General features: G+C 35.0%; 7 protein-coding genes and 1 pseudogene across 11 annotated transcripts; 2 read left to right on the forward strand and 6 right to left on the reverse strand.

Moving 5' to 3' along the window:
- Window positions 1-2,407: 2,407 nt before the first annotated feature.
- Window positions 2,408-8,133, reverse strand: LOC106400937 (topless-related protein 2-like). The gene is made up of 22 exons (XM_013841341.3): window positions 7,879-8,133; window positions 7,609-7,788; window positions 7,412-7,525; window positions 7,154-7,312; window positions 6,892-7,072; window positions 6,659-6,797; window positions 6,465-6,577; window positions 6,254-6,389; window positions 6,057-6,166; window positions 5,878-5,947; window positions 5,718-5,788; window positions 5,443-5,631; window positions 5,227-5,354; window positions 4,904-5,138; window positions 4,657-4,815; window positions 4,486-4,581; window positions 4,130-4,282; window positions 3,757-4,044; window positions 3,450-3,674; window positions 3,188-3,370; window positions 2,935-3,110; window positions 2,408-2,860 (listed from the first exon to the last, which is right to left on the reverse strand). The coding sequence occupies exons 1-22, from the start codon at window positions 7,956-7,958 to the stop codon at window positions 2,635-2,637; spliced, it is 3,411 nt and encodes a 1,136-aa protein (XP_013696795.2). The 5' UTR covers window positions 7,959-8,133; the 3' UTR covers window positions 2,408-2,634.
- Window positions 8,134-24,142: 16,009 nt separating this feature from the next.
- Window positions 24,143-28,076, forward strand: LOC106401633 (pumilio homolog 24-like). Its single transcript, XM_048756939.1, has 17 exons — window positions 24,143-24,459; window positions 24,559-24,612; window positions 24,697-24,758; window positions 24,841-24,922; window positions 25,033-25,156; window positions 25,227-25,310; window positions 25,413-25,527; window positions 25,614-25,764; window positions 25,876-25,989; window positions 26,110-26,193; window positions 26,287-26,337; window positions 26,419-26,469; window positions 26,693-26,800; window positions 26,885-27,073; window positions 27,161-27,235; window positions 27,381-27,634; window positions 27,718-28,076. Exons 1-17 carry the CDS (start codon window positions 24,223-24,225, stop codon window positions 27,842-27,844), a joined length of 1,962 nt encoding a protein of 653 aa, XP_048612896.1. The 5' UTR covers window positions 24,143-24,222; the 3' UTR covers window positions 27,845-28,076.
- Window positions 27,896-32,424, reverse strand: LOC125587314 (annotated as a pseudogene).
- A 47-nt stretch (window positions 32,425-32,471) lies between these two features.
- Window positions 32,472-34,465, reverse strand: LOC106399753 (probable protein phosphatase 2C 41). 3 transcript variants are annotated; one of them, XM_013840210.3, is made up of 6 exons: window positions 34,299-34,465; window positions 33,880-34,153; window positions 33,429-33,716; window positions 33,222-33,342; window positions 32,906-33,129; window positions 32,472-32,815 (listed from the first exon to the last, which is right to left on the reverse strand). In XM_013840210.3, exons 2-6 carry the CDS (start codon window positions 34,126-34,128, stop codon window positions 32,642-32,644), a joined length of 1,056 nt encoding a protein of 351 aa, XP_013695664.1. In that variant the 5' UTR covers window positions 34,129-34,153; window positions 34,299-34,465; the 3' UTR covers window positions 32,472-32,641. The 3 variants fall into 3 exon arrangements, with proteins under 3 accessions (XP_013695664.1, XP_048612897.1, XP_022559070.1); XM_048756940.1 differs by lacking the exon at window positions 34,299-34,465 and having other exon boundaries at window positions 33,880-34,244; XM_022703349.2 differs by lacking the exon at window positions 34,299-34,465 and having other exon boundaries at window positions 33,848-34,086.
- A 1,972-nt stretch (window positions 34,466-36,437) lies between these two features.
- LOC125587315 lies at window positions 36,438-43,321 on the forward strand. Its single transcript, XM_048757561.1, has 3 exons — window positions 36,438-37,075; window positions 37,881-38,707; window positions 43,292-43,321. The coding sequence occupies exons 2-3, from the start codon at window positions 37,889-37,891 to the stop codon at window positions 43,319-43,321; spliced, it is 849 nt and encodes a 282-aa protein (XP_048613518.1). The 5' UTR covers window positions 36,438-37,075; window positions 37,881-37,888.
- A 293-nt stretch (window positions 43,322-43,614) lies between these two features.
- LOC125586966 (phospholipase D zeta 1) lies at window positions 43,615-51,373 on the reverse strand. Of its 2 annotated transcripts, XM_048756956.1 has the most exons (20): window positions 50,867-51,373; window positions 50,480-50,581; window positions 50,271-50,377; window positions 50,033-50,171; window positions 49,641-49,811; window positions 49,022-49,195; window positions 48,355-48,597; window positions 48,154-48,270; window positions 47,450-47,589; window positions 47,186-47,335; window positions 46,732-46,888; window positions 46,171-46,650; window positions 45,879-45,989; window positions 45,571-45,717; window positions 45,284-45,481; window positions 45,061-45,162; window positions 44,697-44,828; window positions 44,358-44,423; window positions 44,209-44,270; window positions 43,615-44,130 (listed from the first exon to the last, which is right to left on the reverse strand). In XM_048756956.1, exons 1-20 carry the CDS (start codon window positions 51,122-51,124, stop codon window positions 43,881-43,883), a joined length of 3,306 nt encoding a protein of 1,101 aa, XP_048612913.1. In that variant the 5' UTR covers window positions 51,125-51,373; the 3' UTR covers window positions 43,615-43,880. The 2 variants fall into 2 exon arrangements, with proteins under 2 accessions (XP_048612913.1, XP_048612914.1); XM_048756957.1 differs by lacking the exons at window positions 50,480-50,581; window positions 50,867-51,373 and having other exon boundaries at window positions 49,641-49,803; window positions 50,271-50,288.
- Window positions 51,374-53,934: 2,561 nt separating this feature from the next.
- On the reverse strand, window positions 53,935-56,713 carry LOC106398940 (60S ribosomal protein L19-2-like). The gene is made up of 4 exons (XM_048757562.1): window positions 56,594-56,713; window positions 54,658-54,720; window positions 54,393-54,453; window positions 53,935-54,284 (listed from the first exon to the last, which is right to left on the reverse strand). Exons 1-4 carry the CDS (start codon window positions 56,711-56,713, stop codon window positions 53,935-53,937), a joined length of 594 nt encoding a protein of 197 aa, XP_048613519.1.
- A 1,846-nt stretch (window positions 56,714-58,559) lies between these two features.
- On the reverse strand, window positions 58,560-59,805 carry LOC106397750 (ethylene-responsive transcription factor RAP2-3). 2 transcript variants are annotated; one of them, XM_013838372.3, is made up of 2 exons: window positions 59,522-59,805; window positions 58,560-59,299 (listed from the first exon to the last, which is right to left on the reverse strand). In XM_013838372.3, exons 1-2 carry the CDS (start codon window positions 59,682-59,684, stop codon window positions 58,728-58,730), a joined length of 735 nt encoding a protein of 244 aa, XP_013693826.1. In that variant the 5' UTR covers window positions 59,685-59,805; the 3' UTR covers window positions 58,560-58,727. The 2 variants fall into 2 exon arrangements, with proteins under 2 accessions (XP_013693826.1, XP_048614695.1); XM_048758738.1 differs by having other exon boundaries at window positions 58,560-59,296; window positions 59,522-59,772.
- Between the last annotated feature and the right edge of the window lie 10,505 nt (window positions 59,806-70,310).

Raw genomic sequence — 70,310 nt, forward strand, 5'->3', positions numbered from 1 at the left:
ATTTAAATATTAAGTTGTCAATATTTTTTCAAAGCTATTATCAAAAAAATATTTCAAAGGAAATTTCAAAAAAAAAAAATTTATATTTTATATGGTATATAGTTTAATTTAAATTATATTTATATTTAATCTTAATATTTATTAAATGAGATTTCATACTTATATGATTTTGTAATCATTTGAATCTTGTAATAAAAAATTTAAACTATGGTTCACAAAAAATTTAATGCGAGACTTTTAACAATTTTAGTAATTTATAGTCATTTTCAAAAATTCAAAATATAACATAAACGGAAATATAAATTTTTATTATATGGTTAATGTGGTTGTTTAATTTATTTTAATAAGTTCAAATTGAAAAAAATGATAGAGGATACACTAATTTTTATCAAATATTTATTATTCAAAATCATTAATTATCATATATACTTTAGTCACATTAGAAATTTTTTGTAATTTTTATTTATGGAAAGAATGAAGAACATTAATAATTAATTTATGGTTAGTTTAATAAAAATTTATTATATATTTAGATTGATCAACTTATTTATTTAGAGATTTTAAAAATCATTGTAGTGATGTAATCTTTTTTTTTTACGGATCGCATTGCTGTCGTTCAGCATTTACCATTTGGATCCTAAAAATTTAAGCGCGTCTCTGGATTTGACACACCCAAAATTAACTTAATAAATTTGGTGAACCGAACTATTTATAAACCCACACGCTAGTAGTTAGCTTAGCTCAGCTGATTCATATAGAGACGACTACGATATTCCAACATACAATCAACAAAACAGCCTTACTAACTTCTTGCCCAAAAGAGAAAGTAGTTCCTTGCATGTGTAAATAAATAAGCAAAAATAGCGTTAAAATAGATTAGCTTTAATATGTGTTGAAAGTTTTGATTCTGTTCCTCGGATCCCTTGTGTGGTTGGCGGAAGAGACCCCACTCCTTAATTACATTTCACACCTACCTTCTCTCTCAAGTCTTTTATATATATCATAAAGTTACTACTCAATGTTGAAAACACATTGTTTCAAGCCATGCGAGACGAATAAATTTTATGTGTTTTTTTTTCTTCAAACGAGCCATAGATTACGGCCAGATCCATGATAATTACCGGTTGCTTGTGAGATTTGGAATGAAAAGTCAAAAACAGTTGGACTACTTTTTTGAATTTAGCACTAATCAGTAATCAATGCTCCAATTGCATGCTAATGCTAATCAGTCATCACTTCTTTAGCAATTATGACTGCTAAAAGCGTGCAATAATATGGATTACGGAAATAGATAAAAAGGTTTCGATTCACTCTCGAACTAGAATGACGAGCTTACTATTTTCTGTTTCCGTGTTCTCCAAGTGACAGGGGTCTGTCCGAGCCCTAATTATTCGATTTGAATTAATTTAAGTTAACCAAACTTCGGTTAGAGATTAAAGATTTGGAAGGAATCACTTAGCAGTGGTCTTTCACTAGTATCATTAGATAAAACGCTGTGGTGTGTAGCTTTGGTTTGATTAAAATCTCGAACTATCTCCATTTGAAAGACAACTTAAGAAGGTTAAACAATTGAGCTGCATCATGTCTTCCTGTTGGACCATTTTCATGTTCACTAGAAACTTTCGAATATTTAAAACTTTAATATACTTTCGTTGGATTATTCTGTACATCCTGCTACTTTTTTCTTATGCTCGCTCTTTGACATTCCTTAGTTTATGCCGATGTTTGAGCTTTTGTTATTCCGTCACCACATTCTTGTCACTACCACACGACTTTATCTTCTATTAGTAAGCTACATTCTTTTTTAATCTATGGCTCATCTTTGGACCATATAGGATGTTATTGGTGCTGTTGAGACAGGCTCTGGAATGACGCTTGCTGTTGGGTTGCCCATACTACAACGCCTTTTGGAAGTTTACATGTTCTTCTTCTGCTTCACTTGTGGGTTGGGTTGAGCACAAGGAAGTTTTAAGGTACAATTCCAACTTTTATGTTTATTCAGGTGACAGATCATCTGAAGAATGCTGCCAAAAGTCTAGGCACAGTTGCTCGTCTTTCTCTGTGTTGGACGAGCAATCATCGTCTGGTGAAGTGAATTCTATTGAGGTTTTATCTGAACGAGCTGGAATGAGAGATAATGTTGCCATCATTGATTTGACAACTGCAGAGATAGCGTTTAGGGCCGCCTATTCAAGGACATACACATTGTTCGTTTCTAAAAAAACTACTCTGTCCGGGAACATGACTTTTTGATTAGTACAATGCTCTAGTTGCATGCTGGTGCTAAAAGCGAGCCATGACATGCATAACAAAAAAAATATAAAGCTTGATTCAGTCTTACACCATCATACTATTTCTTTCCTCGACTATAATAACATCATGACTAACATAAATTATGATCACTCAGAACTCAAACAGCATATATTAAAAGGTACATTCAAGAGTAAAGCTTTTTAATGTTATAATAACGCCAACAAATACCAAAAAAAAAAACCTGTTAATACGCCCTACTGATTTAATTTAAAGGATCTCATTTACAAAAAAAACAGGCACACAAGCTATCACAACTTTACAACCCAAAATAAACTCTGTCAAATAACTTTAACTGACAGCAAACTGTTTTTCCTTTTCTTCTTACCTTTGCATCTGATGATCTGAACTTGAGTTATTAGCTGCTGATGAGCTCGATGGCCGTCCATTCTCTGTCCCTGCTTTATCTGCATTAACTGCAACCCCCACGCCCCATCTTCTCGAAGCTTCAGATGGCTCAATCACTTTAACTGAACCATCAGAGAGTCCAACTGCTAACTGGTTCGGTTCTTGTGGATGTGTCGTGATCACTTGTGGAATGATCGGTGCACTATCACATAAAAATAACATTTGGTTCAAGAAAATGTTAATGGTCACAAGACTATATTAGCAAAGCTTCTTCACCTGTTGGGTGTTGGTTGGGGCATGTAAGCAGAAGGAGCAATACGACATCTGAGTCTCAAGGAATCAGCATCAAAGACAGCAATGTTTCCATCAGCGAATGATGCGTAAACCAGCTGGCTGTTGCACGAGTAAGATGCAGAGGTTATGGGCGAAGAGAGAGCTTCTTGTGGCACCCACTGCAACAAGTACATTGTCGTCATTATCATTCAAGATAGGACGAGGTAACAAAAAAAGGAAAGATTCTTTGGTTCACCTTATGTATACATTCCATCTTTGTAGCATCGTAAATAGCAAGCTGCGTCTCATGTGAAACCAACAGATGGATTTGGTCGTTGTGGAACTGAACACGTGTGTCACCCACCGGTGCTTTTCCAGGTGGTAGTGAAATCGCTGAAGATTTCTTCTTCTCCCATGTGTCAGCGGTCCAAAAGAAGAGCTGTAATAATTAAAAAAAAAAAAGTAAGCAAAGATTCAAATAGCAACTTCAGAAAAACAAATTAACTATGCGTTATTACCTGAGCATCAGCACCAGAAGAGACGAGGGTATTGAGTGCGGTAGAGAATGCTAGACCGGTTATGTGCTTCTGGTGACCTTTCAGCTTTGTTTTCACCTCATCAACCCTCACGTTGTAGATATGGATACTAGAGTCTTCCATTCCGATTGCAATAATGTTATTATCTTGAGGATGAAACGCCAAAAAGGTTGAAGCTGGTGGTGGTGGCATGAAGGTTGTCATCACCTGTCAAACAAAAGTGAAAAATGATACGGAAACGTCCTCTAAGAGAGTAACAAAGAAGTGAAGTTTGGTTAACACTGCTTACTTTGAAAGTCATCATATTGAACAAGGAAACCTTTCCACCACAAGCTGACATCACGTAAGAGTCATTCTTGGAAAGCGCTATACACGGCACAGCTGATTCAGGATTCTCGGAAACATCGTTTGCCATTAGGAGACCGCTGTTAGGCTGCCAATGCTGTGGAGTTACACTAGCGGTTGCCTTCCCAGTTGGATTCTGCTCATTGCGGCTCCACTTCCATAGTCTTTGAACACCATTTGCTCCCAGAGCCAATACGCCAACACCGGAATTTGTATAAAGAAGCCGAGCAACCTTTAGAATATCAGCAAAAGATTAGTTCTGAGATAATGAACATGACAACTGATGAGAAGGTTTAAAGCTGAGATGGACAACAAACCTTGCTGACAGAATCCTTGCTATCTGGCATTGTCACTTGTCTGCACTGAGTGGGATCAACAATTTCTGTTAGCTCCAAGGTTTTAGACTTATCAACAACAGATTCCAAGTTTCTTGGCTTTTCTATACTTCTTGACATTGCCTCAATTCCATTCTGCATATGTCACAACATCAAAGTTAGATGACAGTAAAATTGTAAACAAAACAAAAAAAAACAAGATCCTTATACACTTAGGCCATGATTCTAATATTCCCATATCAATTAGTTTTGTCAAGGAATCAGTCGACAGATGAGGATTCTTGAGTTAATAAGGAGATTTCTATAAAGAACAAAAAAAAAAAAAAAATTAATCATACAGGAATTGGTGTGGGCCTTGCAGGAGAGCTTGTGTCCATGTGTTCAATTTTACCAACAACTGGGCTCAGGGCTGAAACCATTGCGGAAGTTGATACCTGGTTCCCTGACACTTGAGTTAAACTGGGCAAAAAAGCTCATTTAGTGCGGCGTAAAAAGGAGTTAAATCCAACCTTCATCTCAATGGATGCTTTAGATGCTTCATGAGAACGAGCTTCATATGCTCTCAAGGTTCTAAGCCCATCAGCATTTGCAAGGATCTTGAATCCGTTATCCGCTGTACTAACCGCAAGAAGGTTTCCTTCCTTGTTGAACCTCAAACGTGGAAGACTCTGATGATAACAACAACGGTACATTACAAATCAGTGTAAGGCAACAAGAAGCCACGAGGAATATAGCTAGAGCAAGAATTTTCATTACCGGAAGGCCTCCTTCAGCTTCAGCAGTAGTCAACATATTAGTATTATCCATGTCCCAGAATTTGATTTGATTGTCTTCACCAACAGCCAAGAAACGGTTACGAGTTGTATCAAACTGAACAACTCCCTTAGATTTCTTCCTAAAGCCTAGATATGTCCTCTTCAGGGCACCTTCGCTTTCATTCCACTCAACAAGGAAAGAGTCCCCATCTTTACTCGTTCCACAAGAAAATAACCTGAAAACCACAGTAAAATGGTTACTCAACTATTTACAAGAGCTTTTCTATTAATGCAGAGAGACATATTCATATAAGAAGTATTGACCTGCTTCCATCAGCACTGTACAACATCGTTGTACACCACTGTCCTGGTGCGTCGTAATCAACCCGAGAACCAACGTTATCATAGAGCCAAGCCTTGATCTTACCATCAAGAGCCGTTGAGAATATAAACTGCATTGTAAAGAAGAGAAGAAAATTATAAAATTAAAAAAAGGAGAAGTTAAGGTTTTTGTATAAACAAAGAGATGATTGCTTCTACCTGAATATTTTCCTTCTGGTGAGGGCAAATGGAATAAACCGATGCCTCGTGGCCTTCAAAGGTGTAAAGCTTCTTCCCGTTTATATCCCACACCTTGATCAATTTGTCATCCCCACAAGTCACAATACATATTTGCTTGTTTGGGTGGGCGAACGCCAAGTCATTCACACGTCCTACATGAGCTTCAATCTAATACACAGAAAACATATAGACTAATTAAGTTTGGTGCCACAAAGACAAGAGAGGTAAGTACAGAAAAGAAGAGTAAAACATACCTCAAGGTGTTGGCGTAGGTCTGAGCCTTGGTACGCATATACATGAATCAGATGTTTATTAAATGAAACCCCTGCAGACAGAAAAGGACTCACAAGTTTCAAACCCTGTGTCTTTGTAACATTTTCTTGAGCCTAGTTGTAATGAGAACAATCTCCATACCAATAAAATTGCCATCTGGGCTCCATGCTACACGAGTGACGGATATTGATGGTTCTTTGACAATAGTACCCTGAGAAGAACATTTACCAGGTGAGTACTAGTTAGTAAAGTTTCATCTCATAAGACATAACATAACATATATCACTCAAGGCTGCATTAGTTTAAGTGCTAATACTAACCTGGAGGACACCAGAACAGGCTGACATATTCCATATCTTAAAAGGCTCTGTGACGATCTTCTCTCTGGATCCAACTTCCCACAAGCTGACTTCGCCGCTTGAACCGCCAACTAAAAGTAACAGAGATGTTAAAAAACAAGAGCCAACAAAAAAATGCTCAAACTCTAATAAGCTCTTCATGGTAGAAATCGACTGACCAGCGAGCAAAGTGTGATGCGCAGGGTGAAAATCCATGCTCATCACCACCGACCCTTGGCGCATTGTACTCACCACATTTCTAGGGAGGTCATCAAGTGACGCAGAGGGAGGATGAGAATGTGAAGGATATGTGACCTGTGAATTTTGCAAAAGTACTCAAACATCAGAAACGCACTTTCCAAAATCCACGAGAGCTTCCAAGGCAGTTACCTCATTTTGTGCAGACCGTAAACGTCTCATGAGCTGGTCGTGATCAGCAGCATTCTGATAATCCATCAATCCTAGAGAGTTTGACGGTGGTCTAGGATGTTTCAGAGCATTAACTGTTGCAACCAAACACAGCAACAAGATTTAGATCAAACCATTAAGAGGTAATATCCAAACACTTGACAGATGAAACCTACCTTGATTTGGCTGCTGCATAGGAAAAGGAGAAGCAGAAGCCACGACACCAGATGGAACTGATGAGGCAGGATTTGGGTTACCCATCCACCCAGCTAGAGCATTGGGATTAGGAGCTGGAGCAGGAGTAGATTGAAAAGGCTGTGCACAAACATAAACAGTTTCATCAATTCTCAAAATCTAAAAAATTTAAGTTATAATAGAAGGGAGAAGTGATAAAGTAAGAGATCCTAACTCCACCATGTACACCAAGAGGAACAAAGTTAGAAGGTCTAGCAACAGCAGCAACAGGAAGATTCACAGGAGTGAGTGCACGAGCACCACCGTTTGCTGCATTGCAAGAGTGATCCAAGAACAATGTCTTGATGTCAGGATTAGGCCTCGGGTTTTTACATAGCTGGTGCTGCCAATTCAAGCTGCAACACCAAAATAAAAACATTAAACACTTAAAACTCAATTCTTTTTTTCTTTCAAGAAAGATCATTTTAGTTATAAACCTTTGATTAATCAAAGTTCTCAGGCGAGAAGCCTTGAAGCTAGGGAAGGCTAGCTTCTCTCTAAACAGAGGATTCGCCTCGATGAGCTTCTTCAGCTCAGTGTACATTATATTCCTCGCTGACTTTGTATCACCATACTTCGACAATTGCTCGTTCTCCCTGTGGAATTATCAAACACACACAAACTCTTCAACACTAAAGTGTCTGTCTGCCTTTCAATTCCATTAAAGACAAAAAATTAAATAAAAAAAACTTAACCTGAAATTCTCAAGAGTGAGAAGCTGAGTGATCTCCTTGTAAAGCTCCTCGTTAAAGGTAGCAAAGACTTTCAAGTCTTTGGCTAATATCTCAACAGCTTTTGCTCTGTCATTACTGAAACAAACACACACAAATGTAAAATCAATTCAAGAAAGAACACACTAGTCTTTAAATTCAAGCAAGAATAAACCATTTACCGATCTAGAGCTTCGAGATACTTTTGCTTCCTGATCTCAAAGAAAATCTTCATAGAGTAACGATTATCATCAACTTTGGTAAACCCTGAGAGATACTTCTCCACTTCGTCCCACTCACCAGCTAAAGCTTTCTCTTCAAAGTACTTTATATTAAAGTAGAACCCAGATTCCTGCTCTAGCCTTTTAACACACACACAAATCAAAACCAAAATTACAAAAACTCATCCAACACAAAATCTTAACAGACAAAGAAAGAACAAAAAGACTTACTTGTGAACAGATTCCTTGAACTTCTCTTCATCTAAGAACTGGAGGATTAAGAAAACTAACTCTCTGCTCAGAGACGACATTTCATTAAACTCTCGAGGTTCGGATCTGGTGTGTTCGTGTGAGACGGGTCTTGATTTAAGTCGTCGTCTGGAAATGGTTTTCTAGGGTTTTTTTGTTCTCCTCCATCTACAAACGATAAAGGCTGACCCCCAGAGACAGAGATAGAAGGTTGATAAGATATCTCGCTTATCAGTGATAAGCGCTCTTGTTGTTATATAAGCTGATATCCTCGTTGATCTGCGCTGTTTGGTCTGATCCTTTTGCTTGGATTTTATCTGATGCGCTTACGCCTACGAAAAAGCGGAAGTGTGGATCCAAGAACTCTCTGTCGGTAGTCTATAATAACACGTGGCGTATTATTGTGCGGATCTGTTAAATGAAAAAGGTGGGATGCAAAGTAGATGATAATAACTCGTAAGTGGACGCGGATTCGAGAGATGGAATTGAACTGGATTGAGCAGAGTTCACTTGCGTCCGCCACATGTTACGTTGTCAGGAGGGATGACGTGGTCTCGGTATCTCCGTTCATCTCGTAGCGCGATTTTGTCGGCTGGTTATTAAAATATTAGTTGTACGTGAGCAGTGAGCTGCAGTGAAAAAAAAAAAAAATTGTGCGTGAGCTGATTCATAGTGAAAACAGTTTTTTTTTTAATTGTGTAAATGTTAAGAAGATATAAAGAAAGCACAATTTGTTGGATATTCATAAGAATCATAAAAATGAAGAATATACTCATTTTACGGTATTATCTTTTCGATGTGATAAGTTACGCCTAAAAAATGACTGATTTTCTCCTTTGGAGCGCGTGCGCGTGGAGAAAAAATTCAAAGTGAAAAGAAAAGACAGACAATAGACTCTACTATATTCAGTGTAGTATGGTCATATTATCAAACACACAAATGGTTTCCAAATACAATTTATACTTCCATATGTGTCATTGCATAAGTTCTAAGTGGTGTACTGTATTTGTTGTGAGAAAAGAAAACTGAAATAGATGAAGAAAGTGCTTTAAGAAACATGGAAATAAACAGACGGTTGCAAAATACATTTGTAAACTATACTATATTACAAACATTATAGTATTGTAATTGTTATGAGCCATGTAAATCATAAGGTGTAGGAGAAAATACTATTTGCGGAGGAGTTTGTGGCACTATCGCCGGAGTTGTCCACTTTTCAATTATGAAACTTAATTATACTATATCGGATACTATACCACATTATATATTTAAATGGTATAGTCTTTGTTTTACTGGTTCAAGGTGTTTAACTTTTTGGCAATTGTCAATTTTTAGTAATATAGTATAGGGTATGTAATCACTTAGTTTTAATCAATAAATATTACTACTTAATTCATAAAATGATACATCAACAAAATATAACACATATCTCTTACTTTAAAATCACATTTCTATTCTATTTCACTAAATAGAATAGCACTAAACAAATTTACATTTAAGAAGAAGAAGAGTGACTAGGCGGAAGAGGATATATGATTAGTAGAGAAGATAAACTGGTTCAATTGCCAAAGTTGGTGAGAAAAAGTAACCATTGCATAAGATGGAAGAGAAAATGAGACAGTGGAAAAAAGTAAAGAGATAACCAGTGGTGACAGTGGTGGAAGAAAAAATGATGGAGATGTGGCGACAATGGTGGAAACGATGATGATGGTGGCAAAAAATAAAATAATCGTATATGGTGGTGGAAAAGAAAACAGTGGACACAATGGTAGAAGCGGTGATAGGAGCAAAAAATGAAACAACCAACGATAACAATGGTGGTAATGTTAAAAATAGAAATGATTGCGGCAAAAGAAAGTGAAATGATCAGAGATAGAAAAAATAAAATTATAAACTGAGAGAGAAAAAGAAAATGTGTGGTGTGTGTGATACAAAGGTAAATAATCAATTAAACATAACATACATAGAATATCATAGTCAATCATGTGTTATGTGTAGAAACTTAATTTTTCATATACCATGGACATGTGACCTAATTTCTCTGTAAAGAAAACAATTGGTATGAATTCATATTTCAAATGCAAGTATAGCTTTCTTATTAAAATGTTTTATATATTTTTGGTTCGAACAAAAATGTTTTTATATTAAAATGTTTTATATTGTTAAAGGCCCATAAAATATTCATTTTTGGTAAACTTCCAAAATAACCTTCGAAAATACTAGAAAGTTAAATCTCTAACGAATGGAAATAACACAAATTAATATATTTTGTTAGATATGTTTTTAGTTTGCACGTATGCATTTATTTTGGGATATGTATCAGAAGAAGAAAAGCACACAATCACTACAAAAAAGGGTAGTCTTACATCATTTATTTTGAATATTTGCATTACTTATAAATAATGTAAAAGAGTTTTACATCACTTAAAAAATGACTCTGGAAGTGGTGATGCAAATAATTACATCAATTCATTTAATAATTGATGCAAAAATATAAATTATTTACATCATTTACATAAATGATGTTATTATGTATCATTTCTGATAAATGATATTAGTTCTTACATCAACTATACTAAATGATGTAAGTATTTCTATCAATTAAAATAATTGATTTAATAATTTGTATCACTTATAAATAACTGACATATAATTAAGGGTTTTGTGCAAAAAAACTCTCAATGTGCAAAAAAACCCTATAATTAATATCAATTTTAAGAAGTGATTCAAAAAATGTATCATTTATAATTACTGATTTAAAGTATTGTTATCATTTACTTATAATTGATGTTACATTTATTTCAGTTTTCACAAATGATTCTAATTAAATGTATCACTTATAAAAAGTGATGAAAATATTTTTTATTTCCGTATTTATTATTAATCTACTAATAATAGTAATCCCAATTAATTTCAAAAGTTGTTAATCCACTTATGTTGAAATGTTGTGTATTTTGTAAAAGATGTCTAAAAGGTTGTGTCTTTTACAAAAATGTTGGAAGGTTGTGTCTTTTATAAAAAATGTCTAAAGGTTGTGACTATTTATATAAGTATCTTTTAAAAAGTGAAAAGTTGTGACTATAAGTATCTTTTCAAAATAACTACTTTTATATTGGAAAAATGCGATTATTCAAATTGAAGAGTTGTGACTATTCAAATAGATTTTTAAAATCTATAAATAGTCGATGTCCATGCATTTGTCAAAGTAAAATTTTCACTAATCTCACTAATTATAAAATGGTGAAAAAAAGTTCTATGCAGTTATTTGGTTACCAAATTTTAAAAGATATTCAAATGAAATTTTGTCAACAAAAAATAGTAGAAAGAGTTTTACGTGTTTGCCAAAATCCTAAACGAAACAATGTTATTAGATAAAAAGGTTTGTCTCCCACTAAACAATACACTAAAGAGAAATATTAATTTCTTTCAATTGAAATCTGGAAAGCATCGTCTTCTTCATCTCCCTCACATTTTATTTGTTAATTTCTCCAAACCTCTGAACCCTCTCGCATTTCTAAATGTATTTCGTGAGACTCGTCTTCATGCTCTGTTAGTTTCTGTCTTGATTTCCATTGGATTTTTAGATTTCTTTTACTTGCTTATTTACTTCTAAAATGTATTGTGTTAGTGGAAGATGGTTCTTCGCTTTCCAACATTTAGTGGGATGATATCACGATGATGACGAAGCATTATAAGAATGATTTTGCTGTTGTTGATTAATAATATAAACATCAACGAGGAAGAAAAGAAGAAATCCATAATATTACCAATATTTTACTATTAGAGGTTCAGTCACATCTGAAGAGCCATTAATAAAAGGACTTGGTTAATGCATTGTTATTAGAATCCCAATTAATTCATACGGTTATGTCTTTTCATTATAATTTTGCTCGTGACTGTTTATTATGCATATTTGTTCATATCCATTTATGGTACTTTTTCGTTTATAGTTTATGTCTTTTGAATTTTATTTTTAAAATTTTATTTCATTTTAATTTATGTCTTTTGAATTTTATTTATTATGTTTTAGTATTATACATTTTCGCTCATAGTTGTTTATTGTACCTTTTCACTTATAATTTCTTTTTGTGTGTTTTAATATTTTATTTTCTTAGTTTCATATATAGATAATGTTATGCTAGAGATTTATGTGAATCGTTGCAACCATTTAAATGAATTCTTACAACTGTTGAGATTAATATTTGCAACTGTTTAAATGAACCATTATAACTTTTGATAGTTAATCATTGCAAATTTTGATGTTCAACCATTGCAACGGTTATCAACTTTTGAATTCAATTAATCATTGCAATCTTTGGTGATTAACCATTGCAATTTTTGATATATATTGTGAGCAATGAAAAATACAACAACAAGAAACATGAAAAAAAATAGTACTTTCAATTGGTACCCTTGTGTGGAGTCTCTTGAAAATGCGGTTAGATTTAGGAGTACCTATTTTGTAATGATGCATCCTGTGATAGAGAACATTTAACACCTTTAGAGACTTTCTCGGAAGGATAGAAGCTGTAAGTTAAAGACGACGGAAAGAAACCGACAATACAAAAATGTGGAGAGCACAATCTACAGCCGAAGAGCAATGGCGGAGGCAGCTGGTTAGGAGGGTGGTCAAATGACCCACATGATTTTTAAAACATAAAAAAATTTACATGCATTTTTACTAAAAAAAAAGGAAAATTTTGCAAATTGTGGGTATGTTGACCCATGTAATATATACACATTATGAGTTTGACCCTCCCAAAAAACTAGGCTGGCTCCACCACTGCCAAAGAGCAACACTCTCATAGGGAGACAAAAACAGCGACATAGATCAACTTCGGTCCGGTTCATTCTGTGAACGCTGCGGCAGCGATCATAATTATGAAAGGAATGATGAAAATTTCTTGCCTAGGATGCAGCGATCACTTTAATGGTGAGAATAAGAGAAACTATAGGAAACTGTGGATCACCGAATGAAACAGCGACATGCTCCGTAATTAATTTGAGTCAACAGCTACATCTTTTGCTCTTCCTCTGCTTTCACCACTGTAATATATCTCCATTAATTCGCTGTTCTCCATGTTATTTTCTTCTCACTACTCGCTACAGCAGTGCTCACGTACCGAACAGGGCCTTCATCACCGGGAAGAAAAGACAATTTGAATCAACTCAATCAAAAATGAATGAAATTATGTGTAACAAAGCAATTAAGAAAAGAAAAACACTTGGATGGGATTGCTTTTTGGTTTGAGACTAAATAGACTCATGAGTGAAAAATGAGACAAAGTTTTATATGAGTTCTGATTAAGAAATCATATAAAACTGATTTACTCTCTCTCGCCTAAAAGAAACTGGTTTAATATAATATTAAACCAAATATATGTAACAGATTGCATCTTTTATCATAATTTTATATATGTTGGAATTACCGTGTTTATAAGGGCTCAAGATAAACCGCCATTTAAAGTGGTGAAATGCACCTTGATGCGACACAGCAGCTAGGGGACAGTCAAAGCAATGTTTGAGTCTAGGGTTTTCTTTTAGTTAATTTTTGTCTACTTTTGTCCAGTTCTACTTTCTCATCTTAAACCAATGCCCGGTTTGGATTGATAATTAATAATATTTTATTTAAAAATATTAAATAAAATAAAAGAATACATTTGCATGCAAGATAATTTTATAACACATGAATTTTTTTAAAACCAATTTTTGATAGTTTTTATAAAGTGTTATTTTACAAAAATGGCAAATTTACTTTTTATAAAATGAGTTCCGTGTGATATCGCACGGGTTCCTTGTTTAGTATTAAAAATATTATATTTTAGAAAACAAAAAAAACAAATTTAAGAAAAACACAAATCTGAATTACTAATTAATCTACAAGCATCTGATTTACATAATTCATCCGTAATACAAATTCATAAAACAGAAATAAATTAAACAAACATTGTAGAAAAATGTTGCTAAACTAATGTTAATGATGATCACCAGCATAGTTTCCAACATTTGAATATCCATGGACACCTGCATCATTCCATTTCCTGAAATAAAATATTATAAATTGTTATGTATCATACGATTTTTTTTAAACAAAAACATACTATTTACCTGATTAGGATTAGATGGAGTTGGTATGTTTGCGAAAGGTGGGTTTGGTATGTTAGCAAAAGCTACTGCAAAACTTGCAGCCCATGCTCTTGCCTAAGTATTTATTTTAATGTATTAGTTTTATATATAATATATAATGATATATTTTAACTTATAGACTATTATTATAAATATTATTACCTGTTCACCAGTTGAAGTACTAATTATTTGTTGGATGAAAGTACTCATTCCCTTAACTTGATCTGATAATTCTTTCACTTGTGTCTGCAACCCAACGACCATTTCAGAATTTTCCACCTCTTGTCTAGTTGCAGTACAACGTCTCACCAATTTTGATGGTGTAGGTCCTCGACCAACACAACGTACTCGTCCTGGACCAAAAACTTGAGAAAATTCATCATCCAGTGTGGCTGCAACATTGCTTGTGCCATGAGAATTTTGATTCAACAAAGTTGTAAGCGCTTCCTAAAAAACATGCAAAAAGTAAATGTTAAACTAATTGGCAAAAAAGTAATGAATGATGATTTTATATAAAACTAACCGCTCGTGTTTTCGCCTCTTCACATAGAAAGCTTCTATCAGGTTTCGTGCGCGTCTCAATAAAAAACTCTGCTCGACATGGAGTTTTTCCGGTTTTGATTGTCTTCATAAACAAAATTAGTATAATAAACTAGTTTTATATCATAACTATGAATGTTACTTACTATATCATTTCTTTTTCTTGAGAAACTCTTTCTTCCACATACATGAGGCATAGTATGTTTTTTTTGGTTCTCTGTATTCCTCCCTTGCATTTTCTGATATCTAAAATGTAAAAATATTTAATGTGCTTGATAAGAAATATACAACATATAAATGTACAATAAATAAATTTTACCTTCCATTTTTCAGTAAATCTCATGTGCACAAAATGCTCCCATTGTTCTTCAGGAACATTATTGGGTCGATTCTGCAGTGTTTGAAGTTGATCATCTCGTTTGTGTTCTTTCCAAAGACGTAGTTTAACATCTTTGCATTTGCTTCCCAATGCACTCATCACATATCATTTTCTCATCGTAGGATCATCAAACCAGAATTTGGACTGAAAAAGCAATACCCAGCAATTCATTAAAATAATATATATATATCAAAAAACATTACTTGATCAAGAAAATATATAGAGATGAATTGATGGCATAAGCTACCTGAATAACATCCCACGCTTTTCTTTTAGTGTGAGTATTAACCATCCTCCCATCACTGTAATTGATAGGTAGCAAATTCACATCATTGCTTAATTGACCTAACCATGATCCGAGTAAACCACAAGAATCCCCAATTGGTTGACCGCTAATTTCATCAAAATGCACGATCACTTTACTGCTCTGAAGTTTCCGTACATCTTTAGATGTCACCATTTTGCCTTCTACACTGCCCTCAGAATCTTATTGATAAACACATAAACAATACATAGACAGTAAAAATAAATTATTACATAATATAAAACTAAGTCTAGTGAGGAGACAATAAAATAGAGTCAAGCAGAGAAAAATATGGCTTACAAGTTTCCACCATCTAATATGTTCAATAAAATAATAAGATACCAAATGAAAGAGAAATAGAAAATCATGCGTGTATAGCTTGTTGACTAAATCTCTAATTAACAATTTCTTTGAAAAAAAATTTCTATTAATATTAAAAGCAGTGATCAATTTAGATTATATTACCTATCACTTGTATTTTCCATTTGAAGCTTTTACATTCTGGAGCAAGTGGACGAGGCGCATTGAAACTTGTTTCTAAATGCGGTGAATCATTTGGAGGTTGTGTCTCTGAATCCATGAAATCCATAATCCTAAACAAGATAAAAAAAAATAAATAAAACTTGTTATATTCATTCTTACAACTATCGACAAATTGAGAAGAAGAAGAAGAAGACAAAAAAAAACTTAACTAAACCTCACAGAAGATATATAAATGTTTGAGACAATTTATGTTTCAACAAAGACGTTGAAACTCAGAAGAAGATATATTGTTCAAAAAAACCTGAAAAAGATACATTTACAACAATTTTCTTTCGTTTTTGAAGAGAGACTCGTTTTGGAGAATCAAATTAATCCACTCAAAGCTCGTTCACTTAGTGGATTAAACCATCTAATCAAATCAATCTGCTAAAGGTATCCCAACTATTGAATTCAATCAGGATCAGAGCTACGTACCTTAACCGTCAAAAAACCGTAGTGTGCCTGCAAAAAAAAAAGTAAACATATTTATAATTAAGAAACTCTATAATTAATTCTCGCTTGAGAAAAAACGTAGTGGCGGGATCAAAAAACAGAGATTATTCACATATTTTCACATATTTTCACTAATACATGCATGTGTCCGAAGTTCACTCAGATTGTTACCCACCAAATTTTTTCATAAATTTATGCTAACAACTCTATTGGCTAAATGATGCATATATGTGCAAGACGCATTCATGATTTATATTATTATATTATATTTATTGTTTTTAGTCATAAATTTATGCTAACAATTAACTTTTGTACTTTATAAGCTGTAAATATATTTATGCATGTAGGTACATATGCATTTATACACGTGTACTTTAAACTTTTAGATGAAGTTATAAATAGTTCAATTTATTTTACATGTACTCACATTTAGGAAAAATGTATGTATTCTTAAAGACAGTGGTAGTTCATTCAGGCCTAATCATATAACATTCAAGCTTTGTTGCAACAGATAATAGAAGAATGACAATGTAGAATTGGCAAAAAATCATACAAGACTCGATCCTGCCACAAAGACGCCATCAAGCTTTTGTATAGAATAGAGCCTTCTCAAAGACCCACATGTCACGTACAAGCACCTGCAAAAAGCAACATCAATGTCTCTCACTTGCAGATAGAAACGTTCTTAAAATTCTAAGTTGGTTACATCAAGTGAAATTATTTTGATTGATACATGCCAAATATTATTTTTAAAGTAATACCAACTAGTTGTAGCCTCGAAACAATAATTTGATCCACACCCCTAGAAAAAAAAGAAGTGATCCATGTATACTTTGCCATTTGTTATTGTCTCCAGCCACTACAATGCCTTTTGAATCGTACGTTTCAAATTTCTGAAGATAGAAAAGATATTCAGAACTCAGTACAGCTTCAAATGCACTTGAAACATTCTGATGACTAAAGATTATACCGACGTGTAAGGACCTGTAAGGACTTGAATAATACAACTTTGAAAACTTCATAGTAGTTGAGCTCCATAACTTCGGTAAGGTTGCCATAGTATGAAACAATTCCTGTTCTTGGGTTAGGATCACGAGAACTAGCATAGCTCACAGTCTCAGCAGCCACATAAACACCACTATTTTGTGTTTTCAAATTAGCTTCTCTTTCCGCTGTACGGAACTTGCAACCATTGATATTATAAGCTGTATACTTCAAAACTTTATCAGATGGACCCAAAGATAAACACCGTATATCATCAGTTATCCCATCTAACTCATTTGATTCTACTTTCTGTTTGAGCCAGTTTGCAATATTAAGATGCATTTCTCGATCAATTTTAATAGCACGATGCCTACTGATGAGATTGTTTCATCAACAGCTCGTTTTTATATTTCCTAAACAATCAAGTAACATAACAAGTATATTAGTAAACTTTAATGAAACATAATTGAACTAGTTATTCTTGAAAGAGATAAACTTACTCTCGTAATGGATCAAGTAGTTGACAGTTGATCAATACATGTCGTTGTGCTTGTTGTCTCTCAACATCACTAAGAGAATAAACTTGACCTGCTCCAACAAATCTTTCATGGTTTGGAAAAGTAAGTAGAAGTTCTGAATGTGGTAGAATGTTAGTATCAGCTAAAGGCTGATCATCAACACGGCCAGTCCGAGTGAATCGTGTCTCTATATCATTGAGATACAATGAACAAAATGTTATACACTCATCAGCTAAATACTGCTCACATATAGATCCTTCTGGCTTGGAGCAATTCCGAACATATGATTTAAAGTATCCTAGAGTCTTGTAGGTAATTGAATCAAGTAAGGTTTCAAATGTGTGTGTATATATATTTATATATATATATATATATTAGTTAATCAAAACACACCTTTCAATCGGATAAATCCAACGAAATGGAACTGGCCCACCAAGTTTTGCCTCTTCTGTGAGATGTACTATTAAATGTACCATCACTGTAAAAAAAGATGGAGGAAAAAACATCTCTATACGCCATAAAGTCACCACAATACGATCTTGTAATCTATCAAGCTCATCGATATCAAGAACTTTTGCAGAGATATCTCTAAAAAACTTACAGATCTCGACAATGGTTGATGTCACATCTGTTGGCAACAGATTTCGAACTGCGACTGAAAATAAATCTCTCATTATCACGTGACAATCATAGCGTTTTAAGCCTGCTAGCTTTCGACCACTAACATCAACACAACTTGATATGTTTGAAGCATAACCATCTGGAAGTTTTACATTTTGTAAGACACTTAAAAAAGTATCTTTTCCATGATTGTTCAGAGAAAAACACGCAGCTTGATACTTGTAATTATCATCAGGCCACAAGTCAGAACGTATACCCATCTCACGAAGATCTTTTCTGGCATTCAGATTATCTTTCGATTTGTTTTTGTCATCCAACAATGTGTAGGTTAGATTATCAAACACATTATTCTCTATGTGCATGACATTCAAATTATGTCGCAACATTGTAACAATGAAAACAATTATAATAATTGATTTAGTTTTAAAAACCTTATAAAACTATGAAAACAACTTGAACAATACGTTTGCTGGAAATTTTTCTTAGGATTGTAAATCTTTTAGCGTTTTGACTTTTTTTTGTATACTGAAAATGTGTTGATTTATTATAAATTTGGATAAGGTTTATTACTTTTTCTTTTTAATTTTGTGTCTCTATTTATTGTTTCAGTGATAATGATGAAATGAAACAACAAGTATTCCCACTAACCTCCAATAAAAAGAAGTGAAAGTCTTGGTTGTGAAAGCTTTTGCAGAGAAGAAATGTTTCGAACCTTGACCTTAATCCAATATTGTGTTTCCTTTGACGTAGCAATTTCTTTTCCCAAATCCAATTATGATAACGGCCTAGAAATCTGACAAATAAATGAAAGCAACTCGCAACATCAATACTCTTGAAAATCTGGTAGATGACAAAACATTAAACATCTATATTATCAAAAGAGAAGTATCCATTTAAAAATGTTATTACTTCATTAATTAAACTTTCTTTTTTTTGCTTGTCTTTTTCAGTTGCATTTATGAAATATCCTAAAACGAATAAAACTGCCTAATTTATTACTTGTCTTTTGAGTTACATTAATGAAATATGCTTAAATGAATTTAAACTTCCTACTTTATTGTTTGTCTTTTTCAGTTAACTTAATGAAATATCCTTAAATAAATTAGGACATAAAGTCATTTAATCAACCAAAAAAACTCATGAGTTATCCTTACGTGCAATAATTTTAATAATAGAGATTTTTAAAAACGTGCATCATTAAAATGTTACCTAAAACATGCAGCACTAATATATAACATGCATCAATAAAACTAGAATTTGACTCACACAATTGTACGGATATTATTTTCAGTTGATTAAATTTAAAAATAATTATTTATTCAAAAAATATTTAAGAATGACTATGTTTTTAAAAATTATATGGTATTATTTGCTCATAACTCATTTGTCAATTGATAAATTGTTAGAAAGAAAATTTTAGCATAATAGAACTCAGTTGTCATTTGCTAAATTTATGGTTTTTATTTATATTTTTTATTATTTAATTATAATATTTTCATTTTATATTTGAAATGAATTTTCTTTCAAACAATATTTTTGTAAATGTATTTTTTTTTAAAATAATCAGTTAAAATTGTTATTATCATTGAATATCATTATTTTTGACATAATTTGAGTTTTCGTTTACATCAAAACTTATCATATTTTAGGATAATTTTAATTTAAAATGTAATCTTCATATTTTTCAAACAAATTCTAAAAATATTTTTTAAATATTTTGTTATAATTGTTAAAAAAATATTGAGTTGCATTTCAAATAAAAAGGTAAAGATATTAAAAATATTCTAATTAAAATATGTAAAATTTAATATAGTTTTAAGGAAATGGTCAAAAAAAAATTACACATAAAATAATCATGATTTTTGTTAACTGGGCGGATCATTATTTATATGATATCGCACACGAAAGAAAAATTTCTGTTTTTAAAATTATCTAATTAACTCTATACTCATTTTTTTATATTTTTATATGATATCACACATTCTTAAAAAATAGATAGTTTAATATGCAAAAAAAAATTATTTACTTAATGAATATAATATGAACGAATATTACAAATACATCATTTAATAAAATAAATAATTAAAAACTGAAAATTCATATCCGCGCTGGCGCGCGGATCAGGGTCTAGTCTATATTATTAAAAAAGAAGTACCCATTTGAAAATATTCTTACTTCATTAATTAAACTCCCTATTTTTTTCCTTGTCTTTTTCAGTTGCATTTATGAAATATACTAAAACGAATAAAACTGCCTAATTTATTACTTGTCTTTTCAGTTACATTAATGAAATATGATTAAATGAATTTAAACTTCCTATTTTATTGTTTGTCTTTTTCAGTTACCTTAATGAAATATTCTTAAATAAATTTGGACATAATGTCATTTAATCAACAAAAAAAACTAATGAGTTATCCTTACGTGCATAATTTTAATAATGGAGATTTTAAAAAACGTGCATCATTAAAATATTACATAAAACATACAACACCAATATATAACATGCATCAATAAAACTAGAATTTTACTCACACAATTGTACGAATATTATTTTCAGTTGATTAAATTAAAAAAATATTTATTTATTCAAAAAATATTTAAGAATGACTATGTTTTTAAAAATTATATGGTATTATTTGCTCATAACTCATTTGTCATTTGCTAAATTGTTAGAAATAAAATTTTAGCATAATATAACTCAGCTGTCATTTGCTAAATTTATGGTTTTTATTTATATTTTCTATTATTTAATTATAATATTTTTATTTTATATTTGAAAGAGAAATGAATTTTCTTTCAAACAATATTTTTGTAAATGTACTTTTTAAAAAAGAATCAATTTAAATTGTTATTATCATTGAATATAATTATTTTTGACATAATTTGAGTTTTCGTTTACATCAAAACTTATCATATTTTAGGATAATTTTAATTTAAAATGTAATTTTCATATTTTTCAAACAAATTCTAAAAATATTTTTTAAATATTTTGTTGTAAGTTTAAAAAAAATATTGAGTTGCATTTCAAATAAAAAGGTAAAGATATTAAAAAAATTCTAATTAAAATATATAAAATTTAATATAGTTTTAAGGAAATGGTCAAAAAAAAAATTACACATAAAAAATTCATGATTTTTGTTAACTGGAGGGATCATTATTTATATGATATCGCAAACGAAAAAAAAATTTATGTTTTTACAATTATCTAATTAACTATGTATACTCATTTTTCTAAATTTTTTTATATGATATCACACATTCGTAAAAAAATAGATAGTTTAAGATGTAAAAAAAATATTTACTTAATGAATATAATATGAATGAATTTTACAAATACATCATTTAATAAAATGAATAATTAAAAACTGAAAAGTCATATCTGCGGTTAGGATCTAGTTAACCCTTATGAAACTTACTGAACCCTTCGTAGTCTCTTCCTCTAGGATATCTCTGGAAAAGAGTAAGACTCCCTTGCATAAACAAGCTACAAGTACGTGATTAAAGTCTATCAATTTCCACCTTCTGTCCTTTCTAGGTCACGTTCAATATCTCAGTTCTTATCGAATAAAATTTTAGAATTATGATCAAATAACTAATTGTGTTTCTAAAAGTGAAAGTCCACATCAAACAATATACAAAACAGATTCCTTCTTTTTCGACATAAATATCTGATACCAATCTAAACTAATTTTTCAGAAATGAGAACTACAATTTTTATATACATTTTTATTTGGATAGTGAAATTAACGATTTTTGACATTAACAATGACGTGGGCACCACTGACTTAACGTTTGGACAAGGAAATTTGTCATTGATATATTAATCAGTCAAAAGACTTGATTATAAAAGATATGCAATATTGTAAGTTGTAACTAGTGATATATTCAAGGGTCAAAGCAACATGGCCTCCTAGTTCTATATGTTATTTAATTATTAAAAACATAATTATGAATCCTTAAGGTACCCGTTACGTTTGAATGTGAAAATAGAATTTTAGGAAGAGAATCATTAATATAGTTTTTGTTAGAATCACTTGTTACTGATGTAAATTTTGTATTATTTTTGTAATTGATGTTAACTAAAAAAAGAAATACATCAATTAGTTAATCAATTTAAATATATATAATTATATCACTTTTGTTTAAATGATTTTAATTTATAGAAATTATATCACTTTATTCAATTGATGCCAAATTTATTAATACTAACATCATTTATTGTAACTGATGCTAAATTATGTATTTTCTTTTGCCTCATTTATAAATAAGTAATGTAAAATAAGATCACTTAGTTTTGTGATACAAATTAAGTGATACAATTCAACACTTATTTTGTAGTGAATCTTTTATCAAAAATAAGAAAAGCACATATTCTTAATTTATGTATATAACCATGGATAAAGTTAGTGCTAGTCTTCGATACAAGTTATAAAATAATGCGGTTCCATTCAGTTTGAACTCTGAAGTATATTAAACCATCAGCCATTTTCTAGCAATAACTTAGTTGGCAGGCGCATGCAAAATAGTGACCGTGAGGCCTGAGGGCCACCATTGGTATCAACTATCAACTATCGACTGGTTTCTCAACGACTAGTCAATGACCTCTGTTTTACTTTTAAGTAGGTTAAGATCTGCGCTTTGCGCGGAGTGAACATAATATATATTATTTTATGTATTATATGTTCATTTATATTCATAAAATAATAAATATATATTGAATAACTAAAAAGTCAGTAATTATATATATAATTAAATTGGTGTGAACACATAAATAAATTTCATTAATCCAAACAATCACCTTTTCTATTTTATAAGGTGTATAATTAAATTTAAATGACATTAACATATATATAGTGTATTTTTAATATTGATATGTATTTTAAATGATGTTTTCTACTCATATAGTTTTTTTGATAATTTATATATTTTTATAACAAAAAATTTAAATCATTGATAACAAAATTATCATCGTGTGATTAATAGTTATATTTTTTTTTAAATTCTAGGCTAAGTTTAAAATTTAAATATTTAGCTGTCAATATATATATATATATATATATATATATTGCTTAAAAATTGTCAATATTTGTTCAAAGCAAATTTTGAAATTAAAATATTTATGTATTTTATATTGTATATGTTTAATTTAAACGATATTAATATATATATATATATATCTTTTACACTTAATATTTATTAAATGAGATTTCTTACTTATATGATTTTGTAATCATTTTTATTTTATCATAACAAAAAATTTAAATCATGGATCACAAAAATTTGAATGTGAGATTTTTTATCAATTTTGATAATTTACGGTCATTTAAAAAAAATCAAAATATAACATATACAATTTTTTTTTATTATATGGTTATTGAAGTTGTTTAGTTTATTTTATTAATTTAAAATTAAAAAAATATGATAGAGAATACATTAATTTTTATCAAATCTTAATTATTCAAAATTATTAATTTTCATATATACTTTAGTAACATTAGGAAATTCCGTAATTTTTATTTAAGGAAAAAAATGAAAAAAATTAATAATAGATTTTTGGTTAGTTTAATAAAAAATATATGATATATTTAAATAGACCAACATATTTCTCAAAAGATTCTAAAACTCGTTTTGAGGATTATCTGCATGTAATCAAAGAAAATACGCCAAACCGAATTTCTGCTCACGGGTTAATAAAAAAAAACCAAAAAAAAAACCGGACCGGGCCATTTGTGCTAATGGCAAAACAGTAATTTTAAAAGGATTTGGGGCCTCAAAAAGCTCTTGTATCGCCGCCGTCCCTCCAAAACCCTAGAAGTGGTGCTTAAACCTCCCTCCCACCTCTCTCTCTCGCTCTCTAGACTTGTTCACTTCCGTCAACAATGTCTTCCAAGGGACTGAAATCGACCAAGAGGAAAGATAACGAAAGCTCTGAGAAACCCGATGCTCTCAAATCGAAGAAGCCGAAGCTGTCTCCCTCTAATCCCACCGACAAGAAACACAACCCTACGATTCAGAACCAAAAGCCTGTAGGAGGACAACATGGTAAACCGAAAGCTTTTGGAAACAACGACAAGAGTGTTACCCTCTCCAAGAAGGAGCGTCGCGTACAAGCTAAGGTTCTTTAAAAAAATCTAATCTTTTTCTTTTCTCAAAGCTTTAAAACATTTGAATTTGGAATCTTATGTCATATGGTTTACGATTCTTGGGGGTTGCAGGAGCTGACAGAAGCAAGGAAGAAGAGGAGGAAGCCTCATTACACTCTCGAGCAAGTATGTACCTTTATAATAACTAGAGCTTAATGGATTCATCAACAATGGGAATATAACTAAACACTCTTCGTACTTTAATACCAGGAGCTTGCTACCCTGTGGGAGAAGATGAGGCGCCGTGATATTGGCAAGGAGGACCGTTTAAAGTTAGTAGTACCCAATGATTAATGTTTTTTTTTTTTTGCTCTAAAAAGCTCTTTATCTTATACTTGTGTTTGATCTTATTAGGCTGATATCTGAAGCTTTACAGAAGATGAAGGGGAAAATGCACGAGATTGCAGGTTCTCATGTCTCTTCCCGTGTTCTCCAGGTTTGTGTTTTTTTTTTCTTCTCTATCTTTGGTTTAAATGAAATGGCTGTTGAATCACTATCTCTTACAAGTTGTGTGTTTTTTTTTTTGTTTTCTTTTGTGGCTTCAAGACTTGTTTGAAGTATTGCTCGCAAGATGAGAAGGAAGTTGTTTTCAAAGAGCTTCATCCGCATTTTCTTAGCCTGGCTTCTAACACATACGCTGTTCATGTGTTGCAGAAGATGTTGGATGGAGGTGAGAACTAAACTTCAAGCCCAACTGTATTCTTGCTTCTTTGTACATTTAGTGATTTTTTTTTGTGCAGCATCTAAGCAGCAGCTGTCATCCTGTATATCCAGCCTCCGCGGACACGTGGCCTCTCTCCTCCGTCACATGGTCGGATCTGTTGGTATGTAGAGTTCTTCTGATGTTTCAAAAATTTATGACATGTTCACTGAAGATGCCTTTTGGAAGCTCACTTTTATCTTTGTTTTTTCTTTTTCTTTCCAAGTTGTGGATCATGCATACCATCTGGGGAATGCAGCACAGAAACAAGAACTCCTTGGAGAGTTATACTCTACAGAGCTTCAGTTATTCAAAGACTTGAACTCAACTTCCGAGAAAAGGTAAATTTTAGTATGTTCTATGGCTTGTCTTATTCTATTTCGCTCTTTACTACCACGAACTGATCACGTTACTCAATGGGGTTCAGGGTGGTGGACATTATCGCAAAGCTAGGACTACAGAAAGGGTCTGTTATCCGCCACATGACTGCCATTGTCCAACCAATTCTTGAGAAAGGAATTGTCGACCACAACATCACACACAAGTTGCTGATTGAGTACATGACAGTAGCTGATAAGGTATTTTTTTTTTCAAAATAAAAATAAAATTATTTGAACGTTTCAGAGTATAAATATCTTTTGCTTTCTAATTTTTACTACTAAATGTTTTTTTTTTTTTTGTGTGTGCAGACTTCTGCTGCATTTGTGATTCAGCAACTGTCAGGCCCGCTTCTTATACGTATGGTTCACACCCGTGATGGTTCTAGGCTTGCTATGCTTTGTGTCAAACATGGAAGTGCTAAGGTGGACGTCTCCTCCTCTTACTTTATCTGTTCGGATGGTTGCTTCTGCAATTCATGATATTATTCTAAATATAAAAAAAAATGAACCTTCAATTGAACTTCCAAATCATATTCTTTGCAGGAGAGAAAGAAGCTTATCAAAGCAATGAAAACCGAGAAAGAAAGCCATGTTGGAAGTATTGCTTCTGATCAGTATGGAAGTATGGTAAGAATACCTCTAACTATATTTTCTCTTAGTGTTTTGTTTGCTTTATAATCGTTCCTTTCAGATAATCCCTTGTCTATTATATGGTCTCAGGTGCTTGCATGTATTTTCTCCATAGTTGATGACACAAAGCTAGTAACCAAGGTAGTTCCCGCCAAAAGATTTCTGAATTTATGTGCATGTTCTTTTTCGTTTCTTTTTTTAATCTTGTTCAACCTTGTGCAGATTATTGTTCGTGAGCTGGAGGCCAACTTAAAGGATCTTGTTATGGGAAAGGTTTGTGTACATTGATTTTGAAAAGCATGCCAAGATAACATTTAAAATTTAATGTACTTAGTCTCATTTCTCCGGCTTGATGACATCTAACCTTTTGTTGGCTATATATGATTTGGATTAGACTTTTCTTCTTTACTTTCTTTAGAGTATCAATGACTAATACGTTGAGTTCTTCCAGTATTTGTGTTCACACTTAACGTATGGCTTTAATAATTTTGTGCAGAATGGTAGGAGACCACTATTGCAGTTACTTCATCCAAATTCTTCACGTTATTTCAGTCGTGATGATTTGGCCTCTCTTGATCTGTCTGTTCCATCACTGTGCTTAATGGTATAGGAATAAAACCCCAACTATCTACTTAACTAAGCTGGATGTAAAACTTGCCTGTATTTACCAATTACCATCCAATTTCAGGATAAGTCTGAGACATTGTCTGAGACAAAGGACTCAGATGGCAAAGAATCTGCTGAGGAGGAGAAAGACGAGCAAGAAGATACTGTAACTGAACAGAGCGGTCTTGAAGAAAATGTCACAATTGCTGGCAGTAAAAAAGATCCCCTTTTGAGAAGGCAGGAGTTGCTAGTCAAGAGTGGCCTTGCTGAGGTATCTTTGAGTGTGACTCGTTTCGTAGATTTTGTTTTATTGTAGTTTTCTTACCACTCATGAGACATTCTTAAATTTGCTGAACAGCGGCTTATTGATGTCTGTGTGGAGAACGCTGAGGAATTCCTGAAGTCTAACTTTGCCAAAGAAGTCATGTATGAGGTATTGAGTTTTGGCTTCTATCATTTTTTTTGGATTTAGTCCTGTTATATGAACGATAGTAGAAAGTTAAATGGTTGTGTTACCAAATTCACCATATACTTTGATCTGATCTCCTTCTGTATTGTCATGTTTTATTACATATCAGGTGGCCGTGGGAGGGTGTGATGGTATTCTTTTGCCAACTTTGAGCGAGAATCTGCGTGAGCTGTACCAAGCCATTGCCTCTGTAGCAGCAGAGCCGAAACCCGAAGAATCAGAAAAGAGTTCACAACACATCCTGGAAGACTTTCACTCAAGCCGAACAATTAGAAGGCTGGTCTTGGACAGCCCTACTTTTGCTTCCATTCTTTTTAAGAAGGCCTTGTCTGGAAAGTGTCGGTCATGGGCTCAAGGACACTGGTTAGCCTCTAATCACTTCACTCATTTATCCATTTTATTTGCAAACAATCTGAATCTGTGTTCAATCTCCTCTTTTTCTGCAGTTCAAGGATATTATCTGCTTTCTTAGAGACTCAAGATGTTCAAGTGCGTGAGATGGCTAAGGAAGAGCTGCAAGTGTTGGTGGACGAAGGTGCTCTAAAGATCACAGGAACCAAGAAACCCGAATGATGCACAGCCAGTACTGCTGAATCACTTGGTGGTTTGTGTTTCAGTCTTTTCAAACAGGTTTCTACTAGGTTTCAGAGAATCTGGGATTATGTCAAAGTTTTGTTTTTTTCTTCCTTCTATGGTTTATTACTTTAATGCAGCTTCAAATCCCACCTTTACAATGTACTCAACTCGATCTTTAGTTGCATATGTTTTAATTAATATCACAAGTTTGTTGTTGAAGCTGAAAACATTGATGTGTGCATGACTTATTAATTATTGAAGGTCAAAGAAGAGTTAAATTAACCAGGGTGAAAGAAGAGATATCATCCATGGCGATGCTTCTTCTTTGTTTACTATCTGCACTGCTTCGTCATAGTTATCAAATATATGGTGGAAGAAGCCATACAAGTTCACAACACAAAAAGTATTTTGATTGGAAATATAAATAAGATTGAACAAAAGTGAAGAAAGCAGAGGCCATGTTTGGAGACAAGTAAACGACAACAACAAATTAATAGATACTCTGTTTTGCTTTGGCCTCTGAATGGTAAGAGCGGAACGAACCTGTGATTTATATACGAAGAAAATGTATTCTGGAATAAATGCGGTTCATCTGAAATAAGTAGACTAAAACAAAATATGAATTGTGACATATATAACAAATATTGTAATATACATATAATATATTTATATTTTAAAATTTAAGATAAGTTATACTAATATAATTTTAAATATACTTATATTTCTATTCTTTTTATTCCATTTGTTTGTATTCTGTTTTTCTGAATTCATCCTATTCATCTTATTCCTCTAACTTAAAACCAGTTGCAGCCGAAGCTTTTTCTTTCCAAAAGAGGTTTATAAAACTTGTGTAGAATTTGGTCCAGCACTTGTTATTGTTTTGTTACGTTATAAGAAAGCAAAAAATTAAAGCTATGTATGAATGGTGACTAAAAAGTGTCCCGCACATTGAAACGCCCGCTCGGCTCAAAACATTCATAACCTTAGTGTGTGTGTGTGTGCAGTTTACATGATTTTCACAGAGCTAGGAACATAAGAGCACACAAACACAGGTGGCCTACGACATGCGTCTGCGGGGAGGCTAAGAGAATGATGTACGACTCCTCCCAGATTCACTTGTTTGAAGTGTCCATTTCTACCAATGATGCAAGCAGTGTTGCGAGTAATGCGGCCAACCTCATCTCTGGCTTCATCAAGAACCACTGCCACCTCCTCGTCTTCGTCAACGAAGAAACTCCCACCGTTGTCAAGAAACAGGAAACCCGTGAGTGGTTTCATATCAACACTTAGGAACAGCTTGTTCCACGACACTGCATCGGGCTCGATCTTGCTACTACTAATCCAAATCTTGACCGTGTATGGAGGCAAACCTTGTTTCTGAAATAACACAGCAAGCTTCTCTTCTCCAACACTAGAGAGGGTCACTATGTCTCCGAAGGAGTGAAAAGGCAGAGGCAGACGCGGCCCAAACCTCTCTTTTGTAAAATCAAAACAAAGTAAGAAATCACGGAGATCTGATATCTCTGTTCCTGGAGCTACATCGACAAGCTTCTCTTCAGCAAACCAGCAAGTGTTGCCCTTTAGAGACACGCCACGTTGATAAAACTCTATACTCCAGTCAGGGTTGACATCAACAACAACTTTCCACGAGTTAGAGTTACAACTGTAGAGTTAACGAGCTTACCTATACGCTCTAAAGAAGATGGAGTGAGGAGATCGACGTTCATTAAATAAACCTTATAGTCCAGCAGCATCACCACCTTCCTCCACTGATTCTTACCGATCGAGGTGCTTCTTTATAAACCCCTCATCTTTGGTTAAAGTGTTCCACTTTTTACAAGCAAATCGTACTCTTCCTAGAGATGTCACCGGAAGCCAAGAGAGCACCTCCTCTGCCACATCCCTTGGAAGGTCCTATATCATCGTCGCTTTTGTTTCAATGATCTGATCTCTATTTGTAAATAACCTTCAAAATTTAGGGTTTATCTACCTATATATAGACATATCTACATCATATAAAATATGTCATGTACTTTTTTTGGTTTTTTTTTAGTAATTTATCTTTTTATAATGCTCCTAGTCCATTGATATTCCCAGGTTGCACCAATATTTCTACTTATCCTGCTATTCCATTAAGACTTATCCAGCAAGTTATTGTTGTTTTGTTTTTGGATTGTGTCCATCTTTACGTATAAACCTATGTTAATCTGTTAACTAAAGAATAGTTATTGACGTAATTTCAGCTGAATTTATCATCATGCTACTACAAAATATATCATGCAAAAGGTTATTTGTCCTCATATTAGGATTCATATCATTATGTAAGTGAACAAACTCGGATACAGTCTAGGACTGTTGGGTTAATATTGCACAAGCAAGCTACAACCGAACTGACTCTTTATGATATCATTCTACTGATTTTGTGTGAACCTCGGAGAGAAATACTTCGACTATATCATGATATACAATAAGCAATAAATAAATGAGACAAGTACTTTTTACGTAGAAAAACTTTTTTGCGAGACAAAAAATTTAGGGTTTATCTTTTATATATATATATAGACAGCTAACTACACCATATAAGTACAGTCGTGTACATTTTTTTGTTTTTGTTTTTGGTAATTTACCTATTTTATAATGGTCCTAGTCCATTGCGATTCCTAGGCTGGACCAATATTTCTACTTATCCTGCTACTTCCGTTAAGACTTATCCGGCAAGTTATTGTGTTTTTTTTTCTTTATGTATAACGAAGTTGCTTGTCGCATGCGCATTAATAATAAAACTGCGCAACGGTGCAAGTTTTTTTTTTCATTTATTTTTATATAAATATTTTGTTTTCAATTCTAAATTGATATATTTTATAATACACATGTGTCTATCAATTTTTAAAACAAAATAAGTTTATTGTATATTTTTTTTCATTGAATAGATTGTTTCAAACTTTCACATGTATATGTATCTTCTTCTATATATATATTTTTGGATTATTATTTCATTATTAAAATCGAAACTATATATATAAAAATTAATAAAATATTGTTTTATTGTCAATTCAAAGATATTGTAACATTTCACGAATTCAGAAAGTTTTTAAAAAATTAAACTTTTCGCTTCATAGATTTATATTATCGAGTAAATAATTAAACACTTAGTTTTTGTTTAATTTTTAAAATAAACTATATAGTTTAAATTTTTTTTCATTGGTTTAAAGTAGTAAAGATTAATCATTGTTAGATAATATGATTTTTGTTATTTAAAAAAAATATTTATAATTTTAAAAGTTAACATCGACAAATATTTAAATATTTAGCATATAGAGGTATAGTATTACAACATTAAATTATATCTGTTTAATTTTTACTATCTATAAATCCAATGAATCATCTATTGTTTAAATCCAATTATTGATAGCCCAATAAAAATTTCCGGTAGGCCCAAAATTTAAATGATAATATTAGATATTAAATGTAACATGACTTTCTATAAATAGGTCGTCTATTTTTTTAAAAAATCACATATGAATCAAGGTTGTGACTTATGTTTTAATATATAAGATTAGAAGAATATATTACTTTTCAAAACCAAATTTTGCGAAGGCAGGAGTTGCTAGTCAAGAGTGGCCTTCCTGAGTTATGTGTGATGTGGTGACTCGTTTTTTCCGGAAATCCAAACATTGTAAATAGTTTCTCAACCTGAATTGAACTCAGGTTGCCTAGGTACCAGGGCAACTCAACCTTGGTTGCAATTTAGTTTTCTTACCACTCATGAGACGTTCTTGAATTTGCTGGACAGCGGCTGATTGATGTCTGTGTGGAGAACGCTGAGGAGTTCCTGAAGTCTAATTTTGGCAAAGAGGTCATATATGAGGTATTGAGTTTTGACTTCTAGCATTTTTTGTTGTTGTATTAGTTTTACTCCTGTTATAAAAACGATAGGAGAGAGTTAAATGCTTATGGTAGTCGGACAACAAAATAATTGATATAACCATGTAACTCATAGATACTTGTATGCTCTGATCTACCCTCCACAACAGATGCTAGTTTCCAGATGTCTCATTCTGTAATGTTATGCTTCTCTTTCTCTCAGCTATTCTCGTTTTGTTGATCCTCATTTTCACGTTTATTCATATCATGTTCCAGTGGGAGGCTGTGATGGTATTCTTTTCCCAACTCTGAGCGAGAAGCTGCGTGAGCTCTACGAAACCATTGCCTCTGTAGCAGCAAAGGTCAGAGAAGACTTCACAGCACCTGGAAGACTTTCACTCAAGCCGAACAATAAGAAGGATGGTCTTCCCCTACTTTTGCTTCCACTCTTTTCAAGAAGGCCTTGTCTGGAAAATGTCGGTCGTTGGCTCAAGGACACTGGTTAGCCTAATCACACCTCTCATATATCCGTTTATCTGCAAACAAGAAAGTCTTTGAAACCTGAATCTGTGTTCTATCTCCTCTTTTTTTCCTTTGTGCAGTCCTTAAAAACCTCTGTTACTATGTTTTAATTTGATATCATTTTTCCTTATAGTTGGCTGAATTCTAATTATTCAACTCACTTGGATCCTCCAGGCTCTAATCCTAATCATTTTTGCTTCCAAGAGCAATGACCGTCACACACCAATTTACAAAAACATGCTGAAATTAACTTTTAATCACCCATTTCTAATCACAGCCACTCTCTTAGCATCATCAATCATACATATACACTATGTAAATGCATATGTATCACATCTTGGTTGTTGAAGTTGAAAACATTGATGTGTGTATGAGTTATTACTTATTAGAGGTTAAAGAAGAATTAAATTAACAAGGGTGAAAGAAGAGACAGAGAGCAGATATATCATCCATGGCTATGCTTCTTCTCTTCTTACGCCAAAGCATCATAGCTTTCTTTACCAATCTCTCTGCGCTCTTTCTTCTGTCTTTCACTCCTCTTGCTATCTCCACTGCTTCATCATTTGTCATCACATCCCACATCTATATACACACACACATACATGATTATAAATTTATATGTGTGTTTTATCTTGCTTTTGATTCAAAACTGATTATATTGATATATATTACCCCATCGGTTGCCAAGATGAGAAACTGGTCCTTGCTGGTTATCTTTCTGTATGTCACTTCCGGTTCAGAGACTAAACCAAAGTCTTTAAGGCAGTAATCTCCAAACGCTCTTGAGACAGCTAAACCAAGCGATCTGCCATTTGGCATGCCCACCCGGTACACTCCCGGTTCATCATCTAGGCAAAACAACCGTCCATCCGATTGTTTTATCCGTTCTGCTTCCTCTGTTTAACCGGGTAGTAATACATACCAGTTGATAATTCCAGTTTTAGTATAATCTTTCCAACTAATTGTGAAAAGGCTTTTAGGGATATACCGGGAATGTTCGGTTTAAAGTCTACTGATAGCTGAACCGGCACTAAACCGACTCCATCATCAGAAGTTGTTGCTATTACTGCTCTTGAGTCACCCGCATTTGCTACAACAAGATGATCACCCTTCAAATGCAAAAAAATCAAACTTCAACGCTTAGCATCCTTTCTATGTAAATTTCTATTATATCATTTGGTTTTTTATGATGTACCTGCAAGATGGCGGTGAGAGCGGTGCAGCCACTGCAGTAAGAATCAATGGATGGATGGATCTTGAGATCAAGATCGATGATAGAAAATGTTTTCATGCAAGGTTGCTTCCAAAGATCAAACGGAGAGAAACATTCCGGTGAAGATGATAAGGATGCAAGAGTTTGTTGCCACTGGCAAAGCAGTGAAGCTGGAAATAACTTTTTTACTCTTTTGGTTATCTTATGTCCCCATGGTCCATGTCCATCGAACATCCCACAAAATGTTATGTCTTCTTGGCTTCCAAAACCCTATATATTATGCATAGACAAATTCATAAAACATATGATGTTGTAATTTCTCACCTGTCATATATACTTTAGCTACTAAGTTATAGACATCATAACTATATAATCATCGGTTACATGGAAGAAGAAATTACCTAATATATATGTATATTTATGTAAAGTGTACCTCCCAAACAATGGCACGATCTTGGTTTATTCCTTTCTCACCTCTATTAGTACAAATAGAGGTAAATCTCTTGGAAGTTTCGGAGCTAACAAAGCCCGATGAACCTAGGAAAGTCGAGTTCTTCTTGGAATATTTCATCATCGATTTTGCGATCTCTTTACCTCCATCTTCATCTTCAGATAGATATTTTCCTTTCTTCATCGATACACTTCTTGCCAAACCGTCCAAAAATGCAGGCAAAAGCACCATTCAATTCTCTAGTGCTCTAACGATCCTACAAGTAATGATATATATATATATATATTAACTCTATGTATAATGAATTATGACAAGTGATAAGATAAATTAGGTATATATAAAAACATGATTGTTGCAGCTTCTCAAGATGCAGAAGAACAAAGGTTTTGTTAGTAAATTACACAATCTCCGGTGAATATTCTTGGTCGTAGTTTCTCTATTGAATACTTTTACTTTTGCCGGATTTAACTATTTATAAGCTGGTGAATCGTCTCTGTGACTCATCATCTTTGTCTTTCTCTCCTTCGACTATTCTAAGCCTTATTATTTTATACATATACACTGAATATACATGTCGATGAGGAGACGTATATGTTAAGCATAAAGTTGACGCCAATTTTTTTATACAGCTGAAGGCTATACCAATATAACAAAGATAAATTTCTTATGATATTTATTTTAAGTTTTTGTCACGAAAATATCTTTCAATGAAGTAAATGACCAAAATAAATTTTATTAAAAGGTAAAAATATATTTTTATCTTAGGGTTAACTAATTTATACTTAGGTTGAAAGTTAAAAGGTGGGGTTTGGAGATACGGTTTCAAATTTTAAAAAATAAAAAATTAAAATTAAAATTTTCAAAATAAAAATGGATTATTTTAGTTATTTTTTTTTTGACGGTTATTTTGTGACCAAAAAACTTAAAAAATATTATTCGAGAGGATTGCCTTGTAACAAATAGTTTTATTTGGTTAGGTTAAGGTAGCGGATATGTATATTCCATTGGTAAAACAAAGTTAAAAATGATAAAACGTATCACGTCCTATATAATTAAAAGGACCTGTGAAATAAAGAATTAACACGATCGAACTCAAATGTATATCAGTATATATACATAGAAATAGCATAACAACATAACAAATGAAAAATTATATCTAAAGAAAATAGTCTAAAATAATTCAACATAAATTTCACATATACAAGGCTGAAACAATATATGACACCAAGAAGAAAAAAAAAGGTAATAGAACTCGTAAACGAGTTATGCATACACGAGCTATTGTGCTACAGCCGAGAATACATATAGCGGGTGTACATGGTAAAAGTTTTATTTTATTTTGACAAGTAGTAAAAGTTTATTTGAAAACTTCTGTTTGTCGATCATGTGTGTTTTAGGTTGTACATGGACTTCGTAACAATAAAATTTTCTGTTATAAAGGTGAATTGATTTATTTATTTATAAAGGTGTATTTTAGACTAAGAGAACGGTATCTGAATGAATAAAATACTGTTTATATACAACATCTATAATATATATACATGCATATATTGCCATATTGGCTAATGCATTTGTTATGGAAGTGTTAGGCGTGGGAGCCGTGAAGATGTCATTTCAACGCAATCATCAAATTGAAGAAAATGGACATGTCGTATATATTAATTTTGGGGTCAAATGACTCGGATGCAACAAAAAAAGCGTTGCAACAACCACAGTGAATAAACCAATGAAACTTTATCACCACATATAATACAGTTTAAGACCGACAAATGAATAGATTATAGTCGCTTAGTACCTCATTATGATAGAGATGTATATGCTTTAAATTAGTAAAATGTCTTGATTAAATGTGGATGTGGAAGAAAATCAGTATATCTGTATATTAATGAATGTGGTGGAAATATAAAATGATATCATGTGGGGGTTTGTTAAACAATAAGCACTTGTCAATAAAAGTTGTGGCTGTGAGAGGCTCTCGAATCTAAAAGCTAAGACCATGGGTAATCATTAATTGGAATCTTTAGTACAAGGGCATTTCGGATTAATTTTAGATATTTTAGATTTTTTTGAAAAAGAAAAAAATGACCATTAACAGACCGCCACGTAGTCAATGAGATCCGTAAACAGTGTAAGGATCAATCCTTATCAAAGGATTTTAAGGATTCTTTTTTGGACGTACTCTAAAAAAGTGCACTCCACACCCTCGATTTCCTTAAGAGCTACCATCGTGCATGGTCAGTGCCTTTGATCCGTAACAACTCTTATCTTTAATAAAAGAAAATAAATTATTTTATTACACCGTAGTCAGACGATACGTTCCTATCATTCAAATTATGTAATAACATGCCAAAAATAAAATAGAATACGACATCGTTACGAATTTACGATATACAGTACAAGTATAAACACAAAGTTGTATAAGTTGCAAGATGTTTGCATCATATATATAATATATACACAAATCAAATGGAATATATACATACAGTATACGTATGCAATCAAGACATGAGACTGGATTAGTTTGTTATTAGGTGCGTATATACAATCACATGTTATATGGAGTTTTAATTGACCTTTTCCTTTGCTTTCCCTTGCGATTTAATAATCAAATTTGTTAGTCTATGGTCTAAGCCTAAATATATATGCGCCCTAGTGCATATGTTAGATTTTATGCATGTCCACTTGGCTAGATTTCTTAGGTAATCCATAGGGATTGCTTACGAGTTTTAAATATAAAGTTAAGTTTGAAAAATTATTACACAAAAAATATGGAAAGAGATAATATAAATTATCTTGCGCTACATGGAATTATGATAAATGTATGGTCACAATGGAGCAGATTAGCAATCAAAATCGAATTACTATTTGGGAGAGGATGAAATAAAATTGATATACATATTATTTACTATGTTATGAAAGATTAGCCGCAAACGTTGAAAAATATAAAAGATGTGGGGCCCGCTGCACTATTTGCACAGTGAATTTCTCTTCTATATAAACGATCGTTTCGATCGATTGTAAACACACCATCCTTCTCTTTCAATAACACATCATCTCTTCTTATCAGTATTATCTTCTTCGTACGGATATAAAATTTTGCTTTATTTAAATTCCTGCGATATAATAAAATTCCAGTTCTTTTCATAACACGTTATCAGCACGATCACTCTGCGATTCGGTAACATTTATTTGTATCATTTATACCCTGTTATAATGGTCGGTATACCGCCTCTACTATTATTTATATTATGTTATAATGGCCGGAATACCGCCTATATTATTTACTAATAATTTAATTTATTAATGGTCGGCCGAGCCGTCTTATATTCTGTTTATTATTTATTGGTCGGCCGAGCCGCCTTATATCCTGTTTATTATTTATTGGTCGGCCGAGCCGCCTTATATTCTGTTTGTTATTAATTGGTCGGCCGAGCCGCCGTATAATTTATTTATTACTCTGCATTGATCGGCTGAGCCGTCGCATGATTTGTTGTCATAACATAAATATTTTATTGTCATAATTTTTTACTTTTATGAAATTTTATAGATTTGATTGACCATTTAATACGATATTTACGGACTAATTTTTGGTGCACTCGATTTAACCCCAACGGTCACAAAGAAATTTTTTCAAAAATTTCCCTTTTCTCCAACGGTTATGAACAGTATTTTTCACCTATAAATACAACTCATTTTCACTCCATTTCATCATCCAAAACATTTCATCTTCTCTCAAAAATTTCAAATCGCTCTCCTCCGATTTTTCATTTCAAGAAAGATGATTCGCGCACTTTTGTTTTTATGTGCCATTTTTATTTGTGTTTCTATTTATGGTTTATTCGTTGGAGAATTTACTCCGACTGAATTTAAGATGAATATCGGTTTAATTTTCTTTACATCGCTTCTCCTTGTAATTGCTTGTATGATTAATGTAAACGGTTTTTAATTATGAAGTTCTAATAAATTATTATTTTGTGTTTTAGAATTACAAATGGCAAACATCGAGAAACTCCAGTTCCCGGCCCTGAAAATAACTGGCGAAAATTACGTCGGGTGGGTCACAAACGTGAAACCATATCTGGTGATGAAAAAGATAACCGAAACAATTGTAATCTGTAACAAATCACCACCCGAACATATAGCCGAAGCGATAATCTTCCTGAAGAAGCATTTAGATGAAAGTCTAACGCACGACTATGCAAACGTCGAGGACCCAGCTGAACTGTGGCAAACTTTAAAAGAAAGATTCGATAACCAGAGACAAATCAACCTTCCTCACGCTCTAGAAGAGTGGAAAAATCTGAGGTTCCAAGATTTTCAAAAGGTTGAGGATTACAATTCCGCTATCCTGCGGATAGTTGCACTCCTGAAGTATTGTGGTAATCCTGTCTCTGAGGCAGAAATGATGAATAAAACATACATCACTTTCCACAAACAGCTTCACTTCTTACCCGAAATTTACAGAAAATGCGGGTACACGAGATTTTCTGAATTGATGGTTGCGCTCATGTTAGCTGAAAAGAACAATGAACTCTTAATCAAAAACCACAATTCCCGGCCTACGGGAGCCAAAGCATTCCCTGAAGTGAATGCTACGGCGATAGAAAATTCGGAAAGAAGAAACCATACCAATCGAGGTCATGGCCGCCGTTTCAACAACAAACGTGGAAAAACTTACAATCCCAAATGGAGGGGATCTAATAAGTGGGTTAGACCCGGGCAAGTTTCCAGGGTAAAGAAACTCAAGAGGATACCACCCAGAAGCGTGAGACAGTGTGTTACAGATGTGGTTGTAAAGGACATTGGTCCCGTACCTGTCGTACTCCTTCACATCTCTGTAAGTTATATCAAGAGTCCACGAAAGGAAAGGCTAAAGAGGTGAACCTCACGGAAAATGTTGAAGGGACCTCATACCTTGAATCCTCCGACTTCGCTAATGAGCTGGACTAGATTACTCCTGAAGAGAATCGAAATGCCTATGATAAGAGTATTGAATAGTTTTCAGTATTACCATGTATAATTATTATATTTCATGTTTTAAACAAATAATGATGTTTTTAACGTCATCTTATTGTATAATTATTGTGTCTTTTTTTTTATGAATGAATTTTATGTTTCTTTTATATTTATGACAATTTCAGAAATGGATCATAATGCTAATGGAGCAAAATCCAAGAAACGGATTCGTGAAATATGCATACCAGATAGTGGAACAACGCACACTATTCTGAGACAAAAGAGATATTTCTCTAATATAAAACCGACAAGAATTGTCGTCAATACAATATCAGGTCCTGCAGACGTGATTGAAGGAACTGGTAAAGCAAACTTTACTTTACCGAATGGAACAAAATTTTCCATAAATAATGCTCTATATTCTCCAAGTTCTAAAAGGAATTTGTTGAGTTTTAAAGACATATATCTTCACGGATATGATACTCAGTCTGCAACTGAGGATGGAAAGAAATACATGTATGTAACTTCTGAGAAATGTGGCAGAAAACACATATTAGAAAAGTTTCCAGAACTTCCTTCGGGACTACATCATACTTATATCGATGAGATCGAATCAAATCTTTTAGTAAAACAGAACCCAGAAGAGTTCACATTATGGCATGATCGCCTTGGCCATCCAGGCACTACAATGATGCGTAAAATCATAGAAAGTTCACATGGTCATCCACTGAAAATCCAGGAGATTTCTCAAGGGAATAAAATGACATGTGTTGCATGTTCTCTAGGAAAATTGATCGTAAGGCCATCGCCAACCAAAATCGATAAAGAATCACCAAAGTTCCTTGAAAGAATTCAAGGCGATATATGTGGACCTATACACCCACCTTGTGGACCATTCCACTATTTTATGGTATTAATTGACGCATCCAGTAGATGGTCACACGTTTGTCTATTATCATCTCGAAATGTGGCATTTGCGAGATTTCTAACTCAGATAATCAAACTGCGAACACAGTTTCCTGATTATACTATTAAAAGAGTTAGACTAGACAACGCTGGTGAATTCACATCCCAAGCATTCAATGACTATTGTATGGTAATGGGAATTGAAGTTGAACATTCGGTTGCTCATGTTCATACGCAAAATGGTTTGGCTGAATCTTTAATTAAGCGTCTGCAATTGATTGCAAGACCATTGATCATGAGATCAAAACTTCCAACCTCTGTATGGGGACATGCCATTTTGCATGCAGAAGCACTCATTCGGATCAGACCGAGTGCATACCATAAGTATTCCCCACTACAGTTAGCGTTTGGTCGAGAACCAAACATTTCCCACTTTAGAATCTTTGGTTGTGCGGTATATGTGCCTGTAGCACCACCACAACGTACAAAGATGGGACCACAAAGAAGATTGGGAATATATGTTGGTTTTGATTCCCCATCAATTATTAGATACCTAGAACCACAGACTGGTGACGTCTTTACAGCACGTTTTGCTGATTGTCATTTTGACGAAAATGTATTCCCAGTTCTAGGGGGAGAAAACAAAAATGTTGGAAGTGATATAAAATGGAGTGTACCATCATTGTTATATCTTGATCCTCCCACTAAAGAGTCAGAACTAGAAGTTCGACGAATTATGCATTTACAGAGTATAGCTAACCAGCTACCTGATGCATTTGTAGATACCAAGACGGTAACTAAATCTCATATACCAGCTGCAAATGCTCCTGCTCGTATCAAAATGCCAAATGAACAAGAAAAGAGGATGACACACGAGAGCCAAAAACACGCCTGAAGCGTGGTAGACCTGTTGGTTCTAAGGATAAGAATCCTAGGAAACAGAAGAAAGCTGAAATATATGATGCACCCAAAATAGCAGAAAATATTTTGGAGGAAATAAATGATAAGGATTCTGATGAATCAGAGCATCATGAATCAGAGCATCATGAATCGAAAGATAATCATGAAATTTCTATTAATTACATCCATAATAAAAGGATATGGAATATAAATGAACAAAATGACCTTGATGATGCTTTCTCATATATTGTGTCAAGTGAAATAAATGAAGAAATCGATGATCCAGAACCAAAATCTGTCTATGAATGTCAAAAGAGACATGATTGGGAACAATGGAAAAATGCAATACAAGCTGAACTTGATTCGCTTAATAAACGAAAAGTATTTGGATCTATTGTGCTCACACCTGCAGATGTGAGACCAGTTGGGTACAAATGGGTTTTCGTTCGAAAGCGAAATGAGAAAAATGAGATTACGAGATACAAAGCTCGTCTAGTGGCTCAAGGTTTTTCTCAAAGACCTGGAATCGATTATGAAGAAACGTATTCTCCAGTTATGGATGCCATCACATTTAGATTCCTGATGAGTCTAGCAGCTGATAAAAATCTAGAGATGCGTCTCATGGATGTTGTTACAGCTTATCTATATGGATCATTAGATATTGATATCTACATGAAAGTTCCTGATGGATTTAAAATGCCAGAAGCATTAAGTTCCAAACCTAAAGAGTTATGTGCAATAAAATTGCAAAGATCATTATATGGGTTAAAGCAATCTGGACGTATGTGGTATAATCGTCTCAGTGATCATTTAACAAAAGAAGGATATGTGAATGATCCTATATGCCCATGTGTTTTCATCAAGAAAACAATATCCGGATTTGTAATAATCGCGGTATATGTTGATGATCTTAACATTATCGGAACTCAAAAGGAAATACAAAAGGCATCAGACTATCTCAAAGGAGAATTTGAGATGAAAGATCTAGGACAGACACAGTATTGTCTTGGCCTACAAATAGAACATTCACAAAATGGTATATTTGTGCATCAATCCACATACACTAAAAGAGTGTTGAAACGATTTAACATGGATAAATCAACTCCTCTTAGCACCCCGATGGTCGTTAGGTCACTTAATATTGAAAGTGATCCATTTCGACCACCTGAGGAGAAAGAAGAGATACTTGGTCCGGAAGTACCATATCTAAGTGCAATTGGAGCACTGATGTACCTTGCAAATTTTACACGGCCTGATATATCATTTTCTGTGAATCTTTTGGCAAGATTCAGCTCATCTCCAACTCGAAGACATTGGAATGGGATTAAACATGTTTTTCGTTACCTCCAAGGGACCATTGATTTAGGTTTGTTTTATCCTAAAAGTTCAAAAGGTCAAATGGTTGGTTTTGCAGATGCAGGATATCTTTCAGATCCACACAAAGCCCGATCGCAAACAGGATACGTTTTTACGATCGGAGGCACTGCTATATCTTGGCGTTCTCAGAAACAAACGCTCGTGGCTACTTCTTCAAATCATGCTGAGATCATTGCACTCCATGAAGCAAGTAGAGAATGTGTATGGCTAAGATCAATAAGCCGACACATCTGTTCAAGCAGTGGAATTGACGAAAATATAGAACCAACTATTTTATATGAAGATAATGCAGCATGTGTTGCTCAAACAAAGGACGGATATATCAAAAGCGATAGAACGAAGCATATTCATCCGAAGTTCTTCTCATACACTCAAGAGCTCGTGAAGAAGAAAGAGATTGAAGTAAGATATGTCCAATCATGCGACAATGCAGCTGACCTCTTCACAAAATCACTTCCGACTTCGGTATTCAGAAAACATGTTCATAACATTGGAATGCGTCATCAGAAGGATCTATGACTGCTCATTCGAGGGGGAGCTTACGTAGTTGTACTCTTTTTACCTTACTATGGTTTTTCCCATTGGGTTTTCCTAGAAAGGTTTTTAACGAGGCAACATAGACGTTAAGCGAGAGTGGATAGTGACACCGGTCCCCAAGGGGGAGTGTTATGAAAGATTAGCCGCAAACGTTGAAAAATATAAAAGATGTGGGGCCCGCTGCACTATTTGCACAGTGAATTTCTCTTCTATATAAACGATCGTTTCGATCGATTGTAAACACACCATCCTTTTCTTTCAATAACACATCCTCTCTTCTTATCAGTATTATCTTCTTCGTACGGATATAAAATTTTGCTTTATTTAAATTCCTGCGATATAATAAAATTCCAGTTCTTTTCATAACATACTAAATATTATTAAGCAAATAAATTTGATGAAGTAACTAACAAAGCACTCTTTGAAAGAAACAAATGTGTCCCAAAAAAATCCGCCATTTCTTGAAATTCTCCTGACTTTACATATAGTTTAATAATTTCTGCTTAGAAAAAGAAATACATATAATTTAGTAAATTACTTAATATTTTGAGAAACTAAATTTGATGAAGAAACTAAAGCAGGCCACTGATTTACATATAGTTTAATAATTTCTGCTTGGATTGTTACTAGTTTCCACGTTTTCATCCGAATTCAAACCCGTATAATGTAATCATATTTTCAAAAAGAAGTTCAATTTAATGATTTACTATCATTTCAGCTAATTCTTGTAACCTCTTTCTACGATTAACTAGTATACCTATTGTGTAAAGATAAAGAATTGATCACCAAATCCTCCACATGGTATTACTTTTTATTTTGTAAGTTGCGACTTGTATCCCACAAGCAGATATAAGCACTCAGAACAAACTATGTCACAACAAAGAGATGCCAGTGCAAAGATGGAGTTGTTTGATTCTGAGCCAAACAACAAAAGGCACAAACATGTCACATGTCCGCTCGTGGATCTCGAAACCGACATTAGATTATTCAGTAGTCTTTCTTTTACATATACTACAAATCATGTGGGTGACAAATTTGAAGTCGAGTATAAGATACTAAATATTTAACTTAAAGAAAATGAATTTGTTCTTTCTTTACCTCGGAAGAGAGCAACCAAAAAATAGCAAAATGGCTTCTCTTCCGAGTTCCCTCTTGTTTCCAACATCACACATATCCCTCCCTATACAGACATCTTTAATTCTTTCCCATAAACATTTGAAATGAATTGGTTAAAGATAGCAATGAAGTTTTTTCCCGTGTAGAACAGTCGCTGAATAGATTCGAGATCAGTATATAAGGTTATGATCTCAATGAAAGACTTGAGCTGATGCGTAGTATTCACTCTCATTGAAGAAAGGTCTTAGATCTTCTTTGCACATGAAATCTAAAGGGAAAGAGACTAGATGTCCCTTTATCGACTTTAGTCTGTCCATCGGATCGCTTCTCTTGATGTCTCCATTGTGGTAAGACTCCAGCTTCTCCGGTGCTATTCCCAAGTCGATTGTTGTGTGTCCCAGTTTCTCCTTCCAATACGATATGCTTTGTCTGAACGCCATTCTGCGTATATACATACCCAGGAGGAATCATGTGATAGTGTCCAAAAATGGAAAAGGGAAAGACAAACCGGGATTGTACCTTGAATGGATGAGATCATTGGGTACACAAGAGAAGACATCCTGATATATCATTGTGTTTGTCTGCATTGGGATATAAATAGCTCAAAGGTTATATATATATTTGGCCAGTGAAATTAAAATGTTGATTATGTAAATCATGTTTCTAACCTTTGCAGTTGCCATCCATATCTCCTTGTAGGTTGAATCAGAAACAGGATCAATTATCTGATCAATCTGAAAAAAAAAGACAGAGATCTGATTATTGTAAATACTAGCACGGGAAGCATTAAGAGTCTTGAAGACCCTCTTCAATCACAGCCATTGCTTGAAATTTCAAGCTGGGGAGGTTTAGATCATTAGGTGTAAGTACAACATTGGTTTCTAAGAAAAAATTTCATGGCAATTGAAGTATTAAATGTGTTTATATACTGAAATCTCTCGACTCCAATGGTTATACTATAGAAAAATCATCCAACATAGAGAAACAATTAAGGATATGATACGAACCTCTCCACTACGAAGTCCAAGGTGTTCTGACCAAAGAGAGAGCCTAAGGCTTAAAGAAAATTTCCCAGCCTTCCATGGCTTTCCAGCCATGAACGAATCTACCAACTCTTTGTCTTCGATTAGTACTCCAATCTGATATAAAAGGACACAAGCATGTTATGCTTCTTAATGTTCAGCGTACATACGGTATTACAATAACATATTCAGCATGTACTTTAAAATCAATTCCGTATAAACTTCGCTATAACATGTTAGCATCAATACTCTCTTTTAAGAAGAAAAAGGTGTTCACATAAATAAACTAGGCTTTTGGAAATCGATGCATAACACCCAAAAAAAGATAAGGTGAGTGTAAAATATTGACCTCAGAATCCCTTGAGCCAAGCAAACTCCGGTCATTGATATTGGCAGATCCAATCAATGCTGCACGGTCATCAATTATCATGATTTTACTGTGAACATACACCTGCACAGAGAGAGAGATATTATTCACATTTTTCAGCAGTCACTACATTTAAACACATTAAAAAAACATGCACTAAAAAGGCAGCGATGAAAATCTAACCCATAGATGATTAATTTGTTACCTGACTAGTGGCAACAGGTCCATCTTCGGAAAGTTTATCATACGCCCTAAGGCCGTAGAAGGAGATATAATCATTAGCCTTTGGGCCAACAGTTTTGTAAAGATTGTTCAATATTGAATTATGTCCTCTGTACATGGTTCGATACTGCCAATGCATTATGGCTCTAACTGATGCTGCACCGCTGTCATCAATACCTCCCTGACAGGTACATAGGTCATTTAGAACAAATGCATATCAGAGGAAATTACTTTTGAAAAATGAAGACAGCATTCTAAAGGAAAAGTAACCTGAAACCCCGGGAGGAGAGGTATAACAACAATAACTCTGAAACTTTTCTTTTCGTTATGGGCACGCAAAATCCTCTTGTACAACGCTTCTAAGACACGGTTCTTTATTGTGTCATCTCCAGAAAGGCCTGATATGAAAAACTGATTCTGGATAGGCATAGCACAAGATGTGAAGTCAGAAAAATGGAGCGCATGTGAACCTATGTCCACTACTTTTATAATGCGAATATGGCAGGTTGTTTTAATAAAATTCTACATGATGCTGTCAAATTGTGATTCTATAAAGAAAAAATTCTTATAGCAAATACCTCAATGTAGATAAAATGTTCAGCTTTATCAATGAGAGAACGGTAAGCAGAATGGATACTCTCTTCAACTTGGCTTGTTCCAGCAGACCACTGGCTGACGCTTCGTATAATCTGAAAATAGGTGCAATCAGTGTAAATATTGACGGGAAATTCTGTTTTTTTCTGAGAAAATTTCGAAGATTGTAAGCAAGGCAAGAAGGAAACAGAGGAGCAACTTACACAATAGCCTCTTTGCAATATAAACTGGGAATGCAATAGATTAATGGTATATGTAAACTTCCAAAACACCCACCTGACAGCGGCATGAAGTTCTCGGACCGACTTGTCCAGTCTCATCTGGCGACCCGACTTGATAACCACGTTCTTGTGTTTCCCACCACTCTGAATCAATTGAATTAGAACCACGCTTTGCCACTGGAAGATGTAGCCCATTACGATCATCTACAAATCCCCTCATAGGAGTATCTCCCACACCTGGTTCTATTTTGGATTTCCGGAAAGAGAATGGACCATTTCTACTGTTAGTACCATTTGCTTTATGCCCCCTACTCGAACCATCCTCATCAACTGGCTCTTGAGGCAAAAGTAACGGAATGTCCTGCAAAGATGATCCAGAAGAAAATGAATCATCTCTTCTAATCCCTCTAATGCTGTCTTCGTCATTCTTGCATTCAGTGTCCGACTCCTCTTGCCTTCCCATGTAGTGGGGTATAACCATGTGATGTTGGGGCATAAGAAGCGGAATTGAATCTTCGTATGGTGCTTTGTTTCTCTGAAACGATCATTGATTATTTTACGATAATGACACCAAAAATCAAAGAGATCGAAGAATGTTCATGACGAGTGGATAAACCTTAGCATAGTTCCAGCGTTGAACAAAGTGCCTAGCCACATCACGGCAAGGTGGACCCCATAAAGCACAATGCACATCATGCCAAGGCATCCGTGGATATTTTTTACGGTCTAACTCATCTTTCAGAGCATCCTCCCAAGTGTTTGGTTCAGATTCTCTGCAAAAAATTTGAAGGCGTTAAAACAGTAATCAAAGGGTAGAATTCAGAAAGATGAAAATGTGGCAATCCTGGTTTGTATTGGAGATTCAATATCTGATTGGTGGAAAGCACCGAACAGTTTACCTTCAAACATCACAGTCAAAATTACTGAAAAGTGAAAGATAATTTGTTCTTATTTAAAAAGGTAAACTTGGTAAACTTAAAAGAGACTCCATTTACATCTAAAAATCAACTCGCCTCTTAGTTCGCAATACTAAAATCTGTTAATACTCGTTGTGAAAGGGAAATTCTTACCTAGGGTTGTAATAGTCCTTTCCAGGCCATGTCACAGAAGGGTTATCTCCTACTTTATGTTCAAACGTGTCGTACCGGCCAAAACACAAGTCCAACCCTCCAATGAAGCAAACCTGATGATCGACGATGACGAGTTTTTCATGGTGGGACCTGCAAAGACATGCAGAAGTATAAATCAAAGTTATTCCTGTTTATTTTGTGGTTAGGAATATTAGAACTAATAAACAAGAAAGAAATATATTAGAACTGTGCACCATATCATACCAGAGATAGACACCGCTAGAGAAGTGGTCAGGATAACGAAGTACCCTCACATTCTCATGAATGCTAAGAAGCCTGCGTTTGCTATATACACTGTTGATCTTTAAAGCAAGAGCAACCTCCTTGTATATAAGGATGTATATCTGAAAAGTGATAGTAATAAGCAAATGAAAACTTGAGATTCGAAACAGTGCACTGAAATTTACATGTCTACACTGTTGTGAAGAACAGAAGCAACCCTCCTTGAGTAGAAGTATATAAAACTCTTACACTCATAAAACTATGAAATACAGAAACCTACCCCTCCAGACTAAAAGTGCAAGAAAACGAAGTCAGCATTTACTCTAACCAAGGAATTATCCTGAGTATAACAAGCATTGAATAAACTAACCAAATGCTAATTTTTGAGAGGACAGGAAGAAATGATCCCATCCAACACTATTTCTATTTTACTAATTCAATTCGTCACCAAGTATAAACAGAAACAATGACTGATTTAGCAACATCAAATATTCACTGCAAGGCCACCCAATAGGTCTTAGGAGGCATGCCAAAGAGAGTATAGCCTTCAATAACAAAGACAAAAATGAACGCATTAACATGCGTTCATCCCTCCTAAGCTGGCAAGTAAGATCTCCTTAGCCCACTAAAGAAGCATCAATATAGAAGAAATAGCTACTAAGTACATAGATGTCTGTAGTACGTACCTGAACTCCTTGCTTAGCTTTGTTCTCCAACAAGTTATCAAGTCTGGAAGATGTATGAGAGTCATAAGGGCGCCTAAGATAGAGTTCTGGGCACACCCACCAGCCACAAATGAAAATCTACAAGACAAATCAGATCAGTTGAATAAGTAAGAAAATCAACTCATCGTCCGTCTCCACACCCTTGAATGAAAAGTGGCAGACCTCAGATTTAGCATTTTCAATGGCCTCAGCCATGGCTGCAAAAGCTGCTCCACCATCCACGAACCACTGGGCCTGACTTCCGTCATCTGTTAAACCCCTCGGCGGAGCAAATGAGCCAAAGCGATGAGGATGGCACCAACCCTCAGGGGGTCTAAGGGCCGCATCGTTAATAGAAGCCACCCAATCTTTAACCTTTGCACTACTCTTCGCCCTTATTCTTATACTCCGGTTTCCAGATGTTACCTGGTATTTTTAACAAAGTTATGAAACAGTAATTCTCCACCCCTTTATTGACATGTAAACCAGGGAAAAAAACTAAAAGGGGACAAGAAACTGATGATAAATAAAATATGGAAGGTTACGGAAACAAGGATTTTATAGAATCCCACTTTAATTGACAGCAATTTACTAATCGTCTTGGCTATCAGTTTCCCAAGGTGCAACTAAAGCTCCAAGTTGATGATCAGCCAAAAAGATGCAAACTTAGGAAATCGACAAAAGATACCTTGGACAGTTAAAAAAAAATTATATATAGAAGCATTAAAACAACAACATTACAGGTTATTTACACAAGAGGGTGACGAAAAAATGAATACCAAGGAGGCTTATCAGATGAATTAAGCAAAAATGTAAATTCTAAGAGATATGTAGGACAGTAGCTGCTAACCTTGAATGCATGCCGCAGCGGATTATGATCCTTCAGCTCTACTGCTAGTGATACATCAGCACCATCATTTCCATTAGAAACTGGTAGGACATCAAAAACAATTATATCCAATAGCTTTGGATCAAATGGATCTTCCAACAAGGCAAGAAAGCCTGGCTTTAGTACCCCCCACACCTGTACTGGAGAAAAAAATAACCTTAGCTATGATCTTATATCTCAAATTACCAATGAGTGTCTGATTGGAAGCAAAAAGTATAAATTGTAAAAGGAGACGATTACAATATTTGATAGCACATACATTGTGAACATAAAGATTTACAGCAGTTATATACTTCTTCAAACTTTATATCTCACCAGTGTGATTAAACATTCAGAAAATTTTAATTCTCAACAGTCCTCCAATGAGAGTAGTAACAAATTTTGGTATTATAAAAGAGCTACTAACGGTGAAACCTACTTTCTTCTGATATATCATTTTTTCATGGCATTCGATGCGTTAAGAGACAAAGAAAGAGTGGAAAAGGGGACAAGTCATCCAATAGGAAATCCAGAGGTAATCAAATTCCCATAGCAATCTACAAACTAAACGATATGAAAAAGAAAATTACAATTTGCATACCTTCTGCCAGTTATCATTGCAGCAACAGAACCAGCAGCATCCACAGCATCTATCAGAATCATCGCTCTTTGAAATTTTCGGTAGATGTTTAACCATGATATAATCTTCTTTCAGTTTGGGTCCATACTCTGGTGAAAATGACAACATCGAGACCTCCAAAAACCTGCAAACCTATATTACGTATTTAGCACTTAACAATGCATGCGTATAGCCCCTCTGAGATGGAACGAAGCTCAATTAATATGGGAATAATAGCTCGAAATGCATAGAAACCTTCATCATTCACTTGCTATTTCTAGCTAGAATAGAAAGAGAAAAACCCTTGGCAAAACTAAGTACAGACTATGATAGAGTAGTTTAGCCACGCAGAGAAATAGATTATAAAAATATACCTCTCGTGAATTGACAATATCAAGATTCCCTAGAAAATGATTAAGATATTCTTGCATAGCATGCTTTCCTCTAACTGATATGGACTGCTGTCTTCCCAAAGGGCGAATGACTGGCAAAGCAGCACTTGAAGGAACATCTCTGCAAGAAAAAAGAGCCTACTTGTAAGTAAATAATGACATCAGCTGGACTAGTACATCAGCAACTTATAAAGCCAGAAATGGAGCCAGCAAGTCTAACCTATTTTTGGCACTCTCCTCTTGATGTAACTGGACTTCATCAACATCTTCATCTTGCACAATGGGTGCATGATCCCCTATTCCTAGATTTTGAAGCCATTCTTTAACCTTTAATATTATATTCCAAAGAAAACAACATCAAAACTCAGTGCAACGCCAAGCAGACAAACTAGTAAAGCAAGTTTTAATATTTAAAGCTTGAACACAAACCTGTTCTTGCTTCTCGTGAATTTCTTCGATAAAAGCACGTTTCTTCAATGCAAAATGCAAATAAAATACTTGAGAAGCTTTCTTCACAAGCTGCCACTTGAACTGTTACATAAAAAAAAAAATGCTAAAGTCAGAAAATCAAATCAAGGCTCCACTAAAACAAGCACCGTTTCTACTACAGTTATGCATTTGATACATGTCAGCCATATCACATCGACTTGACGATTCAAAAGACCATCTCTTCAAAAGTTGTGATTGTGAGATTATACAAAGAAAACAAAAGGTCTCCCCAAACGAATATAGTTTCTACTTCGATCAATACTCATAATATTCGAATTATGCAACAACATAACTCTGAGGATGATTGAAAGGGAGGGAGGGACTTGCCTGCTTGTATTGGCACTCAATGGTGTACGACAATAGCACGGGGCTAATATCGCTGGCATCAGGGCGAGACACGGAGACGATTACAGCTTTAGGCAATTCTTCGAAGATGCGATTCGCCTCCTGCGTAGGAGCCGGCGCGAAGGAGAAGAGCGACGAGACCATCGAAGGAATCTGCTCCGGCTGCATCTGAAAGTATCGTCCTCCTCCTCCTCCGCCGCCGCCGCCACCGGCGGGAGACATCAACTGCTCAGACGCCATCCTCTGATCGCAATTTCCCCAACTCGATCTCCGAATTTTCAAGATCTAAAAATCGCGTGTTGATCCTTTTTGGCCTTGAGGGAATTTCCGATCAGATGACCGGATCGATAGAGATGATGAATCTGAGGGAAAATTCAAAAGTGGGAGAGAGAGAGACGGTGTTGGTTTTGTTTACAAAGAAAGCAAAGTGAAGATGATATGAACTACGTCTGCTTTGACCTTCTTTAATTTGCGCCGATGGTACTTCGAAACCGGATCCGTGTTTTAAAAATTTTACACACCTTATATATATATAGTCTAAGCTTATAATATAGTTCCTTTTATTTGAGATTATATCAAGTTTTATTTAAGAAACATATCTTCAAAAAATGACATTGTAGAGAAAAATCAGTAAGCTACTCACTTTTAGCCAATGTTTTTAAACCCTACCCGGACACTGAACCGGACGATTTACTGGGTTGCTGGGTCACTGGGTCGACCGCGGGTGAACGGCAGATTAATAAATAAATTAATTTTATTATATAATAATATATCAGCTATGTAAATAAAAATATATAAACTAAAGTTTGATATTTTGTAAATGGTTTTTAAGAAAGAAAAATAATAGTTTGGATATGTATATATTTATGTTTAAAAATATTTAAAAAATACTTAACTTTAGTTTTTATATTTTTATTTTCATCTGACATACAAAATATCAAAAAATAGTTTAAACTATTTAAAATTTTCTCTAACAAGGTAAAATGTATGACATCTAAAAAAATCAAGACATAAAATTTATAAATATTTAAATGTGTAATGTGAATAATAAATTAAACTTTAAATACAAAATAAACCAAAAGTAAAAGATCATTGTAATAAATTGTCAATAACGAAAATAAACTAACACCAAATCACATCAACTAATTTTGGTTCTCTCTACCATCGTTCATTTCATTTTCTTCAGGTGGCATAGTGAAATCTTCATCAAAATCTAAAAATTACAAATATAAAATTGAAAAGAGAAAACCTAACTTTTTTTTTAATCATCACCTAATTTATTAATTGGAAATTTATAATATAAAACATAATCTAAAAACATAATTAAAAACTAAAAAAAGAAGTTAAAATTATTTATTGGTTCAACCGGTGGTTCAACCGGTATCGGGTTTCGGATTTTACTTGATTTTTACGGATTTTTGCGGGTTTCTAAATATTGAGTTTTTCACAAAATCCAAACCGGATTTTTTTCTGGGTCATCCAGGTTTACCGGTTCAACCGTGGGTCCGGGTCGGGTTTCAAAACACTGGTTTTAGCCAACACAATTACCAGTTTCCTGTAAAATATAATTTTCATAGATCTATTTTGTTAATTTTGTTTTATTAAAATCATTTTTAAAGCATAATTAATTATATCCAAATACTTAATCAAGTGATAATTAAACTGCCTTTTTCTAACCCATAATTTTGAAAGTTGTTGTGATTTTGAATCATTTAGCACATGGTTAAATCGTGTGCACCACTGTACAAATTAGTTACCGTCATTGATTTGCCGTATAAAGTTACTGTCATTGATATGGCAGGGATGAACTACAGTACACAATTACTGTCCCTAATCATTTAAGTTTTAACACATGATACTTTATCTCCTATTTTAACTTCTAGTAAAAAAATTGAGACAACGATCAATCCAACTTGTCTTTCATTTGCTAGATCCATACACAAATTGGTGAAATAGATAATGCGAAGATAGAAAATAAACTATGAGTTTATTAATGGGAAAATGGCTATTAAAATCCCAAACTTACAGATTTTGGCCATTTAAAGCATATACTTTGGCTTAGACAACTTAAAACATCAAACTTTTATTTTAATCCTAAACTTTGTTTGACTAAGCCACATTAGGCACATCGCTAAATTCTCTAACAGAATTATAAACAGAGTTAATTAACTCCCAAGTCTAGTTAAATAAAAGATGTCAACTTTTTTAGGGTCCCAACTACATGTAGGCATATGCAATTCCATAGCTACCGAATCAAAAGCCGCTTTGAAGAGTTGCGAGAAGCTCTGCGTTTCTCAGGCTTATTTGGAAAAACCTCAAAAAACCTAAAGTGTGATTGATGTATACGATAGGACTGTATTATATAAACTATGCAGAACTGAATATTGTAAAGAATAAATTTGATAAAATTATACCAAAGATTAAGAAAATGATGATTCAACTGCAGAGGCGAGATATTATCTATTTCCTTCTTATTATGAGTATCTCGCCTCTGCAGTTGAATCATCATTTTCTTAATCTTTGGTATAATTTTATCAAATTTATTCTTTACAATATTCAGTTCTGCATAGTTTATATAATACAGTCCTATCGTATACATCAATCACACTTTAGGTTTTTTGAGGTTTTTCCAAATAAGCCTGAGAAACGCAGAGCTTCTCGCAACTCTTCAAAGCGGCTTTTGATTCGGTAGCTATGGAATTGCATATGCCTACAGGTAGTTGCGAGCCTAAAAAAGTTGACATCTTTTATTTAACTGGACTTAGGAGTTAATTAACTCTGTTTATAATTCTGTTAGAGAGTTTAACGATGTGCCTAATGTGGCTTTGTCAAACAAAGTTTAGGATAAAAATAAAAGTCAATAAACGTTTGATGTTTTAAGTTGTATAAGCCTAAGTAGATGCTTTAAATGGCCAAAATCTGTAAGTTTGGGATTTTAATAACCATTTTCCCGTTTATTAATAGTAAATTAGTGAGATCCCAACCATGAGAGCAAAACGGTTCCAACAAAATCATGTAAAAGAAAACAATTTCTTATTGAAGAAGTAAACTTAAGACACAACAGCTATCTCTCCACCTCCGGCTCCTCTAGCTAAACGTTCCTTCTTTCTGGCAAACTTTCTCTCCTTCCTAGCCTTGTTCTTAACACGCTTGGCCTCAAACTGGCCAGAGAGTGTCTTCTCTCTCGCCTGCTCAACCTTGGACTTGTGGATGCTCTCCATAAGCACGCGCTTGTTCTTAAACACGCCACCCTTCACTTTCTTGTACATGTCATGGTACATGTGCTTGTCGATCTTGTTTTTCTCACGGTAGTTGAGAAGGAAACGCCTCAACACCCTCAGTCTATTCATCCAGAGAACCTTGGTGGGTTGCCTCACCTCTCTTGTACCCTTTTTCTTACCTGAAAACCCAATAAATATTGAATAAGGAAATCTCAAATCTATCAAGAGATTACAAAAGATAATATGCGACCAAAAAAGTAGATATTTCAAACATGAAATTTCATTACCATAACCAGAGTGACGTTGAAACACCCAAACCCGTGAATCTTTGAAAACACGTGAAAATTTCTAAGTAAAAGATCGAGTCAAATTTTATCGGATGAACATGAGAAATACTGCAACTTTATAAATAAAACCCAATACTAAGTATTAAAAATCATGTAGTTTATAATAAAATATCTTTTACAAAACCTCTCAACATTACCCACATTTTAAAAACCCTTGCCGATGGTCTTTATAGCCTCGCGCTCCGGTCTACATAATCAACCTTACCTGCATCGCAAAAGGAGGCATGAGCATACAAAAGTACTCAGTGAGGACGCTCAATACCGCCCACTACAGCCCAATAATCAAACACTCAATCAATACTAACACCCCTAGCATCCGGTTCTATCATTCCTTTACTTAACTAGTTCCATTACTTTAACATTTCTTAACCATTCGACCCGAAGGTCCATAATCCTGCGGCAGAAGCCAACCTGCGGCCGAAGCCAAACCTGCGGCCGTAGCCAAACCTGCGGCCGTAGCCAACCTGTGACCCGTCGGTCCATTACATTCCCTTAACCTTTTTCCTTAACCTTTTTCTTATATTACATTTCAATTATTCTTTCCTTTAACGCATTATAATTTCCTGACATAGGTTCTCAAGATCAAACGTTCATTTCTCACATAAACATCCTAACATAACTCGATAATCCATGCATTTCTCAAGAACACGATGAACGAACTTTCCTTAATCAATTCCTATCATACATTTCTTAAGAAAACGAAGAACGAACTTTCCTTAAACGAATTCTATCAAACATTTTCCTATGAATAGGATGAAAAAACTTTCCATAAACAAATTCTATCCAAGCATACACACGTTCTTACTGAATCAACTAGACAAAATAATTCTTATTGGACTGCCACGAATCACGTCCTCACCTGGATTGATCTTAAAAGATCGAAGACTCTGAACCTAGTTGTGTTTTCCGGCGAAGAATCTTGCGATCCTCCTTGCTCGATCCTCACCGCCCAAACTCTCTCTTTAAGACTGCGTTCTTTCTCTAGACTCCCTAAGACTTGATTTTTGAGTTGTGTCTAGAAAGAGAGCTGGAGGTCCCTTTTTATATTGCTCTTGGACTTGCTCACCAAGCTGGAAATTTATTGTTGTTTTTCTTATTTGGCTTGGTCAAAATTTGCCATCAATACTCGAAGAATCTATGCGCTTCTTTCCTTATATGAATCTCGATATCCCGATCTTTCTTCCGTAAAATTCTCCCAAAGATGACCAGTCAAACTTTCCTTAGTTGGAACCCGCATTGTCCAGTAGTCGAACATTCATTAATTAGTCATGCGGTCTCGACCTTTCCTTACGTACGCTCCGATCATTTCATGATCGTTCTACAGTCACTCAGCCCATTTCAATTTCGTTCCATAAGTTCACTTATGATCCGAAACTTGTCAAAGTACAACTTATTCTTCCAACCTTCATGGATATAAGTGTTTCCACACTTAGAAAAATAGACTCCTTGATGAATCAAACCTCTCACGATTTATTTCCTTCAAATTTAAAAATACTCCAGGAGCGGGTCGTTACAGATGTCCCTTTAGTTTGGCCTCGTTCAAAGTCCTTGCATGAGCACGTGAGTGGATCTTGGAGGGTTCTGATAATTAAACCATCCTTGACAAGCTCCTAATGTTCTGCCCTGATAGAGTTATTTATATAATAAATCTCAGTATATTAAGAAGAAGATTATCAACATGAGATCTTACGTAAGAGTAAGACTCAATCAAACAGCAAAAAAGTATCAAAATCTTACTGGAATTAGCCATGGAGATATCCTTAGATTCACTGGGATCAAGCCACACTTTTCCTTTCCCGCACTTCATTACGGATGCGGCGAGACGCTTCTGGGCATTCTGGGCGACATGTTGTTGGAGTTTGTGGTTACGAAGAAGAAACAATGAAGAATAAGGTCAAAGAAAGCCGTTATTGTAATTGATCGAATGTATATTGAGACTACAGTACTTATAGGATTTATCCTTAACATATTTCTTAGATCTGAAATAAGGAAAAGCTAACAATTTCCATTTAATTTTAATAATCTTTCAAGAAAAAAAAGAAGCAATTTCCATTTAATAGAAAAAGTAAATAATTATATTTCTATTTCTCTACTTTTTTATCAAAGTTATGGCGAGCGAATGAGCTAAATATTGTCCGTACCAATACGGGACATTCCTTGGGAGTAGCGGCTGTGGCGGCGCATCCTTCGGGGATAATTGCAGCGTCTTCTTCGCTTGTTAGCTTCGTCCTTGTCTTCGATGTTGATACCAATGCCACCATTTCTGTTCTGGAAGCTCCTCCTTCTGAGGTTTGGGGGATGGAGTTTGAACCTATATGGTAATAGACTTTAGTCTCTGGATCTTAGCTCTAGAATAATGATTTGAAACTATTTGGAGTTCGTAGCTTAGATCAGTCGGGAACCTAAGACTAAGAGTGTCGTGTACTGTCTATCTAGATCGCTTCTGATTTGTTCATGTAGACTCACGATCATAGTAGCAGAACAGCAGTTTATTAGTGCTTGCGTGAAACGTCTCATGAAATGTGTAGCTCGGATCAGAAAGGAGCTTTGAGTGTCGTATATTGTGGTCTGACTCTCTAGATCTGTTCATGTGGACTTACAACCATAGTAACAAAACAACAGCTTATTGGTACGTACTTAGGTGAAGCATCTTCTTGATTTGGTCATTGCTTGTGATCGTTTCATGTATTAGTCGTGACTTGTTTTCACTGATAACATAATATACCATACATTAATAAATAATAATATAGATGATTACATGAATCTGATCAGTCACAAACTTCTTCTTCGCAACCTTTTCTTGCTACATGTGATTTCTGATCTAGGTGCTTTGTTGAATGTTCTATATCTACATACCTATTGACAATATAGTGTTCAAAATGGTTCATGCACCTAAACCAATCAACGTTACTTTATTTTAATCATATGCATGTATAAATTTCAAGATAGGATAGGGTAATTAGTTTACAGTTGAACCACATTTACAAGAGAACAAAAAAATCTTAGCATCTTAATCAACGACGTGCTAGACGCAGGGCCGGCTTATTAGGGGGACAAGCGGTGTGACCGCCCCTGACCCAAGCTCGTGTCTCCTCTATAATAATAAATAAAAGGTCCAATTTTTTATAAATTTATATTTTTATATATAAAAAATTATAAATATAATAATTTAAACTGAAAAGGACCCAAAATTATTTGATATGTATATAGTTTTATTTTCATTACAAAATATATAAAATATTACCGATTAAATTTTATAAATATTTTAAACATTATCGGAATATAAATTTTAGAGAGTACAAATTTTTGTTTTTGCTCTAGGGCTTCAAATTGAGCCGGCCCTGGCTAGCCAGACGAGTTTATTATAGAAGAATCTTAAAATCAAATAAAGTTAAAAAAAAAATATTTTTTAAAAGTTATTGTAATTTTGCATTCAAGATATCGTTCTTCGAGTTATGAAGTTTATCTCGTAGGTAAGATGTTGCTATTGTGTTTTTCTTTTCTCAAAATCGAGATATTTCAGAATTTCGATGTTGTAACGGATCAGACTTTTTCCACTAAAGTTCCCTATGAATAATGAAAAAGAAACACTCTAAACATAATCATATAACCTTTTTCATAGGTACACGAGAATCATACGTACCTGCGAGAATCGGCAAAAGAAAAAGACCGCTAGTTCGTCTCTTCATGCCCGTCTTAAGAGCACCAGCGTTAATGAACCCCCTATTACGGTTCATAATTTGAATTTTTTATTATTTTTTTTATTTTTATTTTAAAAATAAAAAAATAAAAAATAAATTGACTAATAGCGGGCCGTCACGTGACGTGGGATCCGCTAAACAGTGATGATTCGGGTTCATACGGAAGAAGCATGGCGAAACATGATGATTACTGTAGCATATTATAATTTTTTTTTTCTGGGGAAGCGTGTGAACTCCACCCCCGAACTTCCAATGCTCGTGCTCTAAATTTCACAAGACAAAAGGTAATTTAAAAAAAAAATATTGTAATGTGGTTTCAACTAGTAAACTTTGTTGTGATCAGGTGTAGTGGTAACTGGTAAAGTAAAACAAAATAACACAAAATAAAACAAAATACCACGAACCATAAATATAACGTTCGATGTGATTCACGATAACTCCACCCATTACCAACCACATAATCATCATCATCAGTTCCATGTAATGGTAAAAAGCCTTAGAAAGTAACGGCGGTTACATATGTTCCATATATTACAGACTTTATTTGATTTTCACTTATTACATTTACTTTATTTTATGCATACGATGAGATGACATCATCAATCATCCACACATCCACTGACTCGTCGAGCTGACTCGGCTGCTCCCCCGTGGTACCACCGTCAAGCTCAAGGAAAGACTCCAAGCTCGATATCTGCTGTTTAAGATCGTAATCAAGCTCAAACCCGTAACTCCGGTTCTGAAACTGGTCACCGTTCCCGAACCCAATGCACTCGACCGGGAAACTCGGCTGAGTTAACTCGCTCTGAGAGAGTACACAGAGCTTCTTCGCCGGAGGCTGATCGTCTGACACTGGGGGTGATGTCAGCGGAGGAGGAATAAGATCAGGGAAGTTGAGCTTGGCTTTATCGCCGCGGATACGCTTAGCAGCTACGTCATAAGCCATGGCGGCTTCCTCCGCCGTGTTGAACGTCCCGAGCCAGACTCTGGTGCCTTTCCGTGGATCTCGTATCTCTGAAGCCCATTTTCCCCACGGACGCCTACGTATCCCTCTGTAAACGTTCTTCCTCTTCCTCCCCCGTTTCTCCGTCGTCGCTGGCTCCCTCTCCTTCTCCTTCACCACCGCCTCATCTTTCAACGCCACTTCTAAAGTTTAAAAGTGCAAGATTACATATACACAGCCAAGTTCCACAATAAACTAAATAATTATTTTACAGAATCTTTTATCATCATTACTCATGCAACTTCTAGAAAATAATTCTTCCTTTTTAACTTACTAAAAATCTCTTTAACTATTCCAACTATTTAATTTTCTTAGATTTTCAAATTACTACATATTTTTTTTTTGCATGATTAATTTAATATTACCTTGTTGGTTGGTGGGTTGAAGCTTGGAGGTGGGATGGAAACTCCATAAATAGTCGCCGGCGGAAGCATCGAGCTCAGACCAGAGTTCCTCCGCCGTGAGTTTCCTACCCTTGGCCTTGGTGAGGATAGGAACAAAATCGGATATGATAGCACCGCCACACATTTTCTCTGTTTCTTTTATTTCACTCTTATGCTGGGTTTCAAGAGAGAGATGAGTTTGGTGGACGTGAAACGCATTTATAGGCGAAGATAAATGATGTATAGAGAGTACAGTATATGTTGATAAAATAAAAGATAGGAAAGCTTTTGCAGTATAAAATGAGAAAGCTTTTACACATGTTCCTTTTTTTTTTCTTACACATGTTCCTTGATACACGACGGTTACAACAAATTGAATCCAGATAACGACAAAACTAGATGATTCGTTTTGATACCTGAAGAAAAACGTATGAAAATGTCATTAATTTATGATTAATCTGAATCTGGAGTGTTGCCTCCACGAGCGTCGGGTAATGAATGCTTCCTAGCCTAAATATATATTGAATCAGTACACCTCATCTTTTATACGTAAAATAAACGAGTCAAAGAACATGGAGTTAGAGCGATGTACTGAGAGCACCATTAGTGGTGAGCTATCTTAGAGCAGCTCCAGAATACCTAACAACAGGCTCCTAACAACAGGCTCCTAAAAAAAAGTGATTAAAAATAAATGAAAAAGGCCAAAAAACTTTAGAACCGCTGTCTTATTTGGGCTTTTTAGAGCCGCTAAGAAGCTCTTACGTGGCGGCTTGTGATTCGACCGCAAATCAAATGCTCTCTCTCTCCTTCGTCGCGACAAAGTCGAATGGCTTTTGGTTTGCATTCTCGACTTCTTCGTCTTCTCACTTGAATTTCTTCGTATATGTCGATTTTCGTCGACTATGTCGTCTCGGCGATCGTCGTCTGTCTCGTCGTCTCTCTCATCTCGAAGCTCGCCGTCTCTCTCGTCGTCTCTCTCGCCGTCTGTCTCGTCTCGATTCTCGTAATCTCTGCCGTCTGTATCGTCGTCTCTCTCGTGTTGAATCTTGCCGTCTCTCTCCTCGTCTCTCTCGCCGTCTCTCTCGTCGTCTCTCTCGCCGTCTCTCTCGCCGTCTGTCTCGTCTCGATTCTTGTCGTCTCTCTCGTGTCGATTCTCGTCGTCTCTCTCGAATCTGGTCTGAAATCTCGTCTCGGTCTCCTTATCGGTAAGAAATCATCCTTTTGATTTGGTCTGAAATCTCACACTCTCTGTTCGTGATCCGCTGTTATGATGAACCTTGAAGAGAAAGCAAGGATGGAGGAAGGATATAACTCAGACAAGATGGAAGAAGAAGCAAGATAAGTTCGAACCTTGTCTTTTGAAAAAGAACTTTTATTAAAAGATGATAACAGTGGTGATATATTTGATAATATTGAGGAAGGTGATATCTATTAGATTGGTAGTAGAGTTTTGTTTGACTGTTGAAAATATTGAATCCTTTGCATAGAAACATAGTCGGTTGGTTTGTTATAACAAGTGTTGATGATGAATTTTAGGAAGAACTGTCTCTATTAGTCTGGAAGCAGAGTCGATTGTGTTTCACATTATCACACCAAGCTGTTCTTGTTTTTATTTTCATATCATTTTGTGTTCGGTTATCTGTGTAAATAATTGATTGATCAAGGTTTATTACTTTGTTTATATAATTCTATTTTTGTTGGTTGTGTGAGGAGTGGTGATCATCAAGAAGCGGGAGCCGACAGTTGGAGAGTTTCCTTTCATTCATTACGGATTCAACATGGCCAGAAGATCCATATTTCACTTCAATCAGCAAGAGGTTAGCAGACTTGTCTTTAATACTTTGTTAGAGCTTCATTAGGTTTGGAAATTAAATGGTATTGGTTAGAGCTTGATTAGGTTTGAAAATTAAATGGTATCTGTTAGTTGTGTGGATGTGATTTGCTTTTGTTGTCGTGTTTCTTTTAGTTGTAGTTTCTTTTAGTTGTAGGTATGAACATTGATTGCCATTAACACACAAAGAAAGTAACTTCAACAACTAAAATTTTTAAGTTTCCTTTAAAATCTGAACAATACTCCTAAACAACAACACGTAAAACAATCAAATACTTCTCCTTTTCGACTTCCTTACAACGTTCCTATTTCTTTTGAATCCATAAACAATTTTATGGATTCATATACTCAACCTTCTAGCTTTATGGATCTCTTAAACCATCAACAACCAAACACTCAACCTAGTGTAGATATCTCTGCGTTAAATGTCTCTTTGTTCGGTCCTTGGTCTGAAGAAGAAAACGTTGAAGCCCACACTGTGGAGGACCGTAAAGAGACAAGGAAGTGGACACCAACAGAGGATCAGGTGCTCATCAGTGCTTGGTTGAACACCTCCAAAAACCCTGTAGTTGGGAAATGGTGTGGCGCATCTACAACTAAAGATAAGGTGCAGTCAAAAAGGAGGAAGTTAGATGAACACTCTGCACAATCATCAACTTCTGTGGCTGGAGAGGATGATCAATCCAAGCGCCCTATTGGAGTTAAAGCGGCAAAGGCGAAAGGAAAAAGGGCTGTGAGCAATGCAACGAAGTTGGATGAGGAAGAAAAGGAGTTGCAGAGCATCTGGGGTATTAGACAGAAGAACTTTGCTTTGAAAGATACTCTTAACAAGCAAAAAGATACTCTTAACAAGCAAAAATTGCTTGACTCTCTAATTGCAAAGACTGAGCCATTAACTGAACTCGAACTTGCCTTAAAAAACAAACTTATTAAAGATATGTTGAGTCTTTAGTTGCGTCTGTATGATCTGGATTTAACAAGCAAAAATTGTTTGTGTCGAGTCGTTAGTTGTGCTTTAGTTGTCTCTGTGAGCTGTTTGTGTCGAGTTTGTAAGATAATTGCCTTATCTTAATGTAAAATAGCTGTTTAATGTTGTATATCTCTCTGTTTGTAAGATAAATGATGTTTCTTATCATGCTGGTTAATGTATAATATTGTCCATCTCTCCATTAGTTTTGTTTCTTATCATGCTATCTCTCTGTCAGTTTTGTTTCTTATCATGCTGTTTCTCATGTGACAGTCCAAGCCAAGACGTAAAGAGAGAGACATGTGACACAAAGAAACAAAAATGCCAAGAAAGCCAAGACGTAAAGACAGAAACATGTGACACAAAGAAACAAAGATGCCAAGTCTTCTTTATAAACTTTGCCAAGCCGTGGATCAGACAACGACAAGAGCATGTGACACAAAGAAACAAGTCACACAAAGAAACAAGTCTTCTTTATAAACTTTGCCAATTCTTTAAAAGTGTATAATAACAAGTCTTCTTCTCTCATACCATATCACAAGAAACTTTTCCAAATCTCTTCCGAAACACAAACCTCTCTTACAATATCACTACAAACAAGTCTTCTTCTCTCTTACCATATCAATACAACACTTACCTTTTCTTCTAAATGGCTTCTTCTTCTAATAATTTTGAAGACATGATGGACGAGAGATTCGACGAAATTTTCGATCAACGATTCAAAAATCTACTTATTCATAAAGAAGCTCAACAAGAAGTGTCAAGGTCAAAAAAAAAAAACGAGCCTACATTGAAAGACAACGAGAACAAAGACACATTCAGTTATGGAACAATTATTTTAGTGAAGATGCAACATATCCGTCTCACATGTTTCGTTGCCATTTTCGAATGAACAAGCCCTTGTTCATGTGTATTGTTGATCGACTCTCCGCTGAAATCCCATACTTTCAACAAAGAAGAGATGCTACTGGAAGGTTCGGTCACTCTCCGTTACAAAAGGCAACGGCAGCTATCCGTATGATGGCGTATGGTTGCCCAGCTGATGCTGTCGACGAATACCTCTGACTTTGTGAGACCACCGCGCTTTTATGCTTGGAACATTTTGTTCAAAGAATCATAAATATATTTGGAGACGAGTATCTAAGAAGACCCACGCCAGAAGATCTTCAACGACTAGTCGATATTGGAGAGATACGCGGATTTCCCGGGATGATAGGAAGCATTGATTGTATGCATTGGGAGTGGAAGAATTATCCGACCGCATGGAAAGGTCAATATACACGTGGATCAGGAAAGCCAACCATTGTTTTAGAGGCTGTAGCTTCACAAGATCTATGGATATGGCACGCGTTTTTCGGACCACCAGGTACATTAAACGATATCAATATTCTTGATCGATCACCGGTTTTTAATGATATATTACAAGGTCGAGCTCCAAAAGTTAACTACATAGTCAACGGAAACGAGTACCATTTGGCTTACTATCTCACAGATGATATTTATCCAAAATGGGCTACTTTTGTCCAATCTATTCCATTTCCGCAAGGTCCAAAAACATCCTTATTCGCTACACATCAAGAAGCTGCCGCATAGCTTCCTGCTTCGATCTTCCCCATCAGCGTACGTAAAGATGTCGAGCGTGCTTTTGGGGTCTTGCAAGCTCGATTTTCCATAGTAAAAAATCCAGCTCTTTTGTGGGATAAAATAAAAATTGGCAAGATAATGAGAGCATGTATCATTCTACATAATATGATCGTAGAAGACGAACGAGATGGGTACACTCAGTTTGATGTATCAGTTTTCGCACAACCGGAATCAAACTGAAGTTCCCAAGTGGATTTCACGTATTCGACAGATATGCCTTCAAATCTCGGCAATATGATGAGCATTCGGAATCGAGTTCGTGATAGAACAATACATCACCAGTTGAAAGCTGATTTGGTTGAGCATATTTGGCAAAAATTTGGAACAAATCAAGATTTTAACTAATCGGCTTTTTTCGTTTACGATTTGTATTTGTATTTTTCATATGTTTTATGTAATTTTTATTAAAAATTTTATGTATGCTTTTATTTTAAATCATTCTAATTAAAAAAAAAAAATTTTTAAAAAAAATTAAGAACTCCTATGGGGTTCTCCCATTGGAAGAAGCAAAAATTAATTCTAATAACCAAGGTTCTTAACTTATCAAATCACCTTAAAACCAACTAATTTAATCATTAGAGCCCATTAGAGGTTCTAATGGATGGAGTTGGTCTTACATTCTCTTACCATTACCAATGAAGAAAATAATTGAAAAGAAAGAGAGGGAGAAGAGAATACTTTCATGAAAAAACTTTTTTATAAATTGGAGAATCAATTCTACATGTGACATTTATTTAGTGTGTCTAACACTTATAAAAAGCTAAAAAAAATAACTTTGTTTTGTCTTTTGTGAGAAACTTAACGAGTTTCTACCATTAATGTTGCTCTTGAGGGTTTGTATAATTTATCAGTTGAGCTACAAAGAAATTTTATTTAGTTGAAATACTTTTGTGTCAAGTTAATTTTCTTTTTTTGGAAATAGTATATGTAGCTGGTTTATGGGATTTTGTTAATCTAAATACTATTGAAATTCGATTATAATAAACTTCTGTAGTTGTACACAAACTTAAAAAAAATAGTTGTATTCAAACTAAGCTAAAAAGATAGTTGTGAAAATCAAAAAGGAATCTCAGATAAGATTGATGACTGAATGATCTTATTAGAATAGAGGGTTACACAATATATAGTAGTTACACGTAGGGTTTTGTACATCAAGATATTTACATATTGATATTTCTATATATACTCTACACGCCCCCGCAAGATGGAGGAGCTTTAGAAACTCCAATCTTGGACATCAGTTCATGGAAACGACCTCGAGGCAAAGCCTTAGTTAGAGCATCGGCTAGCTGGTCGTGTGTAAAGACATGTGAAACCCGAAGTGCACCTGGCTGAACATTATCTCGTATGAAATGATAATACAATGCCACATGCTTCATACGTGTGTGGAACACCGGATTGGCGCATAAGTAGGTGGCTCCAACATTATCACAATAAATCACCGGAGTGTGCGGGAGTTTGATACGTAACTCAGAGAGAAGAGAGCATACCCATCGAATTTCGCAGGCTGTGTTAGCAACAACACGATACTCAGCCTCCATCGAAGAGCGAGTGACACCATTTTTTTTCTTGGCAGACCAGGAGATAGGTGTAGAGCGAAGATATAAAATGTATGCGTTCGTTGAGAGGTAATCATGTGGATCACCAGCCCAATCCGCGTCAGAAAACGCATGAAGAGTGAGAGCTGAATCACGGCAGAGGAAGATACCATGAGAGACGGTGCCAGCTAAGTAGCAGAGAACACGTTTGGTAGCAGTCCAGTGCTCAACAGTGGGTCGGTGCATGAACTGAGAGAGCTTGTTGACTGCATATACGATATCTGGTCTTGTAAAAGCTAAGTATTGAAGACTTCCAACTACCATGCGGTACTCTATTGCATTCGCAAGTGGGTGACCAGACACAAGTGTGAGCTTCGGATGCGGTGGTAACGGTGTTGTAACTGGCGTGGCATTCATCATCTTCGTTTTCTCAAGAAGGTTCAATATATATTTGCGTTGCATCAAGTGTAGTCATGTCTTTGTGCGATGTGCTTCAATACCCAGAAAGTATGAGATGTTATCGAGATCTTTGATAGAGAAGCGAGCTGCAAGAGACGCAATGATCTTGTTGACAAGCGAGATGCTGCTGCCAGTGATGACTATGTCGTCGACATAAACCAAAATATACACCAAGTCTCTCCCAGATTCATAGACAAACAGAGATGTATCAGAGGTGGAGTTGACAAACCTTGCAGCAAGGAGAGCGCGTTTGATTTCCTCATACCAGAGACATTGAGCCTGTTTGAGACCATAGAGAGCTTTGCGGAGGCGGCATACATGATGTGGCATGTCCTTGTCTATAAACCCCGGTGGCTGTGACACATATACTTCATCATGCAAGGTACCTTGGAGGAAGGCATTATTAACATCCAGCTGTATGGTAGCCAGTCCAAACGTACAGCTTGTTCTGGAACCAGCCGAACTGTCGTAGACTTGATCACTGGGCTGAATGTTTCCGCGTAATCCAGACCATATTGTTGAGTGTCCCCACGAGCTACAAGTCTTGATTTGTGCATGTCAATGGTACCGCTAGGAAGATACTTAATAGTATGAATCCAAGTTGTTGGAATAACATTATGATGAGGTTTTGGAGGAACCAAATCATATGTATGATTTCGCTGAACAGCATTAAACTCATTTAAACTCATCGGACATGGAATTTCTCCATTTTTCATCTCGTAATGCCTGGTTCAGGGTAGTGGGTATAAAAGGTTTGGTTTGTATGGTAAGAGAGAATTTGGTTTTGGGTTTGACAATCTGGTTCTTTGAGCGGGTTCGCATTTTGTGTATATTTTCAGGTGGGTTGGGTTGAGGTTGCGGTTGAATTTGTGGGTCAGGTTGAGGTGGAGGAGAAGTGATTGTTGTTTCTGGTTGGGTAATAGTTGTGGTGGGTTGAGATGAGAGTTGGGGGTTAGTATCTGACGTACCTGGAGGAACTCTTTCTGAACTCATCTGGTCTCCACGAGCCATAGAAGGACTCGAGATAGACGAGTTCACAGGGTCCATCGTATTTGGAGAGGCCGATGGAGGAATTGGCAGCTGCACAGTCGAGTGAAGAGTCGAGCTTGGGAGCGCGGCCGAACGAGCTGGAACGAGTGACCGAGCACGAAAAATGGTAGCAGAAGGCGTAGGAGTGGATGTCTGATCTGAAAGTAAGGAAGAGGCTTTTCTGGTTGAGAAGGAGCAGTGCGATAAGGGAAAGAATTCTCCACAAACTGAACATGACGTGAGGTGAAGAGAGTACCAATGGCTCTATCCAAACACAAATATGCACTTTGTGTTAAGGAGTAACCAACGAAGACACAAGGCCTAGAGCGATCATCAAGTTTATTCTTCGTATACGGCCTTAGCCACGGGAAACACAGTGAACCAAAAACCCTGAGCTTCAAGACGTTTGGTGATTGTCCAAACAACTGTTGATACGGTGAAGCATTGTTAAGAACTGGTGTCGGCATGCGGTTTATAAGATACACTACTGTCGCAAAGGCATACGGCAAAACGTCTTTGGAACTGCCGACTTTCCAAGTAATGTGAGACCAGTTTCGACAATATGTCAATGCTTTCTTTCGGAGATTCCATTGTGTTCTGGAGTAAGTGGAGGAGATGTGAGATGAGAAATGTCATGGGCAGTAAGAAACGGTCGCAAGCCAATGAATTCCCCACCGTTGTCGGAGTATAATGTGATGATATTTGTTTGGAAACGTTTTTCAACCAAGCTTTTGAAAGCAATAAACGTTTCTCGGACAGCTGACTTGTTCTTCAGTGGGTATAACCATGTGTATCGAGTAAAATGATCCACAAAAATCACATAGTATTTGTAGTGATCATGAGATAAGAGAGGGGACGTCCAGACATCATAATAAAGGATTTCGAGAGGTTTTTTAGAGTGAAGAGTATTGGTTTGAAAAGGCAATTTGTGTGTTTTATTCATAAGGCAATCAGAACAAGAAGACACATATTGAAAAGAATCTGAAAACAGAAGAGAATAACTGGAAACAATAGTTCATAAAATAAAGCTTGAGGGGTGGCCAAGTCTTGAGTGCCAAGATGAGAGAGTCGTTTTTGGTGATGGTGAAGTGAAAAAGGTGGAAGTGTTTGAGGCTGTGGGAAGTGGCCACTCGTAGAGCTCGTTCTTAGTTTTACCTTGGAGTAACTGCACCCCCGTGCTGAGATCCTTCACCTGAAAGTGAGCCGGAAAGAATTCAACAAATACACGATTAGTATTGCATAATCGATAAACATATACAAGATTTTTCTTTAAGTTGGGACAAATAAAACATCACGAAGGTGTAAAGGATTGGTTTTAGTGGGAAGAAAAGTTGAACCAGTATGCGAGATAGAGAGTCCAGAACCGTCAGCGATGGTGACCTCCTCACCTCCATTGTATGGTTGGTGTAAGGAGAGATTTCTGAGGTTCGTCGTGAGATGATGTGTGGCACCGTTGTCCATGATCCAGTTGTGAGGATTGTAGTACGGCGCAGCAGCTAGATTGGCTTTGGGTTGCCACAGAGTCGAGTTATTCGCAGAGCCAGAGGAGCCATATGTCTGCAGTTGATTACAGTGATGTGCGCTATGCCAATAGACGCCACACAATTGACAACGTCCCTGATAACCACGGCCTTGTCTATGTTCTGGGCGCGGAGAGTAACCTTGCTGAGGTTGAGAGAAGCTCTGTAGTTGCTGCCATGTTTGAGAATTGCGGTGAGGACCTCTGTTGTTGTTGCCTCCATTGCGATTATTGGGGCGATAATTGTTGTTGCGGTTCTGGTTGTTGACAACGACATTAGCAGAGATTGGGGCTGGAGAGGTGACTGTAACTTGAGTTTGTAGCTTGACTTCATGGTTCAAGAGACGCTCATGGACCTTTGTGATTGTAGGAGGAGTGTCGCGGCTTTCGATCTGGTCCACAACTGATTTGTACTCCTCCGGAAGACCTTCAATCACATATTCAATCTGGTCTTCGTGATCGAGTGGCTTTCCAAGGAGCACAATTTTTTCAAATCGCGTGATCAAACCTTGAACATACTCATCGATAGTTTTGGACTCCTTTTTCCAATACTTGAGTTGTTGTTTGAGTTGCTTGAAGTTAGCTCTGCTGAGCTTAGCATACGTAGACTGCAAGGTTGACCAGATCTCGGATGCCATGGTCGCTGCAGAGAGAAGCGGCTGCTGAGGAGTCGAGATAGCGCCAATTAAGGCGGAGTAGATGAGGCGATCATGTCTCTTCCAGGGTTGGTAAGCCAGATTCGTCGTGATCTGGCCATCAGTAGTAATCGTAGGTGGAGGGATGGTCATGGATCCATCGAGATGACCGGAGAGATCATACCCATCAAAGAGAGCATTGACTTTACGACTCCACATGAAAAAGTTTGTGGAAGTCAATTTCGTAACATTCGTTATGTTAACGTTGAGAATAGATTGATTCTCAGAGATATTGATGGTTTCACCGTGAGTTGCAAGTGATGTAGACATGAGGTTTGAAGAAGACGATGAAAAATTAAAGAATTGAGAGGCGGCTTAAGTTTTTAGGTATCTTTGGCTCTGATACCATATAAGATTGATGACTAAATGATCTTATTAGAATAGAGGGTTACACAATATATAGTAGTTACACGTAGGGTTTTGTACATCAAGATATTAACATATTGATATTTACATATATACTCTACATCTCATAGATAGACGAAAAAACGAAGTAAGCTCATCCTAAACGTTAGTTAATAATTTAATGATCGTATTAAAATGGATTTTTAACGTTAAAACCCCTCAACTATGTTTGTTTTGGGTAAAAACCTCTAAACTAAGTATTTACTGTAAAAGCCCCCAAACTAACTTTATTTAATGAAATAAACCTTAACATGTCATAATTACCAATACTACCGGTAAATCTTTAGTTTAGGGGTTTCTACATTAAGTAAACATAGTTGAGGGGTTTTACCGTTAAAAATAAAAAAAATCAAAATTTTATAATATTATCTAAAAATCAGTAACTTAAATTTTCAAAATTAGCATTTTTAACTTTTTTTTGTAAATATATGAGTTTGATGTGTTTTTAACATCAACATTATATATGTATAAATTAAAAATGTAAAAACCGAGAAAATATAACAAAAATTATATAAAGAATTTAGACGCAGTAAGACTTTCTTCCCTAACTTCCGGATCAGACATATTCCAAGAGCACAAAATGCTATGGCGGACAAGCTTGCAAGTGGTGCGAGGAGTTCTCCTTTTGCTATGTTATATGTCAATTCAATACTTTCGGTTTGACTTTCTGAATCGCTCGGTCCA

This window comes from Brassica napus, chromosome C5, assembly GCF_020379485.1.
Source record: "Brassica napus cultivar Da-Ae chromosome C5, Da-Ae, whole genome shotgun sequence".
Lineage (NCBI taxonomy): Eukaryota > Viridiplantae > Streptophyta > Magnoliopsida > Brassicales > Brassicaceae > Brassica > Brassica napus.

Coding starts and splice junctions, on each gene's coding strand:
- LOC106400937 (XM_013841341.3), bottom strand. CDS start 7,958: ATGTCGTCTCTGAGCAGAGAGTTAGTTTTCTTAATCCTCCAGTTCTTA. Junction 5,789..5,877: donor CCCAGATGGCAATTTTATTG/GTATGGAGATTG, acceptor TTCTGTCTGCAG/GGGTTTCATTTAATAAACAT. Junction 3,675..3,756: donor TCAATATGATGACTTTCAAA/GTAAGCAGTGTT, acceptor TTTGTTTGACAG/GTGATGACAACCTTCATGCC.
- LOC106401633 (XM_048756939.1), top strand. CDS start 24,223: ATGTCTTCCAAGGGACTGAAATCGACCAAGAGGAAAGATAACGAAAGC. Junction 27,236..27,380: donor CCAAAGAAGTCATGTATGAG/GTATTGAGTTTT, acceptor ATTACATATCAG/GTGGCCGTGGGAGGGTGTGA. Junction 27,635..27,717: donor TCATGGGCTCAAGGACACTG/GTTAGCCTCTAA, acceptor CTTTTTCTGCAG/TTCAAGGATATTATCTGCTT.
- LOC106399753 (XM_013840210.3), bottom strand. CDS start 34,128: ATGGTGCTTTTGCCTGCATTTTTGGACGGTTTGGCAAGAAGTGTATCG. Junction 33,717..33,879: donor ATCGTGCCATTGTTTGGGAG/GTACACTTTACA, acceptor CATAATATATAG/GGTTTTGGAAGCCAAGAAGA. Junction 32,816..32,905: donor TCATCTTGGCAACCGATGGG/GTAATATATATC, acceptor GTGTGTATATAG/ATGTGGGATGTGATGACAAA.
- LOC125587315 (XM_048757561.1), top strand. CDS start 37,889: ATGGCAAACATCGAGAAACTCCAGTTCCCGGCCCTGAAAATAACTGGC. Junction 38,708..43,291: donor TTGTAAAGGACATTGGTCCC/GTACCTGTCGTA, acceptor CTATCATTTCAG/CTAATTCTTGTAACCTCTTT.
- LOC125586966 (XM_048756956.1), bottom strand. CDS start 51,124: ATGGCGTCTGAGCAGTTGATGTCTCCCGCCGGTGGCGGCGGCGGCGGA. Junction 49,812..50,032: donor ATATTGTCAATTCACGAGAG/GTATATTTTTAT, acceptor TACGTAATATAG/GTTTGCAGGTTTTTGGAGGT. Junction 44,829..45,060: donor TTGGCTCAAGGGATTCTGAG/GTCAATATTTTA, acceptor CTTTTATATCAG/ATTGGAGTACTAATCGAAGA.
- LOC106398940 (XM_048757562.1), bottom strand. CDS start 56,713: ATGGTGGCATTGGTATCAACATCGAAGACAAGGACGAAGCTAACAAGC. Junction 54,454..54,657: donor TGCCTCCTTTTGCGATGCAG/GTAAGGTTGATT, acceptor TCTTTTACTTAG/AAATTTTCACGTGTTTTCAA. Junction 54,285..54,392: donor TCAACGTCACTCTGGTTATG/GTAATGAAATTT, acceptor TTGGGTTTTCAG/GTAAGAAAAAGGGTACAAGA.
- LOC106397750 (XM_013838372.3), bottom strand. CDS start 59,684: ATGTGTGGCGGTGCTATCATATCCGATTTTGTTCCTATCCTCACCAAG. Junction 59,300..59,521: donor TCAACCCACCAACCAACAAG/GTAATATTAAAT, acceptor TTTAAACTTTAG/AAGTGGCGTTGAAAGATGAG.